At 35.3% G+C, this 60,566-nt stretch overlaps 3 protein-coding genes across 6 annotated transcripts; 1 reads left to right on the top strand and 2 right to left on the bottom strand.

Moving 5' to 3' along the window:
* Positions 1–19,816: 19,816 nt before the first annotated feature.
* LOC111992179 (cold-responsive protein kinase 1) lies at positions 19,817–27,657 on the top strand. Of its 3 annotated transcripts, XM_065768244.1 has the most exons (8): positions 19,817–20,010; positions 20,951–21,570; positions 22,224–22,340; positions 23,288–23,403; positions 23,529–23,739; positions 23,820–24,057; positions 25,080–25,230; positions 27,225–27,657. In XM_065768244.1, exons 3-8 carry the CDS (start codon positions 22,268–22,270, stop codon positions 27,621–27,623), a joined length of 1,188 nt encoding a protein of 395 aa, XP_065624316.1. In that variant the 5' UTR covers positions 19,817–20,010; positions 20,951–21,570; positions 22,224–22,267; the 3' UTR covers positions 27,624–27,657. The 3 variants fall into 3 exon arrangements, with proteins under 3 accessions (XP_065624316.1, XP_065624315.1, XP_023879779.1); XM_065768243.1 differs by lacking the exon at positions 20,951–21,570 and having other exon boundaries at positions 22,192–22,340; XM_024024011.2 differs by lacking the exon at positions 20,951–21,570 and having other exon boundaries at positions 19,818–20,010.
* Positions 27,658–29,581: 1,924 nt separating this feature from the next.
* On the bottom strand, positions 29,582–31,836 carry LOC111992190 (ABC transporter G family member 10). Its single transcript, XM_024024027.2, has one exon. It carries the CDS (start codon positions 31,592–31,594, stop codon positions 29,756–29,758), a length of 1,839 nt encoding a protein of 612 aa, XP_023879795.1. The 5' UTR covers positions 31,595–31,836; the 3' UTR covers positions 29,582–29,755.
* Positions 31,837–52,492: 20,656 nt separating this feature from the next.
* On the bottom strand, positions 52,493–56,283 carry LOC111992182 (uncharacterized; the record flags this gene model as incomplete). Of its 2 annotated transcripts, none has more annotated exon segments than XM_065768245.1 (5): positions 52,493–52,888; positions 53,651–54,230; positions 55,311–55,348; positions 55,669–55,736; positions 55,874–56,283. In XM_065768245.1, coding segments are annotated over 5 exon segments (1,336 nt in total), but the record flags the coding sequence as incomplete, so codon positions are not given.
* Positions 56,284–60,566: the final 4,283 nt, after the last annotated feature.

The raw sequence follows: 60,566 nt of genomic DNA, 5'->3' as shown, positions 1-60,566 counted from the left end.
CTTTGCCAAAATGGGAAAGAGATAATTGGATGAATGTCCAGCCTTCAAAGCATCTTATTCTCATAAATGGACATACTCACCAAGGACAATGGTTTGAAGGAAATTCTCATTTGTCCTTTAATGATCCTAATGCTCTAGCCGAATGTTGGAGTAATTATTTCAATAACCAGATTATTGAGGTGGCTCAAAGTCTATGGAAAAATTATCATTTCATAGGCAGTACTGATCGAATTAGGCAGTACTGCCTATTCTCAAACGGGCCTTACAGTCAGGTTTTGGGAATTCACTTTACACCTAGGGTGGCGCCAACGACGGTAAGAAGGGGACACAACAATGGAGCACCAAAGGTTCAAACAAGCACAGACAAGATACAAAGACACAACAACACTACCACCAGCCAGAAAAGAGTGGATCTGATACCATAAAGGGGGAAGGGGACGCACAGCTGAAGGGAAGAGACGGAGACGGAAGCACAGTAATATATATGTTGAAAGTAGTGTTAGCAAAATAGATGAAAGCAATAATAAGGCGGTAGAACCAGCCAAGCAGTATATAACAAGCAACATTTTGAAAAATCAACTGAAAGAATGGTTTCTGCTAATGGTTCTCACAAATATATATATATATATATATATATATATATTTATATATATATATATAAATAGCCAAAGTTGAGAGAAAATCCAATTAGATTTCAAATTGGAATTCAATTAGAGTCTAATTTTGCGTCACATGTCTCATTTAATCTAAATTTTTAAATTTTTGTACAAAGTGAGTTAATTTAGTGTAAAAAATAAATTTCAATTAGAGTTTAATTTTATGTCATGTGTCCCATCTAATCTAAGTTTTTTTTTTCTTTTTTTTTTTTTAAATATTTGTGCCAAGTGAGATAATTCAGTGCAGAAAATGAGAAATACAATATAAATAAACCATAAACAACCTAATCATATATCTAAATATATATATATATATATATAAACAAAAACTTAGAGAAAATTCAATTAGAATCAAAATTGGATTTACTTTTGTTGGATTTCCATAAAAATTAAATTGTTTAGATTTTTGCTATTTTTTTCTTTAAACTAATAAGCATATTTTTTTTATACTGTTTCTATTCATATATTTTGTAACGTGAAGATCTTGAACTTAATAAATTATAATTGAGCTGAACGATTCTATGCCTCTATCCCCATTCAATTTAGGAGATATTACTGGACCAATATATTCATTTTATTTTGTATTGTATTTAGTAGAATTTCATGTACAATGATAGTGAATTAATATTGAATATGTAGTATACAATAGTGATTTTTAAAATTATATACATAATAGCAATGTAATAAGAAACATGGCATAACTAATATCAAGAAAATTGCAAGGAGAGTGGAGTGAATTTCAGGGAATCCACCCTACATGTTGAAATAGTTGTTTGTGGTGTAACTGAATTATGGGTTAATAGGAGTGCTCGAAATTTGCTAAGTGTTTATCCTTCGTCTATAAGCTTTTTCCTTAAATGATTTGTTTTCCTTTAGAAGAGCTTCTCTTCTCTCTTGGAACCTTCTTCTTCATTCTCTCTTGGATGACTCCTATGAATGATGACTCATTTTTTGGATACCATTAGTTGCCCCCTAGTCCATAGGTCGTCCATATTTATAGTGATGCCCTTCGTTTAGATCTATATCCAAGCCCCTGGTCCCAATGACAAGAAATCAAATCACTACCAAAATGATCAGCACCGTGTGTGGAACCTGTGGACACCTAAAAATTCCTCTCGCATTTGGGTTTTTAGGATAGTTGCACATTGGGTCCTTGACGATGTGACTCTTATGTGCTTGTGATTCTAGGGTGGGGTGTGTGTTTGTGAGTCCCTTTTTCTTATGTTTATTTTAGGAGTCGCCACCAATCATTGGTTTTGTATTAGGTGTGATTGGTCACCTATAGGTCTAATTCATTTTAGGTTACCTAATTAACTAAACCAAATTTTAAAGCATTCATTAATTAAGGCAAACCAAAAAGTCTTGAATCAAAGATCATGGACTCGGAAGTTTGGTTATGTGTGGGGAAGGTGTTAAACATCCCACAATGCCTATCCGCAGATAGTTCCTTATTTTAATTTATTTTAAACGTTATCTTTTTGTGAAGAAATAGAATACTTGACATTTTGATTTTTGAAAAAGTTTTTACAAATAATATATACACATATATACATGTGAGTAATTATTTACCATATAGCTAGCATGTGAATATTAACTCCAATGAATATTTACAAAAAATACATGTGAGGTACATACATAGGTAGCATGTGAGAGGGCATTCAAAAATAATTACAAGGACATGTGAGTAGAGTTTTTAATTTTTAATTTTTTTTTTTTTTTTTATGAATATTAAAAACAGTGTGGTTGTTTTTAATATATAGATAGCATGTGAATACTAGCTATTATAAGTAAACAAAATACAACACAAAAAGGAAAAGAGATAGTAGGAAGAGTAGCATCTTGTTGTCATACATAATTTTCTCATTTTCTTTATCATGGAAAAAAATGACAAATCAAACTCATTAGTGCCAAGAAAATGATAGGCACAATGTAAGCTTAATGGATGCTCAAGGACTTAAGGGAATGAGCCATGAACACAAATCTTTAACTACAACTATTCTAAGAAAAGCTTAAAATTAAAATTTATAAAGAAAAGTTTACAACATCAACTTTTATTGTTTTGATAGAGCACATTTTTTAGAAAAGTTTTTATTGAGAAGTTTTGAGAAAAAAATTTTAAAAATTATTATTTTTTGGAGGGATTCCAACGTGGTAAAGATTATTAATTTTTTTTAACCTCTTTTTTTAGACAAAAATTTCAAATTTTATGAAAAAGGATGAAAACTTTCTTTGAAAACATTTTTCAAGAAGGTAAAAAAAAAATTTTTAAAACACGTTTCTTGAAGAGAGAAAACATTTTTTGAAAATCTAAAGTGGTAAAAAACATTTTCCAATGTGGTGAAAACACATATTTTGAAAGCAATTTTTTTCTTTGGGTGAATTTTCTCCTAGAAAGAAGAAAAGGACAGTCAATTTTTTTGAAACACAAATATTTGAAAACACAAAATTTTTTTTTTTTTTTTTTAACGTGGCAAAAACGTTTTTGAAAGCAAATATTTTTTTTTTTTTAAAAAAAGAAGGCATGAATTTTGGATTTTTTGTCTTATAACAAGATTTTTTTTTTTTTTTTAACTTTTTAAAAGAAAGGGATTTTTAGAAAAGAACTTTAAGAGAAACTTTCTTTTTATTTGAAAGACTTCATTTTTATAGAAAGAGGATAAAGGATATATATATATATATATATTTTAACGAGTACTTCCTTAGAATAGTGTGTAAATAAATGTTTTACCCAAGCTTATTTATTTTATGAAAACTTTATTGATGAGAAAAGTAATGGAACAACAATAACAAAGTGCAGAAAATAAATTGCAAATAAAGTAAAGTGCTAAAATTTAAATGACATAAAAAGTAATTAGCTGAAATTTAAAGTGCAGAAATTTGAACGACATTAAAAGAAAGCGCAGAAATTTAAATGACATAAAAGAAAAGTGCAGAAATATTATTGTAAGGACTAGAATTCGACCCTCAGCCCATTAAAAATAGATAATGGCCCAATAAGCCCAAAACAATATATTTGTTAGAGAGTGGGTTTTACATGTAAAAGACTCAGCAAATCAAGTATAGGCCACAATAGATTGGATTTGTGCCAAGAAGATAAGAAAAAACAATTTGCAAGGAATAACACTCCTCGATCAAGTCCGAGGATGAAGTGGTCTTAGATTCACTCAAGTTTATCTAAGTACAAGGTATTCTTTCTTTTCTTCTTTTCTTCCCAGATTACATGCCTGATTTTTCATAGGGGCCTTTCCCTTATATGGTCCCGTTATTTTCAATCCCAGCCCTCCACTTGTTAATCACCTAGGTGACCTCTTGGATGCTTTTCCCATCAAAACCTCTTGGAAACTTTGTGAGTAGCTGTGAACTGAGATATCTTTGCTTAGGGGTCATTTCCACATAATTGCGACCAGTTGGTTAGGTGCAGAACATTTAATGTGATGATAGTAGCTTTCTCCCCAAATATTTCTTCTTTCGTTGTTGGCTATCTGCCTTGAAGCTTATCCATAAAAGGAATGATTACCTCTTGTATAGCATTTTAGGGAACGCTGGGCTCCAACCTTCCATAACGCTTTCTCGAGGAAGCTCGGCTCCTTAGGAACTACTACCAACTTGTTGTTATACATTCTCGTCCTCAGCTCATTGATCCCCAAACTTAATAAACCCTACGACCATCATCGGGTTCCTAAGTATCCTCGAGCATGGCCCACGGCCCAATACTCCTACTCGGCCCGCTTATCCCCACAATTATAAAGGTTTACTGGAAAAAGTTTTATTTTTTTTTATATCTCTTGTTAGGTTCTAAGGTCTTAGGATTTTATGTATTTAGAACTCTAATTTGTAATGTTGGCAAACCATGATCAAAACATTGTATTTAGTCTTATTTAGACTTGCTCAAAGTTGGTTTAATATTGTAAAGTTGGAATCGAGTGGCTGCAGAAGTACTTGGGACTCTCGGCCTGGCTCGATCGATCGAAGAATAGACTCGATCGATCGAAAATCGCACAGGTTGAATTTTCTGCAGAATTTCCAACTCAGCCCTACTTCATTAAACGTTTAGGGTTTTATGTTTTTACCCTAGGTATATAAATAAAACCCTAGCCACGTTTTTGAAGGTTGTCCATATTGTATTGTTGCTCATACATTGCTGTTTTGTGTGAATCTCGTGTGAGATCTTTGAGGAGCTTTCCTTTACACAAAACTTAGGGTTTTCATGGTGGAGATGATTTCAACATCTTGAAGATCATTACTGTTGCAACCATTGGAACTTAAAAGAAAAGCAAGCGGGGAGCTTGTAGCTGATTGAAGAATTCAAGAAAGAAGTAGTCCGTGGATTCGGAGCCTGCGCGTGGTCGTGTCAGGAAGTTCTACTGGTGGGTAGCATTAGGAAGTCGAGCGGGGAGCTTGTAGTCCTTTTGTACGAACTTCAATTCTTTCATAGTGAATTCAGGTTAGCCTTGAGGATCGGTGGGTCAAATCCTCCCCAGGTTTTTACCGTGTGGTTTCCTGGGTGATCATATCTTGTGTTATTTATTTTCCGCTGCATTATATCTTGATATGATTGTTTGGATTGTTTTAACCTAGAATTGCTTAATTTGACTAAGTAACAACTTGGCTAATTAATCTAGGCTACGCAATCTGTGTGTTTAAGGGGTCTAAAACCGTTCAAGTGGTATCAGAGCTGGTAGCTCTTTTTGTTTGAGATTTTTAATCTCTGAGCTGATCCTTGACCCCTGTTGTCATGGAGCATGGACACTCTCTGTTTGTTCCTCCTCATTTTGATGGGAACAACTATGCCTATTGGAAAGTAAGGATGAAAGCATTCCTGAAATCCATTGATGAAAGGGTTTGGAATTCCGTTGAATACGGATGGGAGAAGCCCGCTACTCCTGTGAGTGAGTGGCAAACTTCTGAAAAAGAAGCAGCAAGCTTCAATAGCAAAGCTATGAATGCTATCTTTAATGCTGTTTCTATGGAGGAATTTAAGAGAATCTCTAATGTTGAGGTTGCTCATACTGCTTGGAAAATCCTCCAAACTGTGCATGAAGGCACAAAGGCAGTTAAGATAAACAAACTGCAGCAATTAACTTCTAGGTTTGAAAACATTAGGATGTCTGATGATGAATCCTTTGATGAATTTTATGCCAAACTGAATGATATTGTTAATTCTGCTTTTAATTTGGGTGAAATCTATGATCAACCTAAGATTGTTAGGAAGATTCTTAGATCTTTAACTGAAGACTTTAGACCCAAAGTGACTGCCATAACTGAAAGCAAGGATGTGGACTCCATCCCTGTTGATGAGCTTGTAGGATCTCTTCAATCCTATGAGTCTGACCTACCTAAAGTGAACAAATCCAAATCAATGGCTCTTAAGTCAGTTGATGATGTTGATGGTGGTGGATTTGATGATGAGCTCTCTGCTACAGAGATTGCCTATCTTGCCAAAAACTTTAAGAACTTTCTTAGGAATACAAATAGAAAGGCAAGAGGTACTTACACTGCTGAACCTAGAAATTTTAGGAAGAATGATCCCACTAAGGTTAACAATTTTGAAAAACCTAGAGAAAATTCTGGTCAATCTTCTAATAACTCTTTGGGTCCTCAGTGTTTTGGCTGTCAAGGGTATGGTCATGTGAAGTCTGAATGTCCTACATTCTTAAGGACTAAGGGTAAAGCTATGGCTGTAACCCTTAGTGATAATGAGGTTTCTGATGATGAGTCCGGTGGTGACGAGGATGGAAACTTCATTGCTTTCACGGCTACTGCTATAGTCAATGAAGGCATATCTGCTGAAGAGAACCCTTCTGATGGGGAACTCTCTGAAGATGCAGATCTTCAAGAGGCCTATAACAAACTTTGCAAAATTGCTGCAAAGGATGCTATGAAAGTTGATCTTGGCCTAAAGAAAATTGATTCTCTTGAGCTTGAAAAGAGAAATTTGCTTGTTAAACTGTTTGATGCAAATGAACTTTTGAATAATGTTAAATCTGAGAATATGCTTTTGCTTGATAAAGTTAGAACTTTGGAACATGATTTATCTGTTGCTAGATCTGCTAGTTCTAAACTTGATCACATGCTGAATGTTCAAAAGTATCCTTCTGATAAAACTGGGTTAGGATATGTTGAAAGCATCTTTGATACTGGACCACATTCCACTACTTTTGTTCCTTCTTCTTCTTCTGGACCTTCTGTGAGTGAGGTTGTGAGTGATACTGTCAAACCACCTGTGAGTGAGGTAGTTAAACCTGTAGAAGTTTCACCACCTAAGAAGACTAGGGTAGACTTAAGAGAATCTAAACCTAAGGAGCCTACCAAATCTAAGGACAAGATGCATGGTAAACCTGCGTGGGTTTGTCATTATTGTGGTAAGTCTGGACATATTCGTCCTAACTGTTACAAGCTTCAAGCTGATAAGAGAGCAAATAAACCAAAAGTGCCTGTGCCTCAAGCACAAGATCCTATGGCATTAATTGGTGAATTGGTAAAGGTGTTAAACCTTTATTCCAATCATGGAGTTGGGAATCACTCAAATGTGAATAAGAACTCCAATGCTCATGGTGCATCTAAAAAGTTTTGGATGCAAAAGACTCGAAATACTTGAGTCTTTCTGACATGGTCCTTGTGCTTCATTGCTCTATTCTTTTGTGACCATTGTTTTTTTTTTTTTTTTGTGTTTTCTTTGTTCTAGGACTTGCATTGCATTACATTCATGCATTTCATTCTAGGATTTATTTGTTTTCCTTTAAATAAAAAAATAAAAAAAAAAAAAAAAAAAAAGGGAAAGAAGGAAGCAAATTTATGTTGAACATATTGTTCTTGATTTTTGAAAAACAAGGTTGGTCAATTTATTTACACATAACATGTCTTATGTACCTTGTTTAACTTGGATGAGCTTACTTTATTGCACTTTACTAGTTTGAGCTTTGTAGTGCATGTTGTGTGGGAAAGATGTTTATGGTGTTTATCACTTTGTCTTAATCTTGAAGTCACATGTTATTTGACTGTCGGACTTGATCCTTTTGAGAAAGGCATAAATAACCATCTCACCACTGTTCACTAGCCAATCATGAACACCTTAGTGCATATCATAAGATTCTGTGCTCGAGAAAGTGTAGCACATGCACAAAAAGAACATAAGGTGTAGCCTCAAAATAAATTAAAACTGGTGTGTACTATTAGGCTTGATGCCAATTCACTTAATTCAAACCGGTGTGTACTATTAGGCTGAATGCCATCTCATGCAAATAAGAGGCAAAAATACAAGAAACTTACATGATTGCAAGCTTTTGTTCTAGGAGATGTGGGAGTTATAGGATGTAACTCTTTAGGTGATAGTCTCTTTTGAATTCTATGTGATGAATTTTGTAGACTTTGTGATTGATTGCTATTCACATATCACCTCACATGTATCTCAAGTTTTTGCTAGTATCACACACGACACAAGTTACTCTTTGTTAAACACTGTACATGCTAGTGTGTGTTTTTGGTCTGACCAACCAAGTTTGAAAATATCTTGAGATTTATGCACAACATATTTGTTGCTTGAGAAAATATAATGGGAGGTTGATTGCAATTTGTTTAAGAATATTGGGTTCAAAATTTTGGGTTTTTGAAAAAGCATTCCATCTCATACTCATGCATTTTGTTTCTTCAATTTAATGCTTTGAGGAGTTATTTTCAAAATTCGGCTTGTGTCTTTCAAAAACTGTGATTTTTCCAAAATTTAGTGAGCCTCTGCCCATTTCGATCGATCCAACCTATTTTTCGATCAATCGAAAAAGTGCTCTCATTTGTCTTAAAATGACTGTGCTTTTCGATCGATCGAATGTAATTTTCGATCGATCGAATATCGTGGAAAAGCTTTTTAAAAGTTCAGTTCTGACTTTTTCAAAGGTTCTATTCAAATTTTTTTCAAACTTTTCTCTCTCTCCGCGTTGGCAAGGCTCCACACCTCAGGATTTTTGTCGTTTTCCTCCGTTGTTTTTGCAAAATCTCTCTTTCCTCAAGCCGGTAAGACTCTTTTGCCCTTCCTTTTGATGTTATTTTCATTATTTCATGCATAAATCCATGCATTTAAGGGTAATTTTCGGACTTGATTCTTTTTGGATTTTCTGTTGATTCAAACCTTATTTTATGAAATTGATCATTGGGTTTTTGTGGGGACACATTATATTAATGATCCTTGGTGGTTAATTTGATCAATTTTGTGTTTTGTGAAAAATTGAAAATTCTAGGGTTTGTTCTTGATCCGAATTGGGGCTTTTGTTAAATTGGGTAGAATTTGATGAAATTGGCTTGTTGTGTTGGTGTAATTAAGCATTATAATCTATGTGCTGTGTTTTGTAATGCTCAATTCATCAATTTGTTGCAAAATTTTCAAGTGGTTTTTCAAATTTTTGGGATTTTTGATAGAAATTCCTTGTTCAAGCCAATTTTGTCCAATTACTCTCAATTAAACTTAATTTGTCACTGCATTTAGATCATGCATCACAACATTTTATTGTTCATGCATCATATAGATTTTTGTTCTATATTATTTATTGTGCTAATTTGCAGTCTGCCCTTGGTTTTGTTTTCTCTTGTTTCTTTGTGTTTTTCTCTTTGTGTCTCTGTCCTTTCCTTAGCACTATGCCTAGGAAAACTAGAGCCCGTAGGAGTGTTCCCTCACCTTCTCCTTCACCCCCTCCATCCTTTGATAGTGAGAGGTTTCCGAGTGAGGAAAACCAAGAGACTTTTGAGAAACTGACCGTTAAGAGAAAGATTTGGGCTGAGCGTTCTGTGCTGTTAGATGAGCTTGATCCTGCCATTAGGGCAAATTTTGAGCGTCGGGGTTGGTTACCCTTGGTGGATGTTTCTGATCCTCCTCCACCTTCTGCCTTGATTAGAGAGTTCTATTCGAACATCTCTATCCGCGTCTATGATTCCAACACTCTAGTTAAGAGTTGGATACGAGGCGTAGAGTACACCATTACTCCTCGGGTAGTGGCTGATGCTCTAGGGGTACCTTTGGTCCAGCATCCTGTCTATCCTTATGATGAGTCTCCCGAGATTAGCGATGTTTTGTCATACGTCACTGGTACTACTGTCCAGTGGGGTTCTGATCCTCGGATCACTTCTGCTGAGCTCTCTGGGTTGCACTATCTGTTCTTTCGGATAGCTTGTCATTCGATCTGGCCTATTTCCCATGTTCACACCATTCCTCTTGAGAGGTGTGTTTTTCTATACGCTCTTGTTACTGATGCTCCTATTAGTTTTCCCCATCTTTTTCTTCGTTCTTTGAACGAAGTTTATAGGAGTTCATCTACTGCTCATGCTCTAGTTCATCCTATTTTCATTCATAGGATTCTTCTCTTTCTTGGTCTTGATGACTTTCCTTCCTCTGAGCCCGTCCATGTGATAGGACCTTTAGGTGCGTCTTTTCTTAGACAGAGGGCCGCTCATCTTCGAGCTGGTTCTAAACACCCTAGATCTGAGCCCTCTGGTAGTGCACCTCCTCCTTCTTCTTCTGCAGGTATGGCTGGTGAGGATATTCCTATTCCTGTTGGTGATGATGATGCTGCTGCTGATGTTCCTCCACCTCCTTCGGCCGACTTTGATGTTCGTCGTACTTTGGAGACTGTCATGACTGTTCAGCAGGCTCATGGTCAGATTTTGGTGGACTTGCTGGATGAGATGCGTGCTCTCCGAGCTGATCTTGCGCGTCTTCATTCACCCTCACCACCTCCTTTTGATGGCGACTTGTGATTGCCCTTTGGCATTCCGTCACAAAAAGGGGGAGTGGAGTTTTGACCTGTAGTAGAGTTTTTGTTGTTAGGGGGAGATTTTTTTTTGTTTTAGAGGAGCTTGTGGAGTTTTTAGATTGTATCTATGTGCTTCACTTTGTATATCATTTTTGGGGATATTCATGTTAGGGGGAGTAACATTGATTGATATACATGATATTTTTTATTGATTCTTGTTGCTTTATGATTCACTGCGTATTGATTTATATTTATGACTTGTTCATTTTTATATGTCTTTATTTTGTGTTGTGTGGATCTTACAAGAATGTTATACCTGTTGTTTTACTCTTTACTGTCACACATGCGTTTATGCGTTTGTTGAGTATTTCAGGATTATACAGGTTGATTCAACTAAGCTGCTGTCTACACTTGCAACTATGGATAGTAGTTAGGCTGAATTGAATTTTATGAGCATTATCTTTGTAAAGGGCTTTTTATTTGTAAAACTTTGAGCTGTTAATTAGGGTTTTGTCACGGATTGCCAAAGGGGGAGTTTGTTAGGTTCTAAGGTCTTAGGATTTTATGTATTTAGAACTCTAATTTGTAATGTTGGCAAACCATGATCAAAACATTGTATTTAGTCTTATTTAGACTTGCTCAAAGTTGGTTTAATATTGTAAAGTTGGAATCGAGTGGCTGCAGAAGTACTTGGGACTCTCGGCCTGGCTCGATCGATCGAAGAATAGACTCGATCGATCGAAAATCGCACAGGTTGAATTTTCTGCAGAATTTCCAACTCAGCCCTACTTCATTAAACGTTTAGGGTTTTATGTTTTTACCCTAGGTATATAAATAAAACCCTAGCCACGTTTTTGAAGGTTGTCCATATTGTATTGTTGCTCATACATTGCTGTTTTGTGTGAATCTCGTGTGAGATCTTTGAGGAGCTTTCCTTTACACAAAACTTAGGGTTTTCATGGTGGAGATGATTTCAACATCTTGAAGATCATTACTGTTGCAACCATTGGAACTTAAAAGAAAAGCAAGCGGGGAGCTTGTAGCTGATTGAAGAATTCAAGAAAGAAGTAGTCCGTGGATTCGGAGCCTGCGCGTGGTCGTGTCAGGAAGTTCTACTGGTGGGTAGCATTAGGAAGTCGAGCGGGGAGCTTGTAGTCCTTTTGTACGAACTTCAATTCTTTCATAGTGAATTCAGGTTAGCCTTGAGGATCGGTGGGTCAAATCCTCCCCAGGTTTTTACCGTGTGGTTTCCTGGGTGATCATATCTTGTGTTATTTATTTTCCGCTGCTTTATATTCTTGATATGATTGTTTGGATTGTTTTAACCTAGAATTGCTTAATTTGACTAAGTAACAACTTGGCTAATTAATCTAGGCTACGCAATCTGTGTGTTTAAGGGGTCTAAATTTCCATCATCTCTCTTAAATAGATTTTAATCTCTTTCAAGCCTTATGGGTTTTTCATCATAAAGAAATGAGAGTTCTAAGCCATCAAACATTCTTATGGGACATACCCATATTGTACTTTTTTTTGAGGTTTAAAAACCATTTAAGAGAGTGGGCATAGAAAATCTTTTTGTTTATTTAGGGGTGTGTGTGTGTGTGTGTAGGTGCAATAAAATAAAAGGGAAGAGAGATTGCTTGAAAATAAAATGGATGACATAAATGTAAACGGGGAAGGGGATTGCTTGAAAATAAAATGGATGACATAAATATAAAACAAGAAAAATAAAAACCCTAGATGCCTAGGTGGGATGGGATTTCTTCCCCATAAGGGTACTTCTCATACAAATCCAAGGAGATGGTCTAATACCCATCTGGGGAGAAAATACAATATCACAAGCGAGCAAATAATAATATGGACATAAAAATAAAAAAGAGATATTTACACAAAAACATAGGGATTTAAAGTAAATAAAAGCAATGGACAAGATAAAGAAAATGATTTCATATATGGAAATATGATGTTTACATGAAAGGAATAAAGGAATAGGATAGGTGTGGTTATGGAAAAACCGCCCCATCCCTACAAGCTTACCCACCAAAAAAAAAATGGAAGAGGGTTTTTTTTTTTTTTTTTTTTTTGTGTGTGTGTGTGTGTGATGGGTTTCCTAAAGGGGAGGGAAAATAATTTTTTTTCCAGAATTTCTAGGGTATTTTTCTCAGAATTTTTCCATTTTTTTCTATTTTCTCCCTTTTTTTCTTCATATTTTTCTAAAGAATGAGGGGTTAATTTATAGGGGAAGAGGCAAAATGGGAGGCTAGCTAGGTGTAGCATGTTACACCTAGCTAGCCTCCCACTTTTGCCACCTCATTGGGCCTATTTCGTCTTTTTTCCTTTTTCTAGAATGATTTTCACACAGCTATCTTTTCGAGCTCCGTTTTCTTCGAACTGTATATGCCTGGAAAGCTCTAGATGTCTAGTTTCCAATGGTTCTAGGTTTGCACGATTTGGAGCTACAGTCATCAAGTTTTCGTGCTCAAAAGGAGGATGATGCAGTGTTGAAAAATTCTATGAGGTTTTTCCTTAAAAAATTTGCATCTTCCAATCCGGGGTAGATATCATTGAGCCCTTTCTATGAAAAGTGACCAAAACCTTGTCTTCAAGACGGTTAAGCAGGATCACTCCAGTTCCTACCCAATCGGTACAGTTTATAGCAGAAAGTTGGCTAGAAAACTACATGTTTTTCTATTAAAAAAAAATGTGAGATTTCGTTAGGGTTTTTGGCATTTTGGTGATATCTTGTCCATTTTAACTCCGATTTCAGCCCGTAGACTATCGTTTTGAAGGGAAAAACATGCCCTACTAGACGGTCTGAAATTCAACACGATTCGATGGGCGGATCAAAAAGTCAACTTTTTGACCATACTCGGTTAGGGTTTTGGCCTCGATTGTTATAAAAAAGGGTTTTTAAATGTTGTGATCCTTTGATCCACTATCCAATCATGTTGTATTTATTTTTACCCTTTTTAGGCTTTGAACTTTGTATTTTTGCACATTTTCTCAATTTTTTTTGGTTTTAGAATTTGTTTTGACGCATGAATCGGGGCTAGACAAAATACAGTATCAACAGAACTCAATGAGGATGACTAACTTAAACATGACCCAATACAGTCCAAGCCCAAACCCAATTAAGAAAATGTGTAGGAAGTCCGAAGCCCAAATACATCTTTACTCTTATTGAGGAAAAGGATGAGGTCCTGCTTCGTCTTTTCCTCCAAGTTCGTCCCAATTCGTGTGAACTTCTCTGGATTGGATTCTTCCAATGGTACATCTTATAGTACTTCAATACGCTCAACAGTCATCCTTGCACTTCTCTAGCTGTCAATTGATCTCCTTGCACTTCTCTTATGCCATACTTCATTGGGAACTTGACAAACAAATGGTAAGTGGACATTGCAACTCTCCAACTATTCAAAGTGAGTAGTCCTATGATGGTAGAGGATGAATAATCAACGATGAGGAAATTTACTTCCTTCGTGATTTGTTGTGGATAAGCACCAACCACAACATGAAGAGAGATTGTTCTTACAGGAAAAACATTTGTTGAATGAAGCAGTTCCCTATCGGTCCTCATTTACTAGAAAGTTGGGTAGTAAAGGATATCTGCTGAACTCCCGTTATCCACTAGTACTCTCCTTGTGGTGAAGTTTGCAATCGTCAAAGTGATAACAATTGCATCATTATGAGGATGGTGTAGCCTTCTAACGTCTTCTTTTGTGAAAGTTACAACTGGCTCGTCCATCCTTGGTATCCTTGGTGGATGACCAATGAGTTAGACATTTTGTATTACTCAAACATAATTTTTTTTTTTTTTACTTTAATGATCTTCTTGTCAATGTTCCTCCCACAATCACCCTTATTTCTCCAAGGGGTGGAGGAATTGGTTCTTCTACTTTGCTTTTGGGGGGTGGTCTTTCATCTTTGTGCTCTCGTCCAACGAAATTCTTCAAATTTCCCTACCTGATGAAAGCCTCAAAATGCTACTTCAAATCATAGCATTCGTTAGTGTCATGACCATGATCTCGATGGAATTGACAATACTTGCACTTCATCCATTCGCTAGGATCTCTTTTTATTTTTTTTGGCCACATCAAGGATGGGTTGTCTTTGATTTGTATGAACACTTAATCATGTGAAGTGTTTAGTGGCATGTAGCTCAAGTATTGTCCTTACAATGATCTTGCCTTTTTACCATCTTGATCTCTCTTTTCTCCCATCCTGGCCTTCTTTGGATGAGGATTTTGTTCTAGATGTATGTATCCAGCATGAGGTCCTGCTTCTACCCAATTAGCTTTCTTTTTGCATTTAGCAATGATTGCATCATCAGCATTCATGAAACTTTGTGCTAAGTGTAGCAATTCTGCCATCTTTTGAGGCTCCCGGTCAAACATTTTGTGAATGAACAAGTCTGAGGTAAATCCATTTTGGAAAGTCGTCAAGAGAACCTTGTCGTCTACATCATCCACCAGTGGGGCTTCTTTGTTAAAACAGTTGATAAAAGACCATAGACTTTCGTTCTCCCCTTGCTTTATATGTAGCAAGCTGGACAATGGACGCTTATGTCGTTGGCCTCCAATGAAGTTATTGATGAATAACTTCCTCAACTCCTAGAACGAAGGTATGGTGTTTGGTGGCAATTTGTAGAACTATATTCTAGCTGAGCCTTTCAATGTTGTGGGAAAGGCTTGTCTGGAATTGCTTAGAGGTGCATTGTCATTTTGAATGTGGTAACATGATCACAAGGATTTTGTGACTCATCACATGAGTCCAATTGAGGCATCTTGAACTTGGGGGGTAGAGAATGGGATGTAATGAACATGGTGAAGGGGGAGTCAGTCCTATGGATGACATCGTTGAAGTGCATTCTTCCCTTCATAGACTCCATCATTTCTTTCATGGCTTTCTTCCTTCTATCCACCTCTTGCTCTAAGTGTGGTACCCTCTGGGTTATTGTTCACCTCGACTTATTTTCTCCGTTGATGCTACTTTTGTTGGGGTTTATGCCCTAAAATCCAATTTATTGGCATGTCATAAATAATTAAATTGTTTAATTATATAAGACTATTTATAAATGAACTAATGGGATATTATCATAGTCCTTGAGATGCATTGTATGTGATTTATGTAATTTAGTTATAGAAGATATAAATCACAAGTTCCTTGTAAACTCAAAATATAGTTCGTAGTCGGTGATGAAATTGGGCGTTTCATCTGCGAAGACTATAACACATCAACTAAGATGGTTCATCTTGATCATGGAAGTGGAGATCTTTAGTTGATGTGTTGATGTGTCTTAAGTGTTAAGATATATTGAACTGGACCATTGTGAGATTAATTATTTAATCAACAACTGTTACCTGAATGATTAATCTCACGACTTCTAATTTCATAGACTTTTAATCCTGAGAGGATAGTGAACTTGATCATGAAATCTAGGTTATTTTGATATATCAGGAGTGAGATGTAATATTGACGGTCAAACCCTCAGTATGTTGGGTAACCACATGTAGTGTTGAGGGAATACATATTCTCAAGATGGAATCTATAATCTCTTTTTATAGAGACATGAAATATCCCCTTAAGATAAGTTTAATGGGATCTGGTTATGCAAGGCGCCCACTTTAGTAAGGAGTTAATAAAGTTTATATTTATTGAAATCGAATTTCAATAAATATGAATAACTAAAATATTAAACTGTGTACTCATGGATAAAATAGTTTTTAACAAAGTGATAGTTTATTATGACTTTGTTCACTATGGATATTTCATCGAGGGGTCAAATGATATCATTAAAGTCTTGGGATATAATTTATTAAGGATAAACTACATAATTAGTCCCTATCTTTTACACCAAATTTCAATTTGGTCCCTAACCTTTTAATTGTGTCAATTTGGTCCCTAACATTTTAGTGTCATGTCAATTTAGTCCATTTTGTTATCCTTTGGATGAAAAAAATTGACGTGTCAGACGGAATAATAAAAAATTGATTTTCCCAACGCATTAATGCCCAAGTGTACAGCCACGACAAATTAAAAACCCCAAATTTTTGTTCACTTGTGTGTTTAAAAAATATGATGCTTAACCTAAATTACAAGTCTGTCTAGTATTTTAGAACTTAGAAAATAAAAAATGGCACCAAGCAAAGCTACTACTACTCTATATGGAAGGCCAAATAGTTGTGCTACTTGGGAATCATATCAGTGTTGTGGACTAGATCCCCGAGATCTCAGACTTCGTTTGCGTTTTTAGAAGGCAGTGTCACGATCTCAGTAGGACATTGAGGCTCTTGAAGCCTTTGTTCAAAGATTTAGAAGAGATCAAGGTCAAAATCTCCGAAGAGACTGTTAAGGCTCTCACTTTTTTTCAAGGAAGCTTTGGACAAAGCCAAAAATTTGCTTCTATTTGGAAGCCTACACAGCAAGCTTTACATGGTCACCACCAGTTTCTTCTTTTTCCTAAAAAAATGTTTTGTTTTTTCAATTCTTTAAGATTTGATTGTGAAACTCTGCCTCTAGATTTAATGGTTTTATGTGGTTACAGATACAGAAGAGAGAACAAATAAATGATAGATTTAAGAAAGTTACAATTCATTTTTAAAAGAACATTAACTGATATTTCCTATGTCAAATTTGACATCTTAGATGAAGTTAAGCCTGTTGAAGAAGCGGAAATTTTAGATTTTAGAATTTTCCTTGAACTTTAAAACTCAAGTGGGAACATAAACTTTTTTTTTTATATATATAAAAAATTTGACGTGGTTGTATAGTTGATGGCTATATAGTTGGCAGTTGATGTGGCAAAAAAAAATTAATTTTTATTATTCAGTTTGACACATCAAAAGTTTGACACATCAAAATTTTTCATCCAATGGATAACGGTAGAGATTAAATTGATACAATACTGAAAGGTTAGAGACCAAATTGACATAATTAAAAGGTTAGGGACCAAATTGACATTTGGTGTAAAGGATAGGGACCAATTATGTAATTATGTTAGGCTAGACTCTTATTTGTTCCATTTGGTCCCATCTCAAGTCACAAACTAAAACATAATTGGGCAAGCCCAAAAGACTAACCCAATTAGATAATCAATTTTAATTTAATAAGAGTTATTAAATAAAATAACTGCCGAGACAGTTAAATATACATATGATAAAAATAAAAGAAAACAGTTTTTCTCTACAATGAGAAGAAAAGGAACTCTCTTTGAGAATCAACGTATATAAAGACTAATTGAAAGAGACCACTCTTCTCCGGCACCATGTGGAATCGAAATGTTGATTAGAGGTATTCTCAAGTCTTGGTTTTGAATATCACTGCATTAAGGTACGCTTTCTATTCTTTGTTCTAGAATTTAAGGCTACATGTTATCTCTCATGAATGAAGTAAACTCGTGTTTGTTGCTTCCGCTGTATGTTTTGTATGCAATACAAAACTACATTTTCCAACAGCTTTTTGCTCCCCTATCTTCCTGATCTCTTCCAGGCTCTTCCTGGTCTGCATGTCGATGCTGACTATGTTTTTTCTTCTTATGGACTTTTTTGGCCAATTCTTGGTTTTGTTTCATCAACTCAACCACTACGACTGCCATGGACTGCAATTGTTGTTGGATGGAAGTTGGAGAAGAATCATGGGTGGGGTTAGGATGGCTGGAGGCGTCTCCTACTTCTTGGTTTTCAAGATTTGCAGTCATTGATTTAGTTCGAACCATACAGCATTTTGTCTTAAGGAGCTAAGTGACAAACTCCTCCTCCCCACAGACAGTGCCAACTGATGCAGTACGATATCAGTAGGCCGTATGCTCTAAACTCAATAGTGAATCAACTATTTGAAAAGAGAAAAAGAAACTATTGGAGTGCACTGGTGTGGTACCAGCTTAGGACCCTTTCATGGTTAAGTTAGTGTTTCTCTTAAGAACTCAAGAATGGAAAGTGGAAGATTAGTTGTGCATATCTTTGCTTGGTGAGGTCTAGTCCTTTATATAGTGGGTCTATTTGTTAGGTGCCAATACTATCGTGGGAGATGTTTGGACTTACCAGGGAGAGTGGAGCGAATTTCAGGGAATTCACCCCACATCTTAGAATAGTTGATTATGGTGTAACTGACTTCTTGGTTGATGTGAGTGCTCAGAATTTGCGAAGTGTTTATCCTTCGTCTATGAGCTTTTTCCTTAGACGATTTGTTTTCCTTTACACGAGCTTATCTTCTCTCTTAGATCTATCTTCTTCATTCTCTCTTAGACAACTCTTATGGACAATGACTCATTTTTTGGTTACCCATCAAAACCCATTAGGTTTAATAGGGTCAATTGGATGAGCAAGTTCTACACGTATATGATTAATTTTAGTGGAAATGATGGTGATGATGATAACTTGATAGTAGAAAGAGTAGTAACTATGGGGGGAAATTATTGTGTATTCTTAGAGTATTATAAATGCGTACTCCCTCCTCTCACATGAATGGTGTGTCACACTAATTAAATTCATGGTAAGACTCACCATTTATGTCAAAGAGTGAGTACTCATTTATGGTATTCCGGGAGTACCTAATAATTTTCCAATTATGGGTGATATGACAATAATAATATTATATAATTATGATGGGAAAATTTAATGGATTCTTGAGAGCATTTATTAGAATTCATTTTTAGAAACTTTTAATAGGAAAATATTAAAAAAAAAAATTGGCTCCTTTTTATATTTCTAATAAAAGTGGTGTCAAAATTTTTTTTAAATGATTTATTAATAATTTTCCTAAGAGCGGTTAACATGACTCAATTATAATTTGTAAAATGACATTTTCATTCATAAAATTTGAACTAAAAACTTGGATGCTTAAAAATCCAAGTTCAAAATTATAGGAAAACTTTGAATTACCTTACTTTACTAAGAACTCATAAATTTCAACGTTGAAGAAAATTGTAGCTCAAAGTGCCTTTTTGAGATACAACATACGGTAATTTATTGAGAAATGATATGTTTACAATATTTTTATAACAAATCCGAAGTGGTAAGTTATTACTAGTTGTTATTGTTGGGGCACAAAAGTAATCTTAGTGTTAGTTTCAAATTTGAACCAATAATAACTAACTACCTACCTGTGATTTGTTATAAAAATATTGTAAAATTATTATAGACGTAACATCTCTCTTATTTATTTTACACTAGCTTCGTTTTGATGATAAAAGGGGTGAGGAAATTTAAATTGATCGACCTTTTCGTTTCCTAAAAGTCGTCCCGTGTGGAGCCCGTTTGCTCGTAACTGCTGATGTCCAAACTGTATACAAAAAGAAAAAAAGCCAAAAAAACCATGACATCATAAATCGTTGGACTTAAAAAACTTCTGGGTCAAACTCAAACAAACACATAGTATAACTTTAATAATACTATTACTACAATGAATGAGACAGTGATATTATTATTATTGATTCCGGTTTTTATTTGGTTCCTTACAGAATCGTGTGTTATTTTAGTTTTACAACGCCAGAATAGCATTGAACTCTTCTTTGAAAGAAAGAAATAATAATATCACAAACTTATCGTACTCTTGAAAAGTAAAACCAAGCCTTTTCACCAAACCGGGAATTCTCTCTCTTGCTTTTTACAGTTCCTAAGGTAAAGCTTCTTCAATCTTCAATCTTCAATCTTCACATCTTTTCATTTTTAATGAAATGGTGCTATTTTGTCTGTTTGTTTTCTCTAAATGAAGTTAGACTATTATATAAGATCAAATTCTGGGTCTTCTCTTTTTTTTTTTTGTTGTTTTCTTTGCATAAAATCAATAGCTTAAGTCAAAGATTTTATACTTCGGGGTTTTTCTTCATTTTTCTCAACAACCAAACTAAGTAATTAGTTTCTTGATACTATATTACCTTCATTCTTACGTTGTGTTCTGTGCTTCTTTTAATTGTGGCATCTAAATTCTCTATGTCAATTTGCTATTTAACTAATTGTAGTCTTAAGAGGTTGCTCATGCAGCTTGAGAAGCAATTATGGGTGTTTCATAGCTTAGATTACATGTAGTATGCTGGTTTTGGTAAGTGTGAGGAAACGAACAGTTTATGGTTGAAGTAGAGCAAAACCAAGTTCAATTTCTGAGTTTTGGTCACCACCCCCCCTCCCCCCCCTCCCCCCCCCCCCCCCCCCCAAAAAAAAAAGCTCAAATAATGTGATAAAAAATCCCATGGTTGTTTAATATTTACAATTGTTCTTCATCATCATGGTTGTATTTATTATTAATTGGTCTAATTATAGATTAAGCTGTTCTTGTATGCTATAATATGACAACCTTGTCCACCATCTGGATAGGACTCTTTGAAGTCTATAGTTTAAAATTCATAATTTTTTAGTTTAATTTCAATTATTTGATTACATGGACTTTTGATAATTTTTTAAAAAGTTCACATGGAATGGGGTACCTTTGCAATTATACATGTAAGGATTGTAATGTGAACTTGTTCCATAGCTCACACCATGTTTTCCAAAAACTGTATCTCTTTGTGTCTCATGGCTGTGTTGGGAAAGGGAATTCAGTTTATTGATCTCTGTTCTGCAGGATGTTTGAGGGTTTCTTACCTTTTTGCTTAAAGCACTCCCAAATATGCGTTTGGTTGTAGAAGTTACTTTGGGTAGTAATTGGAGAATTTGCATGAGTGGTGGATCTGGGTGGACGACGGTTGTTGGGTCTGATTTTCATGGGTCTGAGTTGGGAAGAAGTGTAAAAAAAAGGATGGAAAAAACGTTTTTTGGTTTGATTTTGTTGTGGGTTTGAGTTGGGAAGAATGAATTTTGGGTTTGATTTTGGCGTGGGTCTGATTTCTGATGATCTGTGGGGTGAGTGATTTTTTGGAGCGGCTGTTTGCGGTGGTGCATAAACTGGGCTTGTAATGTATAATAATCAAAGGCATTAGTGTCAAGCATGTGGTTGAATGAGCTTCCAGACCCAGTTGCTAATATATTTGTAAAATGCATATCCTGTATTAAAACAAAATGTTAGCTTCCAATGTGTTTGAAGTATTTAACTCAAAGACTAGTGGATGGATAAAATAGATTCCAAATTCCTGGAAAGGGTGATTCTTAAGTGGATTTTGGATATAGCTTACTTGTGCTCTGAACATATTCAGTTCCAAAAAATAAACCCTAAGGTTCTCATTGGTTTATATTTGACATCTCCTGGTACATTATCCTCCATGCTGATATATATGTTTTTCTTTTGTAGTAAAGGTTGAGAACAATCATGATGATGAGGCAATAGGTTAAAGGATAATATGTTTAGATAAATATGTGTGCATGTTATATCCCAACATTCTTTAACAAGTAGACTGTAGTTAGGAAGTGGCTATTTGCAATGTCGTGGGCAGCCATTTTATAATTCTTTTTGCTAGATAGATATATACATAAAAGGAATAGCAGGACTATTGATGGTGCTGAATGTCCTGTTCACATTATCAAACAGTCTGTGTTACTTTCTTTGTATGATTTGATGAATGCCTTAGGCAACATCCTTATTGTATCTTTTTAAGATTTCCTAGATTTGTTGAATTTCAGATTGTAATTGGAAATGGTTACACATCCTGTATTATTTAACTTGTCCTTTATTTTTAATAAATTATTTTTATTTATTAAAAAAGTATATGCTGATTAAAGAACCATGCATTTTAGACATTTCATAACTCTAGTCCTTGCTTAGGGCTCTTGTTTATGTAGCAAATGACTTTTGCAATCCCTGTTTTTCCTTCCTTGTAGCAGAAATATTCCTTACCAAGATTTTGGTAGTAAACAGTTACATGATGGCAGGTTTATGTTCAATGGTTTATTTGACATGGCAGGGGTTTGATTGATTGGAGGTATTGATAGACGTAGGCAGTTTGTGATGACTTGTTTCTCTTTCTGCTTTACAAAAAAAAAAGCGTCCTCAGCTAAACAAACATTCGAAGCTGATGAAGGTACGCATTTTAATAATTTTATTCTTTTGTTCCTATAATCAATTTATCAGCTGAGAAAGCCATATATACATGACTAACTTGTGCATATACTTGTTCAACTGGTTTCTATCCAGATATGGTTTGTGCCAATGTTGGTTACTTGGACAAAATTCCTGTTATTATATTTGCTGCTCTCTACCATGATATAGTGTAAGACTTATCTTAAATTCATAAAGTAGATTTTTAAAATCCCAAGGAGTAATATTTTGTGTTCTGGTAGAGGCTCTCTTCTTATAAGTTTCACTTTGATTTCTAAACCTGTTTACAGTCTAAAACAACTCAAAAGCAACCATAGTGACTCACAGTTCAGATGCTCAATAGTCGATAGTTGTTCTCCAATTGTTTGTGTATAGTAGACCTCTTTCTAACATCTTGACAATCTCTGACCTCTCTCCAAGATCATAAAATCAGACAAAATGGAGTTTCATTCTTTTTTGTCAGATGGACTGCTTTGCTTGTTGGAGCTTGACTTTGGCTCTAAAATAGGGTATGGAACAGCAGTTTTGACTTTTACCTCAAATATATTCTAGCTGGGATTATGTACAAAGAGGTTTACATTTGTTTGAATTATTATAAATTTATGCCTTAAGTAGCCCTTAACATATGTTTTTTAAGACAAATATTTTTGTAATTTGTTAGACTCACCTGCCACTCAGCTGGCTTGATAGTTAGTCTTTGATTCCAGTCATGTTGGTTTTTTTTCTAGGATAAATTACGCAAAATCTTCTGAATTTTTAAACTATCTAAATTTCTTATACCATGTCTTTGACTATCTCATGTGTTCTCTGGAGCATGAGCATAAATTCATGCAAAACAGACACGCAATTTGACATCCTACTTATTCTTTGTGTATATATTTGGAAATGCTTTTCTATGCCAAATCTTCTAATTGGTTTATATGGCTATAGGGCTTTCAGACATCAAGAATATTAATCTGTACAGTTACAAGGAATTGCGGGTTGCCACTGAAGATTTTAGTCCAGCAAATAAAATTGGGGAGGGAGGTTTTGGTTCTGTCTATAAGGTGATTGCACATTTTATATGATTATCGATGTTGTTTAAAGGAATATACCTGGTCATACCAATTTACTATGTTATTCATGCTTTTAATGATTGATTTCCTTTTCCAAAATTCTTATAAATGAGTAGGGAACTCTAAAAGATGGCACTGTGGCTGCTCTAAAGGTATTGTCAAGTGACTCAAGGCAAGGGGCGCGGGAATTTTTGACAGAAATAAAGGTGATCTCAGAAGTAGAGCATGATAACCTGGTTAAGTTGTATGGTTGCTGTGTGGAAGGAAACCATAGGATATTGGTATATGGCTATCTCGAGAATAATAGCCTTGCACAAACACTTCTTGGTAATTCACATCTATCTTTCATTGGAATCCATTAAATCTCCAGGTAATTACTAATCTTAGAACCCCTTTCTACTTTTTAGGTAGAGGCCACAGTAGCATCCATTTTAATTGGCAAACACGCCGTAAAATTTGCATTGGTGTTGCCCGGGGCCTTGCATACCTTCATGAAGACATCCGCCCACATATTATTCATAGAGACATCAAAGCAAGCAATATTCTCCTTGATAAAGACTTAATGCCCAAAATTTCAGATTTTGGCCTTGCAAAGTTCATTCCACCTAACCTGACCCATGTTAGTACGCGCGTTGCTGGAACAGCGTAAGTTTGTAAATTCAATTTCTATCGTCTTAAATTGTGTATATAATCTTCAGCATGATATTGTGCCAAGGGAACTATGATTCAAGGCTGCTTGAATTGGGTTGTAGATGTTTAGTGTATAGACATTGTTGGGGTGGTTGTCCTATAATAAGGTCTGGTGTAGACTAAGTTTTTCCATGTGCTGTCATTAGGAGTTGAAAGGCAGGATGTTTTCACATAGTAGATCTAGCATGTCCAGTCAACGGACTGAACTACCGTAACAATCCCAGTCTTATCATTTTTAGGATTTTATGCTTACTATCTCCTTTTTTTTGGGCCTATCATCTAATATATCTTCTTCTGGCCCCAAAAAAAAAAATATATATATATATATATTATTTCTGGCTCGCCCTGTTTAAGACTACCTCCATTTGGCCTCCAAACTGAGGTTTAAAGATTATTTTGGATCTTTTGGCACATGAAGTTATACTGATGGCCTCTTAGGCTTAGATGTGTCAGTTGACTAAGTTTGTTTTCATTTTTTTAATATCAAATAATTTTGTGGTTAACCCAAAGACGAGATAAAAATTGTTTCCAGTGAAATCAATAGAATTACAATTAGGTGGGATAAATTTTATTTTATTTTATTTTATTTTATTTTTTATACTGAAGGCGGAATAATCAGACATGCTACATGAAAAATTAATTTTGTTAACCTAAAGATAATATGAGAGAAAAATTGTTTCAAATGAAATTGATAGAGTCACAATCAAGTGGGATAATGGTTATTTATTAAACCAAAGGCAGGATAACACGACATGTTGCATGAATTTTTATTTTTTTGTAATTGAGCAATGCCAAAACATATCTATATTGTATGAGATAAAAGGTTTTTATTTGTATAGCTGTCACACATGTAATTGCTAACAATATGGAAACTCTTTGTTTTCCTTAGTGGATTTTTTTATTTGTTTTTTCCCAAATTTATCGATTTTCTGTAGATTATGTTCAAACATTCAAGTGCCTTTGTTTGGTTTCTGTAGAGGTTATCTGGCGCCTGAATATGCGATACGAGGTCAAGTGACAAGGAAAGCGGATATTTATAGTTTTGGTGTTCTGCTCTTAGAAATTGTTACTGGGAGGTGTAACACAAACAGGCGGTTACCTGCGGACGAGCAATATCTTCTTGAAAAAGTAAGGACTTTGGGTTTTTCCTCCAATTATTTCCAGTATAATAGAGTCTTAAAGGATAAATTGATAGGCGTGATAAGTGATAAACCGTTAATATATTTTATTTTAAAAAGTAGTCTTTTGCATGCATGCAATGCATACATGCATGACTTCCAAAGCAACACATCTAATAAGAGTGAGGACTGACTGAGAGGACTGAAGACCCACTCGGTCAACTTTATCTGTGGATGTTTTATTGATTTTGTGTTGAGTTTAGGATTATATATTTAGATATATTATCTTCACCAACTAAATCTTCTAAACAGAAGTGCCTAGACATCTTAGATTATATAATACCTCTATGTAGGACTTCTATGCCATCTTGAGGACTGAGAGCCCACTCCATCCACTAACCTGTGGATGTTTTAAGATCATGTGTTGAATTTTACCTAGGTGTAGAAGTCCCAGATGGAGATTGATAAATTACTAATTGTCCTGAAAGTTTAAGCCCTTAATAAGTGAGGCCATCATGTGAGATTTTTAGCTTTTTAAATGGGAGGTAGAGTGGAAATAGAGTTTGAACTCAAGACCTCCTCCTCAGATACCATAATAAATTTCCAATTGTCCCAAAATCTTATGCTGTGAGAAATTGTGAATTTAATCATTTAACCATTATTCTAACAAAGGTATTATATAATCTTTTCATTTAAGGAAGTCCCAAAGGGTTGGAAAGCACTCCACATCCTTTTGTGTCACTATAACAGATTTTCCAAAACTAAATTATGGAAATATTTTTACTTACGAGCTCTCTTCAAGACTTTTGTCCATGATTATCCCAGTTGTCTTTTTGTTCTAGACGACTCAATCAAGCTTCCCTAGAAGCTGCTCTTAGCTGAAAGCATCACTGTTAACTTTAATGTTCATCCCTATATTTACTCTCTTTAGTGTTGTCATTTTAATTTCAGAATAAAATATTTCATCTTTTTTCTGCATATTTATTTTTATTATTTAGTTAAATCCTTGGAACACCAAACATGAACCCATAACATCCATTTTGATGGACTGCAGTTACTTTCTTAAGATTTAGAATTTTCACAATCAGCTAGCTGGAAAGCCACATTCTTCCCATCAATTGCCAAACTTCCTAAGCGTTTTAGAGTTTACTAGCCTTCATCGTTTCTTATGGAACCAAATCATCCTCATTTCAGAATCCATTCTCCCATACTTTGATATGCTATGCCTTATATCAATTTACTTCAAAATTCTTAATTGAAGTTTCTCATTCAAAAGGTAAAAGAAAAATGAGTCGAATCAAACATTAGGAAAGACAACTTACCCGTTCAGCATGGATAGGCCCTTTATGACGAGGCTTCCAAACAAAAAACTTACGAGAGTTGAGATTTCACTTGGAATATAGACCATATGCGTGTTTCATTTACCGTAATGAAAAGGATGAAATATAAAGTTATAAACATGTCAAAACAGCACATCAAGTTCCAGTATATATTGTGTATAAGAACCGATTCACTGGCCTCAAGTGGCCTAGGTCAACTATTTTTTTTGTAGTTCATCATCTGATTTAATGTCTAATTATATCGGTTTCTTGACTTTCTTCTTCTTTCATCCACCATCCAAATGGAGGTGTTGGTTTTTCAATTGATGTCAGTTGAAGTTTTAAACAGAAAATGGGAGATCATCATTATCAAGTGTTGGCACATTCTGTCATGATAAAGAGAATGAATCCAGAACAGCAATTTTGTTCCTAAGTGAGAAAGGGAAACCAAGGGCTTAATTGGTTTCATATCTTCTAAGTCCTATTTTAGAACTCTGTTCTGTAATTCAACAACATTGTCCAAATAAATTGCTTAATGATTTTGTCTCTTTATCTCCAATCAAATTGCATAATGAATAGTCATGGCTGTGAGAAAAATAAAAATACATCCATTCCTCATTTTTGTTATCTGGAAGCAAAGTTAGAATTGTGACAAACTTATTAATGAGATACTACTTTTTTGCAGGCATGGGGGATGTTTGAGAAGGGAGAATTGCTGAGATTGGTGGATGCATTACTGAATGATGATTTCAATGTCGAGGAGGCTTGCAGATTTCTTAAGATTGGTCTTCTTTGCACCCAAGACATGCCAAAACTTCGACCATCTATGTCCACTGTTGTCGGTATGCTACTGGGTGAAATACATGTAAATGACAAGGAGATAACAAAACCAGGCCTGCTTTCTGATCTCATGCATCCAAAAGCTAAAGCTGATAGAGGCCAGAAATATAAGGCTGAAATGAAGAATTCGACTGACATGGCATCTTCAGTCTTAGGAAAGCTGTATAATTCCTCTTCATCATCAGAAAACATTTCCTCAATTGCTACCATGACCTTCAACTCAATATATGACCGAACCAATTAATTAGAGTACACAATTTTATTATTTATTGTTTCAATGTTCTTTTTCTTGATTTGTTTTGAGAAAAAAAAATCAATAAAAATATTCAAAATGAATGAAAGAACTACTAAGAATCTATAGTGCTAACTAAACAACTCAATATTATTTTCTGTGGGACTTTCTATGGTGTAAATATTTTCTTAAATAAATTGTTAGGGTCATATTTTTCATGTATTGGCATATTTTTTAACAAAACACACTTTACTTATAATTAAATAGTTCTCAAGTGATTTTTAGAATATCATGAAGTGTGTTGAATAAACAAGACAAGTAGTATTATTGAAGACATGAAGACTGCATCGAGAAACAAGTGAAAAAAAGCTGAAAAGTGAACCTCAACACTAGTCTCGATACTAGCATCTATCGAGAATAAATGAAGAATCTTGATAATAGTCTTGACTCCTCTCAATCATCGAGCTTCACAAACCCAGAATTCTCAAATTTGTTTTTCGGCCCATGATAACTTAGATTACTAGAGTTTCATTTACTAAACCTCTAGGGGATATAAAAACTTTATTTTAAAGTCATCACAAGACACAGAAACCCAATTAGAGAACTCATACACTATTGGTGAAGCTATTATGTTCTTATGCACTCTAGAGTTTTGTAACCAAGTGCTTTCAGATCTTCAACGTGTATTGAAGTGAAAAACTTTGCATTCAAGAACAAACATTAGTTGTTGGGAGTTAGTTAGGTACTGAGATTCGTGCAAAAAAAGCCTCTACAAAATTAAGTCCAATTGAGGATTGGTATAAAGGTTCAATTGTAGGTTCATACTTTTAGATAGTTATGATCAATGATAAAATTTCTTATACTTGTAACCGCTTAATTCTTGATTAGTGATTTTTGAGAGTGGTGATCTGAAAATCACCTGGCGAGGTTTTTGCTTGTGAGAGGTTTTTCCTATTAGTCAACAAATTATCGTGTCAATTTAATTTCCACTACACTCTAGTTTATTTGGTGATTTGTTTGTGCCTCTATGTTATTGTATGTAATTTGACTTAATTAATCAACTTAAGTAATTAAATTAATTAACAGGGTCAATCTATTTTAACCCAATATAAATGATTGTACTGGTAACCTGAATTGGCAAGGCGTTGCAAGTAGTTCAATAGAATGATATCTTCTGGAAAGCTTTCATGTACTATACTATAGGTGAGTATTATTTCTTTTTTTATTTTTCATTTGAAGAATGGAATTCAAGATTGGTCCCAACCCTTGTCACTTGTTTGTATCTCACGGTTCTTGCTCCTGCTCTGATCACTTTTTACCTGGGTCTGTTAGGATAGGGAATTTTCAATTCCCTTCAAACTACTATGCTCCATTTCTTACATGTTCTCAAATATTAATTCGTCTCTTTAGCCTTATGGAAAATTTTGGTGTGAGCGTTGCTAGCTTTGGTAATCCATTAAATTTATAAACAACATCAACATAAAATTTAAATAAATAAATAAATAAAATTCTATAATCAGATGTTCGGAGTCAGACTCGGATGGTGGCAAGAAATGATGTCACCCTCAGCCCCACAAATCCTTCTTTCTTTAAATAATAGTATTACCCTTAACCCGCACAAACCCCTGCACCTATGGAGTCCAAGTCTCCACTTTTAAAGAGAGTATTATTGGCTCCGAGATCATTGGTAAAAGAATGATATTTAGACATTCGCACGTCAATATTAAAAAAAAAATACTCGACTTCAACTAGAAAATGAACTTTTAGGAACAAAAGCATCCAAATCTAGTTTTGACTACTAAAGTACTTTTTCCTCAACAAAAAAAAGACTACTGAAGTGCTTTGGGAGAATATAAATCCTGTCTCATATATTAGCATTCAAGTACAAGTTATAGGGGTCATAGATATGGAAGTGTTCAGAACAATTATTTTACTTGGATTGAAGCTGATAGTTTGTATTAGAGATGAAGTGATGGGAATCATATAAGTGATTCTCATATACAAATAAAAAACATTATACGTATAAAGATGTACATTATTTTGACCATCCTAATGAAATGAGTAAAAGAATGGGAAACATAAGAGAAAAGAGCTGAAACAAGTTGTAGAGTTATCTTTTTTTTGAAAAGAATTGTAGAGTTTATCTAGCTTCTGATTTTGTAACATCTTAAACACAAAATGAAAAAGCAAAGCGCTCTATACCCAATGATGAAACCCAACATCACAGCTAAATTGCTCCATTTCTGTGACTCTTTCAGATCTCGCTGTCTTAGGAACCCATTTGCATACAAATTGCATTGTCCTTCCACAAATTCTATGCACTTGGTCCTCCCTTGCTCTCCTCCATACTCATTTATCATAAAACACTCAAAAGGGTACTTGAACAAACTCAAGTAATGCATGAAAATCCAGTAACTAGGTATGTTGTCCTTTGATATGAAATACCCAGAAAAGAGAAAGAAAGAGCCCATTAGCCCTGAAATCACTGAGTTACCCATGATGAAGTTTGGCACTAGAGCACTGAAACACGCTACAAAAGAATTGGACATTAATAGAACCATCCAAACCACCATAGAAAAGTAAAGGAATCCATTAATGTCCTTCTTTAAACCAACTAGCCAGTAAACTGGGGTTGTGTAGAGAAGACCAACCATTAAAAGGAAAGGAAGAAAGACAAGGGTGTTTGCTATAATGTAAGAAGATACTCTATAAGCTCCTCTTGAAATCTCATTCATCAAAATTCTTCGCTCTTGCAAGAAAATTGGTAGGCCTTCTGTTGTGGAAGACAGCAAGAAGGTGAGACTGAAGGCGAAAAACCCAATTCGGGTTTGTAAGGCCACTCTCCCTTGTTCTCCGCCTGCATTCATGAAAATGGTCCCCAGTACTAAACCGGCCACCAAAGCTTGTATGACTCTTGTGGCAAAGAGTTGCGTGGTTCTGAATACGTTGTTGCAAAATCTTTGTCCTAATATCAAAACCTCCTCAAGTCGAGAATTCGGGTAGAAGAGAAGGTTTTCTTCTCCATTAATGTTGGGGTAGGCAACATTCCTCATTTTAAGCACTTCATCTTTATGTTCTTCAATATTACTTTGGTCGATCAGAGTTTCTGAAGTTTGAATAACCAAGCTTTCTATGACATCAATAGCGAACTCAAGCACATTGACGTGTGGGGGAATGCCATGACTAGCCAACTTAAGCCTCTCCTCAAGAAGATCCAGCGATCCGTTATGCATGACAAATCCATTTGAAAGCAAAACAATGCGATCAAACAACTCGAGGATTCGAAAACCAGGTTGGTGGATGGTTAAAACAATTGTCTTACCCTGATTTACCGCCATTGCTCTAAGCAATGAGAGCACATGAAGAGCTGAGGCTGAATCCAACCCTGAAGTTGGTTCATCGATCAAAATAACAGCCGGATCATGAACTAAATCAACTCCAATCGAAACTCTACGCCTTTCCCCACCTGAAATGCCTCGATTTGATTTTCCGCCAATCCTGGAACCTGCAACATGATCCAACCCAAGCTCCTTCATTAGCTCTTTGACTCTAATGGCAGCCTCACCTCTCCCACCCCTTAGCCTTAGCAGAGCACTATACATGAGTGTTTCTTGTATTGTTAGTAATGGAAACAAAGCATCATCTTGGGTGACATATCCTGATATTCTCCGAAAAATTTTAGCTTCTATAGGCCAATCATTCACCAATACCTGGCCTGAAACTTTCCTTGGTGATATCTTTCCGGCAAGAATCTCTAGCAGCGTGGTTTTTCCAGCTCCACTAGGACCAGCAATTGCTGTGATCTCTCCAGGCCTAGCTTCACAATTTACACCCTTCAAAATGAACTTATTAGGAGCTCTCTTTGGAGTTTCAAAACCACACACCCAATTTAGTTCATCAAAGAGGCCACATAATTTGTAGGACACATTTTTGGTTTCTATTCTATATGGGATTCTCCGGCCACCGGAAACTGGCAATTCCATTGAGAGAGACAAAGGGCAGTGAGAGAAAGAAAATGTAAAATGTGATATGTTAGATGGGATATGTGAAGAAGAGGAGATGAACTAACACACCAAACTAGTTGTGGTTGTTGCAAACGTACAAATTAAAAAGCACGAGAAGCCAATATAGATATTTGGCATGCTTGCTTTGAGATTAAACAGCTCTTTAGGATGGGCTTGCCTTGATTTTGCAAACTAATGGGACTTTTGGTGGGGTTTGGAAAGTTGGGAGGGTGCTTCAAGAAAACTAAAGAAGGAAGGAAAATGGGGTTACTTGGAATGGAAAGCTTTTCCTGGTGAACCTAATATTGACTGAGCAGGGTTGGTGTTGGTTGCCTCACCATCTTCCCTACTCTTAAAACTCACAGCTCAGCAGTTAATTAGGTTGGAAACCGATAAGATGACATATATGCATAGGAAATTTTTGTGCTCCAAACTCCAAAGCTCAAAATGGCATAGTTGTTTTTATTACTTCTACGGAAAAGTGCTATCAAGGATCATGATAATCTGACATTATAATATTATGGACTCGATAAGTAAGTTGATTTTTTTATTAATATGATAAAGCTTAGAAGAAGATTGTTTGGGTCCATATATATATATATATATATATATTTAAAGAAATCGTATTATAATATTCAAAGTTAAGCAAGTTGACTTTCACCAAAATTTATGTATTTAGTGAGACTTCCAAACTCATGGATTTGAATCTTGTACTAATACATGGTTGCTTTATTGAAACTTGGAAAACTTTCACCTAAAGAAGTTGATCATCTGCCTTGTATTTTCATGTTTCAACCAAACCTTCCTTTAACTGGAGTGCGTCAAAATAAAGAGTAGTTGATTAGATATTAATTAGTCTGTTATAAATATGTTCGGCCTTATCAAAGGCCAACAAATGTTCCACCACATCTGGTAGTTCAACAAAAGATGCATAAGGACACAGTAGAGTAATTCCTAGATTAGCAAGAGCGTATGTACACTCATTTGCTTCGTGGTATGCATGCTTAATCTACATAGCAAAATAGATATATATATATATATATTCACACACACACGTGTTGGGAATATTTGATAAATGCATTCGATAAGTTTAGAGTGCAAAGTGTAACATGAGGTATAATTTAGGATGGTAAAGTATAATTTTCCCTTTTTATTCTTCCATTTTTTTTTTACCCTCTAACCAAACACAAATGAGGGAAACTAAAATCTCTTTAATCTTCCCACTTTTCCATCCCCTTCCCATTTTCTATCCTCCCACTTTTTCTATCCCCCAACCAAATGGACCCTTATAAATATAAAATATGGATTAAGTTGTGACCATGAAGTTGTCGAAGAATAGAAAGATGGATTGGGCAAAAAATTAAGAAATTAAAAAATAATAAAAAAATGAGGTGGAAAAATGTTAGGCCTTTAAAGCTTATGTATCAACATATTATGAGTTCAACAAAAAGTTAGACGCTTTGGTTTTATAGTATATATAGATATAGTCATATAGATATAAACTAGTCGTTAACCCGTGTAATGCATTGGAAAGTTTGACAAACAATATATTATATATGATAACTTTCCTACAATTCAACCAAGTCGAAGAGGAGAGAAGTGGGGTAGGGGGTGTATGACGAGTGTTCAGGGGAAAGTTGTGCGAGCTGGTAAGTTTGTAAAAATATTTTAATAAGTTTTTTTTCGTAAAATGTTTTAAATTTTTTTAAAGGGTTTTACAAAGGCTCTTTAGTTTTTTGAGCAAGCAAAGGCAATAAACCTCAATGAAGATGCCGATCAACCACCCATAGTTGTTAAAATGTGAATCGTATCGTGAATCATTTTTTTTTTTTTTTTTGTATCATGTATTGTAAGTTACACAAACTCTTAATAAAATTTATACAAAAATTATAGATATACATATATAAATGGTATATTCATTATAAATTCGGAATATATTCAACTTTTTTTTTAAAGAGTTTCAACCTATGACGCGTCCGCTCCTCGTGATAGCTCTTTATTATCAAACCAAGAAACTAATTGGTTTTTGGTGTAAGCAGAGATTGAACTCATATTTCTTATTCAATCATTAGATGCTTTACCGGTTGAGCTAACTTGAACCAACAAAATATATTTAACTAATGACTAATTTAATATTACTTATGTAGCCAAAGGCCTTATAGCTGAATTGGCAATTTATTATGTACAAAGTGCTTGGGGGTCTAAGGGGGAAAAGGTTTGAGCTGCGAGGTTAGCAGCATATTGTAATTATTTCTCAAAAATATATTACTTTGTAATAATATTTAACAGGCTAACTAAATATATCAAATTAACATGGGTTTTATAATATACATATTTAAATTGATCAAACTCAAAAATGATAATCCATAACAAATAACTCAAAATAATAATTTATTTGCATCATCTTGTCTAATCAACTCCATTTAAGTCAATGTTATCATCATGTTCATTTTATAAATTTATTTCTTCATTAAAATTTTCTTTATCATCATCAACATTGATTATCTCTTCTTATTCTTATATTTTACTAACTTTTTTAAAAAATATTTCTTCTTGGCATTCTAGCTTTTTACACTTATAAGTATAGCAATAATGATACAAAATAAAAATAAAAATAATTATATTTTCAATTATTACCCTATTCATAGTAATAATATAGAAAAGAAATTTGCAAATATGAAAGTAAAGTGTAATCAATGGCGGAACTAGAATTTTTACTTTTTGGGAGGGGGGGGGGGGGCGAGACTAAACTACCACACACACACCCACAAACACACATAAGTCTTGGATTATTAATTCCAAAGTGAGTCATAACTCATATATATTGCATACAAAAGTTATATTTCTACAAAATTATCTTATATGAAAGCTTTACATCTTTCTTTTACTATCCATTTTGTAAATAATCCAAACAAGGTCAATATCTCCTTTTATGGTGAATAGTGAAGTGTCATTTTGTTAATGTCTTGCTGAGATCAATGGTTTATTAACATCATTGCATGCATGTCAGATATGCAGCCATTGTCAGTCAATGGTCAAGTACGTAGCTATACTAAACTTCGGGCATTTGGTTATTATTTTGATGGTGAATGATCCTGTAAACACCGCATTTTGTACCCCTTACGACTCAGGCCCCCGTTCCCCAATGATGCTGAAATTCTAAGACCCAAGGTTGATTTAGGGCTCAATCAGATGTTAAATTGACTTTAGGAATGTTAAAATAAAACTATATAACTTTTAATGAGTAAATAAATCTATTTTTGGAAAATAAGGACCAAGGGAACCCTCGGCCTGAGCACGCAAGAATCAACCTATACGCGCTGCCACCGTGCATGCGTACGTAGGCTCAAACCTATGCACGCATGGCGAATTCCAAAAACATAAAAAATCAAGTTTTCTGCATTAATGCTGAGGTTTTGAATGAATCCCACATCATCTGGAAGTCATTCCAAACCTCCATTTTCACAATATAAATAGCCATACATGATACCTTTTCAAAAACACACAGAAATCCTAAGGGAAAACACTAAGATTCACTAGAAATAGTGAATCAAAGAGAGAGTTTTTTACAAAACATCTTCAAGTTAATTTTCTTTTAATTAGAGCCTTTTCTAGCCTTAATCTTTGAAGTTTAAGATTACTAATCATGTTTCTTATTGATTTTGAATAGATTTGATTGAGGAGAACGGTAAAAAATAAAGCTTGGAAAGTTTTGTGTTTGAGATATTAGTCTAAACTTTCTTTTCCTTTTTCTGCTTTAATCTTTCTGCTTGCTTTAGTTCTTTGTCAATATATGTTTTGTTATGCTTATGTAGTTTTTATTTTAAAGCATGTTAGGATGTTAGATTTATCATTTTGAAGCCTTGCTCTATTTTCTAGGTTTCTAGGTTTTCTGGGGTAGATTCCACGTGTGCATAATCCTGCCTACGCACGCAGGCTTGTCCATGCGTGCGCATGATCCTACCCAGAAACCCTAACCCTAGTTTTTCTGAATCTGTTTCTTATTTCACATATAATGCTTTTGTTTTAGATCATTTTTTATATATATTTTTTGTTTTGAGCTCTTGTTTCACATATTCATTGTTTGTTTTCTTTTCACAAGTTAAAATTAGGGTTTTTTTTTCTTTTTCTTGCTTTGATGTTATGAACATGCATTCACGTGCCCATTCATTGATGCCAAAGGTGCTGAGATGCAGCAAGGTAAGTCATGCATTCACATAAACATTCACCTTTGAATATGTTGCTTTGATGATAGAGAGAACATGCTTGTTTGGATGAGGTTTTCTTAAAGTATAGAGATGAACATGCTTGTTTGGGTTGTGATTTGCCATGCTAGATGAATGCTAGGTTGATATGACATGTATGCTAGATGTATGTTAGGGTATGCCATGATAGATGAATGATTAGGTCTTTTTGGGATGATTGATGCCATGTTGTATGCTTAGATGTATGCTAGTGTATGTGTGAGTTAGAATGAAATATTGAGTGTGCCTTTAATAGGGTTAAGACATAAGACACAACGAGAAGAAGCTAACCCTAGGGTTGGGCGGTTTTGGGTGCCTAACACTTTCCCAAAACCATACCTAAACTCTGAATTTTGGGAAAACTGTACACATTGCATTTTGTACCCCTTACGACTCAAGCCCCTGTTACCCAATGATACTGAAATTTTAAGACCCAAGGTTGGTTTAGGGCCCAATCAGATGTTAAACTGACTTGAGAAATGTTAAAGAAAATATATATAATTTTTAATAAGCAAACACTATTTTTAGAAAAGTAAAGCCAAGGAAGCCCTCGGCCTGCGCAAGCAGGAATCAGCCTGCACGTGCGGCCATGATGCATGCGCACACAAGCCCAAGCCTATGTGCGCATGTAGGGTTCTAGAAACTATAAAAACAAGTTTTCTGCATTAAATACTAAGGTTCAAAATGAATCCCACATCGACTATTAATCGTTCCAAACCCCAATTTTCACATTATAAATAGCCATACATGGTACTTTTTCAAAACACACAGAAATCCTAAAGGAAAACATTAAGATTCAATAGAAATAGTGAATCAAAGAGGGAGTTTTTTACAAAATATCCTAAAGTCAATTTTCTTTTGATTAGGGTCTTTTCTGGCCTTGATCTTCGAGTTTAAGATTACTAATCACTTTTTTATTAATTGTGAATAGATTTGACTGAGGGGAATGGTCAAAAATGAAGCTTGAAGAACTTTTGTTTTAAGGCATTGAGTCCTAAACTCTTTTCTCTCTTTTTTATTTAATCTTGTTGTTAATCTTGTTTCTTTGCCTGTTTCTATGTTTTAAATGTTTGTACGACTTAGTTTTTGGATAGCCTTTGTATTTCTAAGCATGTTAGGTTGTTAGTCTCTTTATTTTGATTGCTTTTCCGTTTTTGTGCTTGTTGCATTTTTGGGCTAGTGTTCCTGAGCAAGCCTACGCACGCATGCATCCAACATGCACGAGCAGGTCAAAGTATGCACACACATATAGCTAGCCTATGCATGCATGCCTCTGCATAGGTGTGAACACAATGGACAGTGTGTTGGAGTCACCACCTAGATTTTGCAGTGGTCTAGAAACCATGAATATAACGTCCTCTCGAGGAAGGACCATTGATCTTACTACCAGAGATATAGGTTCGGAGTTAAGGTACGTTCTTGGGAAGGTGTTAGGCACCCAAGACCACCCAACCCTAAGGTTAGCCTCCCATCATTGTATCTTACGTCTTAACCTATATAAAATCATGTTCAACACTTGTATTCTAACTCACACGCACACTAGCATACGACTAAACATACAAAATGGCATCATTCATCCCAAAACATATACATATCCATCCATAAAGCATAAGGAACCCAACCACACACATATACATACCCTAGCATTCATCTAGCATATGAAGACCCTATCATATCATACATCTAAAATGAGGCAGCAATTCAATCATGGCAGTAAGGTATCATGGCAATCACAAAATTATATTAAGCATGTAATTGTAATTAAAAGACATAAAACAAATATTCAAACAACATACATCATCAAATGCATGTTCATACCAATGCATGACTTACCTTTACTTACCTTTCAGCAACACAGCACCTATGGCATCATGTATAAGCATGTGAATGCATGTACATGTTATCAAAACAAGGAAAATAATAAACAAACCCTAACTCTAACATTTGATAGCAAACCAAGCAAACAAACATGTGAAACAGAAACTTTGGAAGCATAAAAACATGGAAAGGAAGCTAAACAAAACAAACATGTGAAAGTAGAAGCAAAAAAAACAAAACAAAAATAAGGGTTTCTAAGCAGTGGTTTGCGCACACAAGAACAAGCTCGCATAAGCAAAATCAAGCCCGCGTACGCAGGCAAGATGATGCGTATGCAAATTCTTGCCCAGAAACCCTAAAAACACAAAAACAGGACAGAACCTCAAAACAGAAATTCTAACAACCTAACATGCATTTTAAACATACAAAACTAAACTAGAAAAGCATATTAAAAAATATTATAACAAACAAACAAAGCAAACAGAAAGATTTAAAAGAAGAAATTGAAGTAAAGGAAAAAGAAATGTTTAGACTAGATACCTCAAAGAAAACCTCTTTAAGCTTGATTTTGATCGTTTCCCTCAGTTAAGTCTATTCATAAACCAATAAGAAAGTGAGTAGCAACGTTAAACTAAAAGGATTGGGGCCAAAAAAGGTCACAATCAAACAAAATTGACTTAAGGGCGTTTTGTGAAAAACTCCTTTTTGATTCACTATTTTCTAATGAATCTTGTATTTTTCCCGTAGGATTTCTTTGTGTTTCGAAAATGTACCATGTAAGGCTTTATATAGTGGAAAAATGAGGCTTATAACGGCTCCCAGACGATGTGGGATTCATTCCAAACCTCAGTCATTATTGTAGAAAACTTGCATTTTTTATGTTCCTGAAACCCTAGCTGCGTATGCAAGAGTGTGCCTACATACGCATGCTTTGGCCCACGTAAGTAGGCTGTTGCCCACGTACGTGGAATAAGGGCCACTTTGGTCATTTTATTTCCAAAAATAGATTTTTGCTCATTTAAAAGTTATATTTTCCATTTTAACACTCTTCAAGTCAATTTGATATTTGATTGTGCTCTAAACTAGCCTTAGGCCTTAGAGTTTGGGTATCATTAGGGAACGGGGCCAGAGTCGTAAAGAGTACAAAATGCGATGTCTACAATGGGCACGCATACGTTGTCTAAAACTCTTATTCAGATTTCTGCTTCGTTTTCTTTGCTTTTGCACATGCTATACCTCTATTTTGATTCCTTTTTTTTTATAGATATAATTCTCAACTCTATGTTTGTTGTTTGTTTGTCTTTCACATGATTAAATTAGGGTTTACCTTTGGTTGCTTTGTTTAGATACCATGAACATGCATTCACATGTTTATGCATTAATGCCATAGGTGCTGAGATGCAGTAAGGTAAGTAAAGGTATGTCATGCATTCATATGTACATTCATTTTGTTTGTAATCTTGTTTAGGATTGATGAACATGATATGGTGGTTTGAATAAGCATGTTTGTGTTCTTAATATTTTCCGATAATCCCTTGATGATACTATGATTATTTGCTGCCTATTTTATGCCTTGACTTAATGTTTATATGCTTATGCCTTGGATATGATATGATGACATGATGCTAGATGAATGCTAGGTTGATATGATGACATGATGATAGATGAATGCAAGGTTGATATGAGATGCCATGATAGATGTATGTTAGGGTATGTTGTGATATGCCATGATAGATGAATTATTAGGTTTTGGGATGATTGATGCCATGATTATATGCTTAGATGTATGTTAGTGTGTGCGTGTGTGTATGTGAGTATAGATACAATATTGAAAATGCCTTTAATAGGGTTAAGACATAAGACACAATAAGAGGAAGCCAACCCTAGAGTTGGGCGGTTTTGGGTGCCTAAACACCTTCTCAAAACTGTATCTAAACTCCAAACCCATACTCTGGTAGTAAAATAAAAAAAGGTTCTTCCTTAAGAGGACACTATATATATGGTTCCTAGGCCATTACAAAAACTAGGTGATGACTCCTCGTTATGTCCACAAAAGCCACTATATGTTGCATTTTGAGTAGTGAATTGATTTACCTCCTTTTTCAATCATCATAGAATATCTCTAGCACTTTTGAGTAGTTTTATTGTTGTATATTTCCATCATATCTTGATGTATCTATATCATATATTGTTGTATCTTATTATTATATAGTAATTTTATTGTTAATTTGTATGCACTTTCTTAACCCAATGTTCTTTTTTGTGCAACAAGTGCTAGGCGTACTAAAGTGTCGGCGCCGATCCATTTCATTACCCCGGGGTGGGTTAGACCCATGGATCACCCGTTGTATCAATAAGGCGGGTTTTGAAGGGTTATTCCGTGTCCCAAATTTGACAGTTGATCATGCGTTGATCACTGCTTTGGTTGAGCGTTGGCATTTAAAGACGCACACATTCCACTTACCTCACAGAGAAATGGGTATCACCTTACAAAATATTAAAAAGATGGTAGGGGTTCTCGTGGATGGTTTGCCCATGCTTGGGAAGACAAATTTGATATGGAAGGACATGTGCATAGAGTTCCTGGGTTTTGCTCCTCCACCCTTGGTACCCCATCCTAATGAAAACAAGACCGTCCTTGCTAAGGCGAGGATACAAATCAACTGGCTTGCTGAACAGTTTAGAGTTCCCCTAACTGCAATGCCTGTGAGATAGTAGTGCAGCAATATGCCCGCTATCATATACTTGTTCGATTAGGGTCCATATTGTTTATGGACAAGTGGGCACAACAGATCTCAATCATGCCTTTATAGTTCTTCGACCCAATTAGCAATGCAAAGAAGTATAGCTAGGGTAGTGCAACCTTAGGCTAGCTCTACAGGCACCTATGTAAGGCATCGAACAAGAAAGCCAAGCAGATTGGAGGAGCAATTTTGTTAGTGCAATTGTGAGCCTATTCAAGGTTTCCACATATATTGACCAATTATGAAGCCACCACAATAGCAGGTGCAAGCAGGTCCTCTCGCCAATAGGTATGTTAATATGCATCTGTAATGTTTTAAAGTCGCATTGATTTTGTGTAAATAACTAATAAGCATTTGGCCAAACTATATGTTTGCTAGATGGAACAGGCCAAAGTACACCACCCAGCATGCCACGCATGTCCTAGCTACGTATCGTGTGTCACTGTCTACAATATAGGCACACCAGGTATTCTACCACTTTATATCATGAGGATATAGTTATGATCTACCCACATGGGTCCATGATCACTCAAACAATTCCACTCCTTTCTCATTTTATGCAATATTAAAATCTCTCAAAATCACAAAGTAGGCAAAAAAATGAAACGCTTACTCCATGAACAAAGCCCCATGTAGGTTTATGATAAATTGTAGTATTTGTATTACAGTATAAATTGCAATATTTATATGGGTTTATCAATTTTCAAAAATCTAGTTGCAGCATTTGTATTAGATATATGGTTTTTATGTCTGACATTTGTGACAAATAAATTGCTACTATATTTGTTTTTCTCTAGACCATTTATTCAGATTTTATGGGAGCTGTACAAGGATGTATTGGACTCTCTGCCCACATATTGCACTACCGGCCAACATATATAGAGGTCCATTATGCCTTTGATTTATTTTTGTGTAGTAAAGGAGCATCATCCGAAACATGTCTTCCGTCAATTTGGGATAAAGCAACTGCCACTGGATTTTGTGGATACTTCAACTAAGCTTCATATGATATCATTCCAAGGTAAATACGACAAGGATTGGGTCGTAGAGCATGCTTTCTATATTCAGCAATAGGCCAATTAAGGGCAATGTGTTCGCGATGCACCAATCTTGAATGGTGACATGATGTACCTTCATACTTACATGAAGTGATATCTTAAAATCACTAGATGATTCATTACATGAGAGTCTACATATTGGGAAATCTTGGTAAGGCAACAATTCCATGGTTCTTTTATGGATTGACGATATATGTGTATTGCTGCATGCTTTCTCATCCACCCTACTAACACTACTCCCTTATTTCACAAGTTGAATCCAATGTTAAATTACTACTGACGTGCAAACAAGATTTCAATATGTACAATCACCTTAAAAATACACTAGAGATTGTGGAAGAGCTCAATTCGGTGACATTGGACAACCCGTGTGTAGCAAGCAAGATGAGTACATAGGCCACAGGCTGTAGCAAGCGAGGTGGTGGGTGTTGATAGCGTGGAAACCATAGAGCTCGTCGAGCTAGTTGTGGCTGTACGCCTGAGACGGAACACACCTATGAAGATAAGGAAGAGTCAACTATAGAGGAATCAGAGGGCGAGGTGCTTGTGACATGTATGTCGATGGTGTCAAGACACCACAATGCATGTCTGACGTGATGCTAGGCCATCCCACACTGTTGGCCATGAGGACACATTGCCATCCTAATGTACGTCCCCTTTATGATGATAGTGAGGAACACACATCCCATACTCATGCTGACCTTCGATCCCTACTACCCACTCGTATGTCTCCCTCATTGTTCACCGGATCTGCCCATGAGGGTGGTTGTATATTTGTACCTACACCTAGCCGACCAACCCCACCTTTAGTTCATGCCGAGCCCACCCAAGAACCTTTACTCCCTAACCCCCACAAACAAGCTACATTAGCTGCTGCCAAGGCACGATAGAGTCGTCAGTATTAGTATTGGATAATATTTTGAACAATATTAGTATCCTGATGTTCAGCTAAGCTATCCAAACAATTATATTAAGAAAGGGATTATATCCAAAAGATTAATCTTCTCTTGTTAGATTGGAATTTTTGATATGCTTAGTTATGATGTCTACTATAGGTGCACTTGTATTTAGTATTCTCTTGTGTTAAAATGGCAAACATGAACAAACTTTTACTAATTGAAATATGTCTACAAAAATTTAAAAACTTTCAAATGAATTTTCACAATTTTTATAAGGTTAATAGAAAATAATAAAGTATAAACAAGTGTAAAAAAAAAAAAATTATTTAGTAATCTTTCAAATAGAAAATAAAATGATATAAAATAAAATCATTTTCAACATTAATTAATAAATTGTATATTCACATGTGAAAAGAATAGTTCTTAAACCTCAAATAGAATTATCAAATAATAATAGATTGAGAGTAGGTAATAAAATAAACTGAAAAAATATAATCTAAACTCAAAACAAATAAAATACTGAATTTAAAAATAATGCATCAAGTGAGCATAGTCTTTTGGTTATTGTATTGGTATGGTCTTATCTGACTTGTTGAACCTAGGTTCCATCCCTTGTCTTCGCTTATTTGAATATTTATTTTATTTAAAATGTATATCATGACAAAATGATATTTTATACTTTAAAAAAAGGATTGTAATAAAATAATAGTTTTCACAAAATCAAATTATTACCGATCGCTATTTCGAGTTGTCTTACTAGTGCCGATCGGTATTAATTGGGAAATTATTAGTATCGATCGGTACTAATTGAAATCTGATTAATACCGATCGGTATTGATTGGAACCTAAATAATACTGGTCAGTAAAAATGCTAAAAAATTATTATGATTTTCAAGCGACGAACTGAATCACATTTTTGGCCCTCCAAACATTGAAATTTAGTTTTTCTCTATTTGAGTTTATCTTGAATCACATGTTCATTTGCACGTGGATAATTCTGCACACCTGTGTACTACCCATCATCATGCATCATGTCAACTCTCATTGACCAAGTGTATTTACTACTGCACCATGTTTTGTCCTTGTATTCAACTAGAAAATACCCTATGTGCCAACAAACGACAAGAACATACAATAATCTTCAAGTGAATAATTATGCAAACTTATGCACTGCACTTCATCAGCCCGTTATTGTTGTACCAAGTCTAGTCATATCAAACACATTCAACAAAATACATATGCCAACAAACGTTACTATTGAACCAAGTCTTGTCCTATTAAATATATTTGTACTATTTAACTATGTATACTTTTGTAACTTTTGTCATATTACATACTTTGCTGCATATGAATTTTGAATACATTTGTACTACCTTGTAGGGCTATCCAACAAAAACCGCCACTCGACCTACCTGAAAAACCCGCCAAAAATTGAGACGACCGTCGGCCGACCCAACGCCTTGGCAATCAACGGCGGGTGCTCCCATCCAAAACCCGATGTTTCTTGGTCCAGTGGTAGTTCCACCTTTCCAAAACCCGATCCAAACCGACCCGACCGCCGCCCCCTTAGCCTCCGTCCAAATCTGCGTTTGTCGTTATAGACTTTGCATTTTGTACCCGTTAATCAATTTTGGTCTCGACCTCAATGGTGAGCTTGACATATGTCAACCAAGGGTAATTAAAGAGTTCACAATGGTTTGGAATTAATCACAACTCAAAAGTGCTCAAATCGCTTTGAAATCAGTACTGAAAATGACATTTTCTCACTGTTTTGACCACAAATTTTGATCCACAAATAATTTGTGAGTGACATTGGTCTCATTGGAAATTAGACATCTTGGGCTTCAATTTGAACACAAATTTTGCCTAATTTGGACTTATATTGAGTAAGTTATGATCATTTGAAGTTGGGCCAATTGGGCAGTCCGATTTTATGGGTTTTAAAACTTCATTTTAAGGGCCCAAAACATCATGCTTTAATGTGGGCTGGCCCATAGACCCTTGGAAAGTCCAAAGACAATTAAAAATCCCCCAAAACCCTAGTTTTAACTCATAAATATTCATCTTATATATCCAATCAAAACCCTGGCTAGAGACAATAATTTTTTGGCCTCCATCTTCTCTAAAACTTTTTTTTCTCTTTTCAAAACTGGAGGGCAGCCCCTTAGCACGTTTTTTAATCATCAAAAAAACTCTCTTTGGTTAGTTCTAAGGCAGAAAATTTGTTTTCAAAATTGTTTTCTAAAAACCTTTTCAAAAACTTTTATTCTTGAGTTTTGATTACCAACAAATATTGTGTTCTTTGATTATCTTTGTCTTCTCCATCTAACTTTTGTGATTATAGGCACTGAGGGGCCAGTTAAATAACATCAAATCTGTGATTCTATAGCAAGGTGAGTCTCTTTTCCATGATTTCCCACCCTGTTCAATATGATTCACATAATTTTCTTGATATAGTTTCTCCATTTGTTATATTTGATGTATTTGATGTTTTTAATTATTTTTGATATGTTTTAATATGATTTTAGGTTGTTTATAATCTATTTTTGTTGTCCTTGGTTTGTTATTTTGGTTTCATGTAAAGTATAACACATATGTTTATTTTATGTAGTTTAGTTTAATTATTTGTTTTGTTTCATGTTTATTTGTTTATGTTTATGTTTTGTGTTTTTTTTTTTTATGTTAGTTTAGTTTTAAGGGTTTCTAGCATGCTTGTTTGATCTCACATATTATATCTTTGTTTGATTAAATCTCTAAAAATGTAATTTTCAAATCTATATAAAGGATGCGTGTGCATCATCAAGTATGCATGCGGTGGTTTAACCATGCGTACGCATAGTTGAGTATACGCACACACCCCGAATCCAGATTAGGGTAAACTCTTGTTTTTATTTATTTTAATCATTTTTAACATAATCTTTGATTCTGTTTGACTTTGTTTTAAGATAATTATTTAGGTTTAACTATTTTCCATGTTTGTTTTAGTATTTTTGCCATTTTTAGTCTATTTGATATTATTTTCTTGTGTGTTTTATTTAATTGTCAACTTTCCATGTCTAATTTATTTTGTTTGATTGTGTTTTATTTATTTCCTTTTATATTGTGATATGTTTTTAACATGTAGTATGTGTTATTTTCATTTAAAGTGTATGATGTATGTTTAGGATAAGGATTAGGGCTCTCTTAATAAACTCTTTAATTAAATATGACTTAGCAACACGTAATGAAGGCCGGCACACAAGCCGTACCCAAACTCCGAACCCATAATCTGGTACGTGGATTCATGTGTATAAGTGATTTGCCCAAAGGGCCCAATATAATTCCTAGACCTAATCTAGGTGGAAACTCCCTAAGTCCACAACCGCGCTCAGCTCTACCTTTGTTGTGCCCGATCTCCCTCGCCAGTCTTTGCCATGCCCCGATCTATCTTCGCCATGCCCTGATTTATCTAATATATGTGTAGTTCAGCCCAAATATACCATCTTTGATTGCATCTCCACAAAGATCTGTCGCCTAAAATTTCGACTAAAACCCAATCCGCCTCACCCGACAACCAATTCAATCCAATTCGATCCGATCTCCTCATCGATCAGTGGCGGGTGAGATTTTCTACCACCCGATTTCATTGGGTCGGTTCTGGGTTGAGCACAAACCCAACCCGAAGCGACCCGTGGATAGCCCTACTACCCGACATTAGTCCCTCATGCATCTCGTCAACATAGTTTTTTAAATATTTTTTCACATGACCGACATTACCACATGCATAAATTATATAAAAAAAAAAAAAAAAAATTCTACCATTCATCATTCGTCAAGTCAACATTATGTACCAATTACTATTAAATGAACGAGTTGCACATGACCAACATTACCACATCATATAATTACTCATTCAAAACTCCTATATATAGTTGTATATGCATGCCATCTAGATATACCATAGTTGAAGTCACATATTGCAATGGCAGTGTGCAATTGGCTACCACCTCATTTTCCAAATAACTATAAGAGAGAGAAAGATTCCGATGAGAGGGAATACTATACCAAACTAAAGCGAGAGTGGGAATTTTTCATTAATGAGTCGAACGCTCTGCACAATGCTCTCATACTACTCGGAGCGCCTCTGGTGGATTGTATCTCACTTACGAAATCAAGGAGAAACATGGACTAATGTAGGCGTGCAGTGGCAAGATATCACATGTTGTAGCTTGCAAAAGAGCTGGCCGTTGCAACCAATAGGCAACTCACACCAACAAAACATAATAATGTCCTCACACCTATCAGAATGAATGCCTATGTTAGGCATTGTCCTAAAGACAATTTATGTAGTGTGTGTATTATCTCTGGATTTAAGTTAATGCCAGTACTGTTAGTGTTCAATATGCAGTGGATGCACATTGATGGTATCCTGCGTAAGAATATTTATGTTTTGTGTGTTATGCGTATAATTCTATTGTCTACCTGTTCACCCTAAATAGTCATTCAAGATTACAAATAATGTGCATGTTTGTTCTAGCCCTAATAAGGTTTACATTGTCCCCTAAAAGTAAAACATTTTTCTACTATATAGTACTAATACAACAATAGTGACATACATACGTCTATAACGTAGTTAAGAAAACATAGTTGTACAACAATGTGCAATGGTGCCAAACATGATTACTCTTCATTTGATATTTCCATGTCTAACTAACAAATGTCTCCTGTAAGAAGTGATTGCATGTATCCTACTTGCTCATACAACTTACACTCCAGTAATTCTCGAATCTCAACTTAGGTCTGATATCAATTAAAACGTATCTTCATTTAATTATTTTCTTCTCTTATGTGATTCAATGCTCTACGAAGTCCATCTATAGTGTCTCTTAGTATCTACAATGCAAGTAAACGAGGCACTAACAACTTATAACCAACCAACTCATCATAAAACATCCCTTATTCATGGAGTAACCAAGCCCACTCCTGCCTCATGGTATTGTGAACTCATGCGCTATTTCACAAATTAGGATCAATTGGATAGCTAAACTCATCTTCTAGTACCTATCAATGACCTATCGCAGTGAACACATCACATAACCTGTAAATTGAATAATCACCATAATAAGACATTCACGTTGTCTGCAATAACATCAAATGATCGAGTTAACAATGTGCATCAACCGTTGGTAAATAATGTAAAGCTACATAAGATGGTATGCAACAAAGACATTAATAAATTTAAGTAGTATTACATGCTGGAAATTAAATGTTAACACTCACAGAACGTAAATATATGAATAATCGTACCCTGGTGCATAATGCATAGCACTGTGTCAATTAAAGATGGAGATTTGTTAAAGTATGCTACAACTATGCAGATATGATTGACTTAAACTACTGCACACATGCTAAAATATCACTATAACATTAGGAACATGGGTAATCCTATTCATATATTATTTTTCCAGCCTATATTGACATGACAAGACCTGAAAACTCATATATATTATAATGCTTAGACCATGAACTAAGGTTATAAATGCACCACAATATTGAATGTTTTATTTCTACCCCACTAGCTTCTTAGATTGACTAAGGTATGAGTCGCAATGCCTCAAAATCAAATTGTATCGGGCAAAACAAGTTTGGATCTACTTCAACATATGCATCATCACAAGTTCCAACAAAGCAACAACAGACATACACAGACCACTATGGACGGAAATGGGTTGGAAAGAAAAGAGATTTCGTTAATGTTCCAATATACACATATGAGAGTCTTGAAAGTGTCGGACACATTATGGTCGACAAACCTACACAACTGAGTACAAATACCACCACAATAGAGGTCACCATAGCAGAACCACCGTGGTCAACGCTATACAGGAAGAGGTGTGAGTTGGAAGTGCATTGTCGATGGCACGGGTTATGAGTTCCTAAGGCATGTTCAGTAGAGTCACCTAGAGATGAACCTACCAACATACTTGCTCGTCTTGAAAAAGAGAACAATCAAATGCAAAGGCGAATAGACCGTTTTCATGCAATCCAAATAGATAGGAAATATCAACAGGGGAAGGCACAAAAGCAAGCCATCAAGTCCATTAATGAAATTACTCCGTTAGATGATGACAAAAATATTTTAGACTTCTCAAATTCAAGCAATGATGATTTCCAGAAATTTCTACCTACAAAGATTAGACGTTGTCATTAATGTCTAGACGTTTTTAATGTCTAGGAGTTTTAGTATCAAGTCTAACAATGGTGATTATGTATATTCAACTTTTGCAAAATAAGAACTTGTGCTTACAACATACACCTTCGGTTGCATAATGCAAATTTATATATTTTTTTTTAATTTTCATTTTTCAACATGAAGTATAATATGCATTGAAGTATGATATGCGAGTCCCATAACCTATGGACGCATATTAAAAAAAAAAAAAAAAAACCAAAAACTGCATACTTTTTCATAGTGAAATTGAGTTCATAATAAAAGCCTTCTAGTATTATCAACAATACTAAATTACATCAACAGTACCTAAATAGTATTTATCATCATGATAGACTAATTCATCATAATATTGTCAAAATTAACTAGTTTTCGTTTTCATTAGAGGGAGAAAACATTTTCATTGTCCCTTAAAGGGGAAAATAACAAAAGTCACTACCAAAATAAGATCCTTCATTGCTTCTTACAGATCTAAAAATTTTCATTTTTTGTACTTCAAATTTACAACACCAAAATACCAATATAACCCCAATGTACTCACATAACGCTCATTCAAGCAAATACCAAAGCACAAACAATACAACATATCAAATGAAAATACTTCCCCAATATGAAAATACACCTTGGCAAATAAACATTTGCAATATCTAAAACTAGTCCTCACCTACATCAGAAACTTTTGTGCATCAACTTATGATATAGGTTTTGTACCTGAGATGATTGAGAGACGATCGCTTGAGAGATAACACTGAATCCAAAGTATAGTTGTGGATCTGTGAGGAACATTGAAGTTAAGGAGGCCAAAAATGCTGATTTAGAACAACTTGCTCCAGATATAGCATTAGTGAAACTCAATAATGACAAAATCGAGTTCATTTTTTAAAAAATCCCAATATAACTCGATACTTTTAAAATAGAGTTACAAACATGACGAAAAATTCGTAATATCAAATATTATTTCAAATTCATGTAAAACTCGGTCTTACGAATATTGAATTCAACTTTGAAGAATTTTCCGAGGAACTCGATCTTCTAAAATTAAGTTCCAACTAGATTTTTTTAATTGGGAAAAGCCACGGCTACTCGTCTAGTGTGGCAAAAACTTACCTAAAACTCGATAATCATAAAATCGAGTTTCAAAACAAGGACACGATGCTTAATAGTTTCAAGACAGGGACAACTTGCTAGATATTTTAAAAAATGATAGCAAAAGCCCATTTTCCCCTGTTATTTCACTAACAAAAATTGCCTATGTAATAGATGGTGTTCACTATTAGCACACTAAATCTTGACCTAGCCATTAAAATAATATTAAAAAATTTATTTGACATTTTAAAAATGCCACATCTACTTTTTAATTATAAAAATAATAATGAAATTAAAATTTATTTTTTTTTAATTTGAAAACATTTCTAAACTTCTTTTTAAAAATAAATAAATAAATAAATAAAATTAAAAAAAATCTTTTGTTTTTGGATCACAAAGAACTCAAAACATGATTATTCATGTTCTTCCCAGTCAGTCATGTTCTTCATTTTCTTCCCCAACTATCACATTTGGTTACCCAAAAAATGTTAAATTGCAAATTACACCCATATAGTTTGGGGTGGTTTGATTTTACACCCTAAAGTTTCAGAATTTGAATTTTACCCCTGAAGTTTAGGGATGTTTGGATTTTTACACACGACATTTTAGAATTTGGATTTTACCTCCTAAATTTTAGGGGTGTTTTGATTTTACTCCCTAAAGTTTGGAAGTGTTTAGATTTTACACTTTGAAGTTTTAGAATTTGGAGGGGTAAAATCGAAATTCTAAAACGTCAAGATGTAAAATCCAAACACCCCCAAACTTTAGGGGGTAAAATCCAAATTCTAAAATTTTAAGGTATAAAATCCAAACACTCCCGAACTTTAAAAGTGTAATTTGCAATTTACCCCCCAAAAAATTAAGAAATCAAGATTTTCTTCTTCTTTGTTCTTGCATTTTCTTAGCAATCAAACCCTATAATCACTCAGATTTGCAAAATGCAAAGACATACCCACAGATTTACAAAACACAAACATTCAACAATATTTTCTTATGCTTTGAAACCAAAAACAAAACCAAAACTCAAACCTAGATTTTCAACCCCAAACACAAAACTCAACCCAGATTTTCTTATACTTTCTAAGAAACCAAACACAAAACTCAAATCTCAAATCAATGAACAAAACCCTAGATCCAAAACCACAAATAGCTACACAGCCTTAGATCTGACAACCCACACCACCTCTAATCCCAGATCCAATACCACCAAACCCAACAGTAGATACGGGCTCAATGAGAGAGAAAAAGAGAGAGTCTAGGATCACTAGCCAAGGACCCACCAATCTGAGAGAGTGAAACCATGATCTGAGCAAAGAAAGAGACCCACCAATCTGAGAGAGAGAGAGAGAGAGAGAGAGAGAGAGAGAGAGAGAGAGCCTTTTTTTTTTTTTTTTTTTTAAAGCAAAAATGCTAGAACCCTTTCCTTTCTTACACACTTTGGAAGGGTTATGATATAATGCATTTGTTTACATTAATTGAGAGGACAAGAGTGGTTTTACTCTTTTTGACAATTCAACTGTTTTCCAGTTAAGAGCAATAGAACATTACTACTCAAAAGGGTCTAAGGCAGGTGATTAGTCTCTGCAAGGGTGAAATTATATAATCCAGGAAAATATTTATGTTTTTATGCTTGTGGTAAGTGGTAAACTGAAAAAGTAAGTTTTATTTTTTATTTTTTTTCAATTTAAATTAATTCTTTGGACAACCAAACATCTTCTTTGGGAAAGAAACAAAATAATGAAAAGAAAAGAAATTTAATTATTTTATTTTATTTTTAAAAAATAAGAAGTTTAGAAATGTTTTTTTTAATTAAAAGAAAATAAAATTTTAAATTAATTATTATTTTTATAATTAAAATGCTGACATGGCATTTTTAAAATACCAAATAAATTTTTTAATATTATTTTAATGACCTTCTTAGCATATAGTGAGTGTGTCAACAAAGCACTGTGTCTCCCACATAAGCAATTTTCGTTAATGAGATAATGGCAAGTACTAAAATAAAAACAATTTTTCAATTTTAAGGACTACCTTCGAAGAAAGAAAAAAGTGGGAACCAAAATAGAAATTGGCCTCAAATGTAGAGACCAAAAGTTTTTTTTTTTTTTTTTTGGGTGAACTTTAACTACATTGCTAGTTATTTTGGCTAAAAAAATCAAATTAAATTATAAAATAAATAAATAAAACCAATTTAAAGAAAGCAACGTGAATGCTCTTACAATTAAGTTTCATAAGTTGTCTTGTGGTCAACTTTTGTCGAGTAATCAAAGAGAATGGATTACATCTGAAAACCAATTAACCACAACAACATCCAAGGTCTTTGACTAACGTGCTTAAAGCCATCAAACTCATCAGATGCAACTGCAACTGATATCAGCAGCATTAGAACTCTACAAAAGTGTCTAAACCATGTATTGCAGCAGGGTCGAGAAAAAGACATCAAATTTTTCAAATTGAATAGGTGATGTAATTCTGCTTCAGAAGTGTCCCCAACCCATTGTACGATCAGAAATTCACTTCAATCTCAAACTAGAAACCCAACCTTCGCTTAGAATGGTTGCAGCCCAGCAAAATTGACATCCTTTTGCCATCAATCTAAGCTAGGGGTGGTTGCATCATTAGTACATATATGCCAAAATAAGCATATCATAATATACAAGGGCAGTTAGCCCCATTATTAATTATACGCCAAAATAAGTAGATTAGAATACACGAGTATATGCAAACAAAACAATATAGAGAAAGAAGAATTTGTTATCCTCCGTTTGGGAAAAGAAGAATTGAAATAGCAGTTATGATTAAAATTATGCAAGGGGGAAGAAATGAGAATCAGAATCTTGCAACTAATTAAAATAGGAATGGCTATTGTAAAATTCCATTATTTCTTCAAATTAATAACCATCAACAATTGAGCAGTGCACAATGTATAACTCAGACAAGAAGACGATCAAAATTAGAAAGAGTGGTCACCTAAGCTCATTCCTCAGTATTTTTATTGGATCGGTAATCAGAGAATGATGCTGCCAGAGCTTCTCTATCCATGGATTCAGATTTTTTTATTCTGGCCACTTGGATCTGATCAGCAAGTGAGACTTCTCTTCGCATTTTTTCTCTCTTTACAATTTCTAGGTCCAATTTCTCTAAACCTCCAAAATGCGAAATCACTGTGTTCCCCCAACCAGTGACTTGAACATTTACTGATTCCTTAATGTGAACCTGAAGACAAGACAGAAAAATAGGTTTATACAACACTTGAATTTCATTACAGAATTACATTATTCAGATACAAATAAATACAATGTGTGGTACAGGTACCTGAACAAACCGAAAATCAGATCCATAGTATAAAATGTTTTTCACATGAGTAAATATGGCCCCAAGGGGAGGGGCAAGGGGTGGGTGATTCAAACTCTTGTGCTAACCCTTGGGGTTCAGATACAAGGTATAATTTTTTAAAACCACATAGGCAATATACTTCAAGGGGTCAAAAGATAAATCAAAGCACAATGGTGAATGGTCCTGGTTCGCTATAAAGAACTCAGGGTATAGCATCTCTTCAGATAAAAACCCAGATTGTTGGGTCCAACTCACTCCAAGTTGTGTCATTAAGCTATAAAGAAGAATAAGAGGCAAGCTTAAAGAGAAAACCGAAGAAAGCATTTCCATCTAGCTTAGGAACTGACAAGTAACAAAATTCTGCTAATAAATTCTCCTTTTGTCACTCTCAAGAGATGAAAAGACTTTTTTCTGCTTTTCAATTTCTATATTTCATAATTCTTTTTTTCTGCTAGAGCAACCTTTTTGCCATTTAATCACCATTCACCAGTACTAGAAACAATTGCTTTATATTAACCTCCTTATTCACCAACAACCATGACAAACTTAATGATGGAATATTTATTACAGAATCTAAATGGTGAACTATATTAATTCTTCAAAATCAAAATTCAAATCCATGAAGTCCCCTAGGTGATTTACCTTTGTTAGTTTCTGCTTAAGTTTTGACACTTGGGGAACTGCAAAGTCCTCTTTGTCTTCTTTTAACTTTCTGTGTGTCTTTCTTTTAATCTCTCCTCTTGCTCTTGCCTTCTCTTCCCGTTCTTTTCTCTTTTGAGCAAGCCTTGATCTTATCTTTCCCATCTCCTTTGCCTTTGCCTTTTCTGCAGTCCATTGAAGCTGTTGGAGAACCATTTCTTGTTTAATCTTATTGAAACTATCCCAATCTAGCTCTTGTTGGCCACTTCCTCCTTTCTTAGCCACTCTTGCTATACTTTCTGCCCATGAAAGAATGAGTCTCTCTGCTCTTGCCTTTGCCATCCGCTTTGCCTTTGCCTTTGCCTTTTCTGCAACCCACTGAAGCTCTTGGTGGACTATTTCTTGTTTCATCCTATCATAGCTATCCCATTCTAGCTCTTGCTGGTTGCTACCACCTATCTTAGCTGTTTTCGCTATGCTCTCTGCCCATGACCAAAAGAACCTTTCCCTTGAATATTTCAATTTCAAACGCTCTTGCCAAACACATCGAAGTGAGGAGCTTATTTTCGCCTTGATACGATCACTGCAAAAAGGTTAATAGTGCTGACTTCAGTATGGCAACCATTCATGCTAGAGGTCAAGAAAACTTAAGTTGGAGGACACCATCAAGCATAGACAAGCTATGAGTCAAAAGGGGACAGGGACCTCAAATTCAGGTACGTCTTTTAAGCATAAGGTGAACCTAGAACAAAGGAAGATTGAATTTTACCAGCCCCAAGAAGTTTCTTGTTGACCATGAGACAGATAATTGATAGTGATCGAAAAGAACTAGCTTTCCAACCCTGAGATAATCCTACAACTGTTTCTTTCTCTGTTCCTTTCTTTTTCCTTAATTAATGAAATGTCTAAAATGAAATTTTCACAGCTAAGAAAATATCTTGGAGACCCATCTAAGAGAAACCAAATGAATTCTTTGTTACAGTTTGAAGCTCAATTCTTTTAAGTTCTCAGAGAAAAGAGTTCTTGTAAAATGGGCTCTCATTCCATATACATTCATTTCCACACACAAAATTGAAATACGTTGTTAAACAAATCACTTTACTTCATTTAAGTCACACAAACAGTTGCTTTCATTCAGATAAAAAAAAGCCACACAAACAGACTTTAACATACAAATTCAATGCCCACATGCCCTACAAAGGCATTTAATCTGACAAGCAGCAACAACTGGAACTTCAGTATTTTTTAGTGTCCCCAAAAACATAAAATGGCAGTTATAAGACACCTATGATCCTTATAATTTCAATTCCCTATGTCTAGTAACCAAATTCCTTCCATAAAAATCTTGAATTGCTAAAATTTGATCTAACGCCTCTTTTTTCTTTCTATTTTCCAGCCGATCTATACTTCAACACAGAAGTCAGTAACATATCCTTCCTTCACCTAAATGAATTTTGTTTCTCATATATAATAGAATATCAACCAAAAGAATGTTTAAAACCAGAAACTCATACTTGGTTCTAAGCTTTTTAGAGTTTATTATTCACTTCACATTCCACCAAACCAAAGCCTAACCCCAATATTTAATTTTCAATATAGTAACATTTAGCATTTTTGTTGATTAAAAAAAATATGAAAAAGATTTTGGGACTACAAAGATTACCTGTGAGGACGTGGATGTTCAGACATCTTCTTCCTAACCTGAAAATTGTTGACAAAGAAATGGGAAAAAGTGTTTTGAAAAAAAAAAAAAAACACAGCAACATCAAAAAGAATAAGTTGTGTACCTATTAACAGATATAGAATTAAGGAAGCAAGAAAATGTGATCCAAAAGGGTTTCCTTTTGATTGTAATGCAGCAAGAATAAGTTTTCTCTTTACACTAAAAATTCTGCAAAAGGTTTTGACAAAACGAAAATCCAAAATTCTGCACAAACAATGCTATGGTTCTGTATATGAATGTTACCTACTATTTAAACAACATCCTGTGCAAAAGGAAAAGATCCTAAAGTTAACTGAACCTTACATGACTTCACCTTGGGGTCTCTCAAGGCTTCTAATGTTCTTTGCTTGATACGATCACGGGTTTCTGATTATATAGTATATTGTCACTTCAGAATAAATTAATAAAAAAAAAATATATATATATATATATATTTGTGAAATAAAATATTTACATTCAGTAAGATCAAAATATGACATATAAAATTAACATTCTGTAGTTACCTGCAGAGTGTTTCTTGCCTTTGTTCCATGGCACTCTTCCCTTGTTTGCTAACCCTATCTTTATCCGCCGTTGCCTTTCCTTATGATCTTCAATGGTATCTTCGGAGTCATTGCTAACTACTTGATCCTCCTCATTTAAAATTTGGTTCTCAGAAACTTTTGACTGGTCACACTTGCCAGAATCAGATGCATCTCCCACATCAACACTGATTTGTAAGGCTCCAAAAGGATGAACTCTTGGACAGCTAACAAAGGTAAATGAGGGAGACATGTTCTTCACCATAGCTACATGATGATTAAAGTGCACTGTGTTTACGTTGCATTGAGCGTCTTCCACCACATAACCAGAGAGTGGCCACAAAAATGTAGTTGGAACATTAATGGAAGGATAGTGTAGCAAGGAATACCTCCTAATACAAGATCAAATGAGTGATTAAAAAGAGACATTCATCACTAACTATAAAATATGAAAAAAAAAAAAAAAAAATTATATTTGATCCATTGAATCTAGAAAATTGGATTTAGTCGAATGACATGAGACCTCTGCCTCCCCCACCCCTCCCCCTCTCCCACCCTCAACCTCCCCACCAACCGCCCCAAACTTCCTCTCTTTTCCCCTTCCTACCACCGGCAGTCCCACATTTTCCTTCTCTCTCTCCCTATCCTTTTCTGTTCCCACCCCAATTCCCGCCTTTTGGTTTTCCACCGTACACATTTTGTCACCCCTCTACAGATATCCCCTCTAGTTCAATCCCACCATCACACCCCTCACAATCATCCACACTGCCTAAAAAAACTTCCGTGACTACACCTTCACTATCTAATATTGTCACCAAACCAAATTCCTCTTCACCTTTATCTGATAATGGGGGCAGAAAAGTTTCTTTCTGTACTGATGCAAAGTTTTTCTCTTTCTTTTTAACGGAGGGTGGCCTGACTCGTATGCTATCCACGAATGCAGCCAGCATGCCAAGCACTCTATTTGGGTAGGACGTAAAGGCTTTGAGTGGATTCTTTCGTGTTTTGCTGATATTCATGATTGGGTTTCAGGGAAAGTTTGTCATTGTAAACAGTTCCAGGAAAATAATAAGTCATTGGAATTGTGGGAGATCAAATAAGGCTGGCATTTTTGTGGTCATAGCAGAGTACTATGGTGGGGCTCGTCAAGTGTGTGTTATGATACCAGCAAGCACTAACCGTTTGGGGTGGTCTTTGTTTCACAAAGAGTTGGGTTTCTTCTTCTCCGGTGATAAATCAAGGCCACGTAACAAAGGAGGGAGCAGTGATTTTCTGCCAGCCAATGGTGGCCGGAATAGGCAAGCTAGGAATAATTATGGGAACCAGCAGAAACTTAGGAATTTTGAAATTTTGGGAGATAAATTGGGTAATAACGTGATTCTTGGAGATTCTACCAAATTAAATGGTAGACCCATACATGCATTTACTTTTAAGTTGACTGCTGAGAACTTGGCTTTGAGAGTTTTTAAATCTGAAGATGGGAAGAGAAAGTGCTTTAAGCTAAAGCCCAATGATACTACGTATGGGCCTTTAAAGGTGGAAACCTGGGTAAAGCCCAGTGATAAGGATGGGCTCTTTAATGAAAAGGTGCAAAGGCCTCTTATTCCCTCTAATACTATGCAAGCTGATTCTGGGCCTGGGAAAAGTGGTGTCTTGGTCAGAGCAAGCCGCCCCATTCTATTACCAGACATAATTGGGAGAAGCTCATCCGAAACTAGAGTGGTCACGGCAGATCCTAAAGCTAAAGCTAAAGGGCTTTTAGCCCAATCTCATGCATTGGAGGCTGGGGGTCTGAAGCCGATACATGGGAGGGTCGGCAAGAGCTCAAACACTGGTGGGTGCATGCCGATGGAAGTTTCCAGTGCACCAGGGCCGAGACAGATATGAAGAGAGATGCATAGCTCCTCCGTGATGGATCCCGACTCTAGCAAGGATGTTTCTTCAGCGGTAACAAATTCTGATGTTGAGGAAACACATGGTGAGGCACTCCAATCCTCTGGGGTCACCGGAGATATGTTGGTTACCTCGGCGATGGAGTCTCCGATTTTGAAAAATGGGTCACATTCTCATCGTCGGCATCAGTGGGTGGATCAAAATCGTTTTTCCCCTTCGTCTGAGCTGGGTAATGAGATGGGTGTTGAGTTTGGGGAAGGGGAAGATCGAGAAGAGGATTTTAGTGCATGCTGGGTTTTGTCAGAATGATTCTGGGCTTCTTTTCCTGCCGTGGGACAACAATGGGGCCGATAACTATGGTGGTGGTAGCGGGGTGAAAGAAAACTGTTTTTTGGAGTGTAATCCTCTTTCTCGGTGGGATCCCATACACTCAGTGAGTTAGTGATGGTTCAGGATGATGCAGGAGGAGCTCGGGTGGCAAAAGCTGAACCAAATTCAAGTTGGGTGTCCCAGTTGATTAAAGATTTATGTAATATGGTGGGATTTCCTATTGTGAAACATGAAACTCAATGTTTGGCTCTCTTTCACCTTCTTGAACAGGAATGTCTTAAGGTGATTGATGATGGGGTGCTTAAGCGACCAGCAAACTCAAGGACACGAGGTCTCAGGGACCTTAAGGGGCTCATTTCTAATGTTAATTATGATGGTGTCTCTTCTAGGAGTAGGAGCAGAGCTTCTTCAAATGCTGGGGGGGTTGTTGGTAGTTATAAATGACTCTACGCTTGCTTTCTTGGAATGTAAGGAGGCTTAACAATCCTCGAAAGAGAGAGGTTTGTAAGAATCTTCTAAAAGAGTGGAAATGTGATATTGTATGTTTTCAAGAAATGAAAGTATCTTCCATCAACATTGCTTTTGTTCAGAGTTTATAGGGTAGTCCTTTCATTGATTGGGCTGTTTTGGATGCTATCCAGACTTCGGGAGGGGTCTTGCTAATTTGGGATAAAAGGATTTTTGAAAAAATGGATGTTATTGTTGGACAATTTTTTGTCAGTGTCTTATTGAGAGGGGTGGTGGATGACTTTGTTTGGGCTTGTACAAGTGTGTGTGGCCCCAATGATGATGGACAGTAGTCTATTTTGTGAGAGGAGTTATCACAGGTGCGTGCCAGGTGGCCCATGGCATGGTGTTTAGCAGGTGATTTCAATATTATCAGGTACCCAAGTGAAAGAATTGGCTGTGAGTATTTTAGCCCTGCTATGTTTACATTCTCGAATTTTATAGTGAGTAATTCTTTAGTTGATTTACCATTAGAGGGGCTTCCTTCACATGGTTTAGAGATTCTAGTATCCCCTCTATGTCAAGAATTGATAGGCTTTGGTTTCTCTAGATTGGGAGGAACATTTTGAAAATGTATCCTAACGGGTGCTTCCTCGTGTTATTTTAGATCATTATCCGCTTTTGTTGGAAGCTAGTGTTGTTTGACGAGGTCGAAGTGCCTTTAAATTTGAAAATATGTGGTTGAAAGCTGAGGGTTTTGTTGATAGAGTTCAGCAATGGTGAAATGGTTATAGTTTTGCAGGCTCTCCAAGTTTTATTTTGGCACAAAAAATTAAAGGCTCTAAAAGCAAATTTAAAAAAGTGGAACAAAAAGGTGTTTGGTGATTTGGCTTTTAGAAAGAAGAATTTGCTAACTGAACTAATAGGTTTAGATGCTAGAGAGGAGTTGGTGGGTCTATCGAATAAGGATCAGATTCGTCGTATTCAACTCAAAGGGGGCATAGAACATTTGGCTTCTTTTGAGGAGATTTCAGGAGACAAAAGTCTTGTGCCTTGTATGCGAAGGAGGGAGATAATAATACTCGTTTCTTTCATAGATTAGCAAATTCCCATTTAAATGCTAATCAAATTAAGAGGATCGAGTTGGATGGTGTTCTTAATGAGGATGACACTGATGTGCGCTCTCAGCTAATTCTCTTCTATCAAGGGTTGTATGAGGAAACTGATGTGGGGCGCCCTACTATGGATGGGTTAGAGTTTGCATGTATTGAAGAGGATGAAAAGTTGTCCCTAGAGAAGGAGTTCACGAAGAAGGAAGTCATCCAGGTCTTAAAGGAGATGGAGGATGATAAAGCCACTGGTCCTGATGGTTTCACCATGGCTTTTTTTCACAAATGTTGGAATGTTGTGGAAAATGATGTCATGGATTTTTTTTTTTTTTTATCGACACTCTATGTTTGAACAGTCTATGAATGCTTCATTTCTCACTTTAATTCCTAAGAAGTGTAATGCTGTTAACATAAAGGATTTTCGCCCTATTAGTTTGGTGGGTAGTGAGTACAAGCTGCTATCCAAGGTGTTGGCTAACAGGCTATGAAGCACGGGTGTGTTTCGGGACTCAGGTGCAGGTGCAGGTGCGGGTGCGAGACTCGGCAATTTTTTAAAAAGGTAGGTGCAAGTGCGACGAGACTCGGTGATTAAAAAATTATTAAAAATATTTTTATTTATATATTTTATATATTACTAAGCATGCTTTTTTATATAATAATAATAGAAAACTCATATTATAATAATAATAATGTACAAAATATAGCCTCTCTGACCAAAGGCTTAGTGGCTCAGTGGTACGTGCTTAGTGGTTCAGTGGCTCAATGTACCAAAAAAAAAAAAAAAAAAAGAAAGAAAGAAGGGGGAGATGTGGCTCACATGAGAGGCACAAAAAACAAAATAAAGCCTCTCTGACCAAATGCATTTAACAATCCTTTTCAAAAAAAAAAAAAAAAAA

Source organism: Quercus suber, unplaced genomic scaffold, assembly GCF_002906115.3.
Source record: "Quercus suber isolate HL8 unplaced genomic scaffold, Cork oak 2.0 scaffold_912, whole genome shotgun sequence".
Taxonomy (NCBI): domain Eukaryota; kingdom Viridiplantae; phylum Streptophyta; class Magnoliopsida; order Fagales; family Fagaceae; genus Quercus; species Quercus suber.
The sequence above is the reverse complement of the archived record's forward strand: the minus strand, read 5'-3'. Positions and strand labels throughout refer to the sequence as shown.

What these genes read in the sequence shown, in the direction of transcription:
- LOC111992179 (XM_065768243.1), top strand. Translation starts at nt 22,268, where the DNA reads ATGACTTGTTTCTCTTTCTGCTTTACAAAAAAAAAAGCGTCCTCAGCT. An exon ending in GTTTTGGTTCTGTCTATAAG is followed by an intron (nt 23,404 to 23,528) that starts GTGATTGCACAT and finishes ATAAATGAGTAG; the next exon opens with GGAACTCTAAAAGATGGCAC. An exon ending in AGCAATATCTTCTTGAAAAA is followed by an intron (nt 25,231 to 27,224) that starts GTAAGGACTTTG and finishes ACTTTTTTGCAG; the next exon opens with GCATGGGGGATGTTTGAGAA.
- LOC111992190 (XM_024024027.2), bottom strand. Translation starts at nt 31,594, where the DNA reads ATGGAATTGCCAGTTTCCGGTGGCCGGAGAATCCCATATAGAATAGAA.